Consider the following 72,089-nt stretch of genomic DNA (forward strand, 5'->3'; position numbering starts at 1 on the left):
TTCTCTCATCAGTTTTACTGTTGCTCCTTTCAAAGTATATATTATTTTTTCCCTTTTGGTAGTTTATTTTAATATAAACTAAATATTTTAAAATATAAAAAATATAAATTTTAATATATATTAAATATATTTAATATAATATATTGTGGGGGTTTTTTCCAGTCTTGGAATTTGTAAAATTCTTTGAGTCTGTGATGTGATGTCTTTTGAAACTTTTGGCGTGTCACCAGCCATTATGTCTTCAATGACTACTTCTGACCTATTCTTTTTTTCTTCCTGAGTCTCTGATTACCTACACATTAGAACTTTCCATTGAACTACATGTGGCTCTCACACTCTTGACTGCATTTGTCATCTTTTTCTCCTTGTATTTAAGTACGTCTTTTGTTTACCTACCGACCAGTTTACGAATCACCTTCTTTTCTCCATCAGTCTGTTATTAAACACATCTGTTCAGTTCTTCATTTGATTTATTGTATTTTTTTCAGTGCTAAGATTTATATTACATGATTTTAATTGATCTTAGTTGGCAGATATTATCCATACCTTATCTCTTTTGTTTAATAGTTTCATCCCAATTACTTTTAAGTTCATATCTGATAACTCCAAACATATGAATTACATGGGTATGTTCCAGTTGTCTGCTTTTCCTCTTGGACTTGGCCATTTGGTCCTGCTTCTTGAAAGGTGTGGTAATTTTTTATTGAGTATCAGACTTTTTTAAAAAAATATTTTATTTATTTACTTGAGATGGGGAGAAAGAGAGAGTGAGGGTAGAGAGGGAGAGGGAGAAGCAGACTCCCTGCTGAGCAGGGAGCCAGATGCAGGGCTCTATTCCAAGACTCCAGGATCATGACCTGAGCCAAAGGCAGATGCTTAAAGACTGAGCCACCCAGGTGCCCCGAGTATCAGATATTTTTAATGAAACACTACAGAGATGTTGCATAATGATATTTTTTCTATAGGAAATTTAATTTTTATTGTCAGGGATATAGTCTGAGCATCTCAACTGAATCTCCTTGATACTACTCCATTTCTGGCATTTCTTCTCTGTTCCAACTCTTTACACCTTGCATTGTTGGTCTAAGTCCTGCCAGCTTGGGAGGTTCTGAACTGCAAGTTTGCTTTCTTGGCCCTTTGAAAATGCTGTAATATTTAATGATCTTCGCAGCTATATTCTTCTTAGTTTTTAGAGGTTCTCTCTGAATTTGCACACTGTTGGATTTAGCAAATGTCTAGTGGAAAAGTTGCATGCAGAATATCTGGCCCTCTCATCCACAGTTTTTTTCTGCAGGATCCTGGCACCTGAAGGAAGTCTCAGATGTCTTTATAGTCATCACAGCCCAGTGAGACTGCTATAAACTTCAGTCTGGTACTGTTCAATATGGCACTCATTGGCCATATGTGGCCACTGGGCACTTTAAATATGGCTAATCTGAATTGGCATGTGCTGTAAGTGTAAAATACACACCAGATTTTGAAGTTGTAGTACAAAAAAAATGTAAAATGTTGCATTAATTTTTTTACATCAAATACATGTTGAAATGGTATTTTTTTAATCTATTGGATTAAGTAAAATATATTATTAAAATTAGTTTTGCCTGTTTCTTTTAACCTGTTTTAATGTAGTTACCAGATCACTTAAGATTATGTGGCTCACATTATATTCCTACTGGACAGCCCTGTTCTAAATTACTGCTTTCTGTTTGGCTTCCATGCCCATACTGTGAATTGTTAATTGTCCCAAAGGAGTAAAGTGGCTTCATATGTAGGGCTTACTTCAACATGCTTCCCTTTTCTCAAGAATTTTAGCCCTTCAAATTCTGACTGCCTTGGTTGCTCTCCAGTGCCATTGAACAGATGTTTTCTTCCTTCTCTCCTTCTTTTCTTCTCCTCCTTTCCCCTCCTCCTCCTCCTCTTCCTCCTTGTTCTTTTTAGTCTTCTCATCATTTACCATTTTTCTTGACAGTGGGACAGTCTCATATCACCCATGCATTAACCTGAGGCCAATATTCTCCACCTGATTATTTTAAAAAGGTTTTTAGCAGATGCTACCAATAACCCCACATACCCCTAGGACATTATCATTTAGTGTGGTACAAATGAATTCTAACCATTAGTATCTGTATTTTTGTGCCTACAGATTTTTTATGGAATCACAGATTACAACTCTTTTTACTCACTTAACCTGCTGGGAATATCCAGAAATTAACATCCTCTGTGAATAGCCTCAACCTGAAACTATTTTGAGTAGGTATGTAAGCACTCGCTTCTTTTCCCTCAGGAGAATAATGCTGTCGCCTGCATTTTACACTCTTCCCTAGGTCTTTCCAGAATGTTAAGCTCTAGTTGTCCAATGTGGAATCTGTTTCAAAACATACCCACTACTGGCTGACTTTCTTTCTCTGTTTCATTTCCTGGATCTCACAGTGTTCCCTGAACTTGCCACACAAACTACCTATAATTGAATCTTTGTCTCAAAATGTACTTTTGAGGGAACCCAAATCAAAACAAGTTGTAAGTATTCTTGCAAAATTCATCTTCCCTTTTAATCCCTTGAACATAATAATTATATTTAATGCTTTACTTTTTTCAAAAAAAGGAAGTTAATTTAAATACAATGCAATCAAATATTCTAAGACTACATTTTGAGGATTTTTGGCAAGTGCATGCACCTGCGTAATCTACACACCAACTAAGATAGAGAATATCTAGCATACCAGAACGTCCTCTTATAGCCAAAATTCAGCTATGACGATAGACGTTAGGAAAGCCCACACTTCTATGCCCAGTAGTACATATTCTTGTGTCTTCTCTCTTTCTCCTAATATGACATCTGGGAGATTCATGCAACCTTTCATGAGAAAAAATAATTGTTTTCCTCTTCATAGCTGAGCAGTACTCCACTGTACAAATGAATATTCTACACTTGTTTATCTACTGTATGAGTCTTTTAAAGCATTTCTTGTTCTGTTGGACAAATACCTAGAAATGAAATTGCTGGAGTGTAGGGTAGATACACATTTAAATTTTGAAAAGACATAGAGGCTTTCAAAAAAAAAAAAAAGGACATAGAGGCTTTTTAAAGTAGTTTCCAGTTACTCCACATCCTCACCAACATTTAGTATGGTCATTCTTTTTAATATTTGCTATTCCAAATGATGTGGAATTGTATTTCATTGTGGTTTTAATTTGCATTTCCCTGCTGACTAATGAGCATGTATAATAGCCATTTGTCTATCTTAGGTTGCAAAGTAATTGTTCAGATTTTTGTCCATATATATATATATATTTATATTTATTTATATAGACATATGTATATAAGGAAATATTTTCTTCAGTCTGTAACTTGTATTTTTATATTTTCATGGCATCTTTTAATGTGATGAGCAAAAGCTTTAGTTTTCATGAAGTCCAGATTATCAATTTTTTTAATTTTATTTTCAATGTTTTTGTATTCTGTGTAAGAAATCTGGTGAATATGCTTGTTAATTCAAAACCAGTTGTTACAAGTATAGAAACCTTACTTTTTCGTAGAAGGCTCTGATTTGGAATGTTTCTCCATTTCATGATGTATTATGTTGCTTTAATTGGGGTTTTTTTCTCTTCTTCCTGCTTCCAGCCTCAAGGAACCCAATCTCAGACACCCACCACTTGGCCGGTAGCCCAATCAAGTGCCCCTTCCTTGAAACTACTTATCATATCCTCATAATTAGCACACATTTCTCCCAGATTCTGGCAATTGGCTGTTTGCAACTTCCAGTTTTCTCTGCCATTATGAGTGTTTATGTTTTTCTGGGTCTGCAATAGGTCATTTAGAAGGAAGTTGGGAAAGGAGCTGTTTTTTTTAAATATATATTTTCCATCAAAATTGTTTATATAAAAATGAAAGAAGATGATTGGATTAAAAAGAAATGATGGATCGTAACCCAAATTACAGTGTATTTTAATTTAAAAATGCCAGGCTCTTCCAATGAATATTTTCAGGCAATAAGTGACTTGCCCCAAGTCATAAATTAAATAGACAATTATCTCTATTTGTTTAGGAAAAAAATGGTCACCCTTGGAGAGCAAATAACTTGCTGTTTTCTAGGTTGGGGCAAAGTAGACAATGCTGCCCTCTTTAAAATAATCTGCTGAGAGTTCAGCCTCTAAGGCATTGAGAAAGTCTGGTCTGCCCTTTAAAGGTGGAATGCAACCTTCAGGGTACCTTCTTCTCATTTTCCTCTTGGCACTATTGCCTTGGGAACTAAATAAAAATCTGTTGCCTTTAAAGTATAAACAAAGGCTCAGAATTCTGTAAACAAAAGATGAATTAACCAGTTAGGGGAAAAGGAGGGCATGTCAAGTAACAAACCAGGCCAGCTCTCCAGTGTCCAGCCCTCAGTGTGTTTGTCATTAAGCATTCTATGTGCCACTTTTGTGTCATCAACAAAAGGACTTTTCTAAGTCCCACCATAATGCATAGCTGAAAATTATAGGTATTTCTCAGTAAAGAAATAGTTCAGATTTATAGTGTTTCTCATTGGAGCATTTTCAACCAGTAAGAATTAATTTGGGGTGAATTCTAATGGTGGTGGATTTTTATTTTATATTTTATTTTATTTTGTCAGGATAAGAAACATTTTAGAGAAAGAAACAGAGATAATAATATGCCTAGGGTTACACAGCCATTAAGTATGACATAAAAAAACTAAATTGTGGCCACCGCATCCAAAACAGGTCTCTCACTAAGCACCTTCCATCAACTGTATCTAGAATTTAACCTTTTTGGAATCTTTTGCCCAGCATTAGTTAAAAACTCCCCGGTGACTGAAACCATAAATTGGCACAGCACTAAACATGGGTGGCTCCCTCTAAGATTTAATGGGCAGATATATGTCTTTGGAAGATTTGACGTGGCACCTGAAATTAACATATTGCTCAGTATTCTGATTAAGGCACAGAAGGTGCCTCTCAAAATGCAAATATTATCGGCCAGAGGATAATATGTCAAATAATGGAGAGCATTAATACTCTAATGAAATGATTTCTCAGAAATTACATAACAATTCATTTAGTAGAGCCCTGAGGAAATGGGAATATAACAGGTAGTTCAGATAAGAGAGGAGTGATTGAACAAGATCTGGAATATTGAGGCTGTAAGAGGTGATTTTAGCTGATGGAGAATTAATTTGTTTACTGACGTATCATTGGTCAATTTCTCCAACCTTTGCCATCTGTTCCTTTTTTTGGTTTGTTTTGTTTTTGCTTATGTACTTTTATCTATCCATGGGATAAACCTGAAGCTAACATACTGTGGAATAACAAAATCAGGAAAGGATGGCTCAACAGGAATTGAAAAGGTCCTGTCATTATCTCCCAGAGCTCCAGTGTTATAAATTATAATGAAGAGAGAGAGAGAGAGAGAGAGAGAGAGAGAAAAGGAAAGGGAAGGGAAGGGAAGGGAAAAGAAGGGAAAGGAAGGGAGACGGGAAAAAGACCGTCAGGAACTATTCTCCAGAAATGTCGAATGTGGGAGAAGACTGTTCAGAAGTGACACCTGTACCTAAAGGTACACATGTATTGTCTAAGATCTGTCTCTGCAGACCAGTCTAGTCTGTTGCAGAAAGAGGTGGCATGGCATATGCCCCTTGGCTTGCCCCCTCCCAACCAGAAGAGTGGTTCCAGACCAGGCATTCAAGGGGAGAAGTCAGGGGGTCAAAACAAAAGCATGAAAGCACTGGAAAAGGAAGGGGGCAGAGGGCTTGGGCAGAAAGAGGGAACCGAAGACGAACTTTGCATCTTTATGGTTTTGATATGGCTGGACAACAGGCCAAGGGCATACACCACTAATTGCCTACTGGACAGTCAAGAGCTGTAGGCAAAACTACTTGAGGTTCATGCAAAGCTACTTCAATCTTTAATCTGCTAGAAGCTTATTATTCAAAGATAATCATTTTAAAATATCCTAAATGAAAAACAACTTAATCTCCGTTAAAAAAAAATCTACTTTCTCTTAAAATAATAAAAATTGTAGCTATTCAACCAAACATACCAAAGAGCTCATAGATGAATATCCTCAAGGTTTCAACCTTGAGATTCTGCATTAACTCCTAAGATATTTTTCAGGCCTAAAATTATATGTTTATGGGATGTAAGCCTATAAATCATCAGAATCAAAATTTTACTGCTGTTTCAGAAATAGCCTTAAATATCAACTGAGGAGTCTACCCCAAATATGATGTTTTAATCTAATTTACACCCGGATAACTGTAGTGGTGGGCACCACACCTCATCCCATTCCTTATGGGGATAGGCTCCATTCTTAGGAAGATATAATTTATTTATACCTTTTATCCATTAATCTTAGGTCTATGCCCTGAGGATTAATTAGACAGTTTTTTTCAGCAAGCCTAAGAATTAAGATGCACAATTCCAGCTATAAAACTAAAATGTCTATACTAAAAATATATTCATTATAAATGGCCAATAATTATCTTCAAGAATGTGATGTCCTGAGCAAAAAATAGTATCATTACACATAGGCAGACATTTAATAGGTTTAAAGCAGAATAGCTTATTTATTAACTCAATAAAAATTCCTTCTGTCAGGCCCTTTGCTTTGTCTTGGGAAGAAGACATAGCTATACCCTCAAGGAGCTGTTCTTGGTGGAAAATGACAGAAGAATAGGCAATTATGGTACAATGTGTAAGATTATAAAAGGAGGTATTCATGGAAGCAAATCAACCGTCTTAACAGGTTACAGAGGTAAGGGGGACAGGTGTCAGGATGGGTGTGTAGGATTTAGCTGCTGAAGTGGGTCATGGTGCTTGTGTGTTTGGCAGAGTTGTATGGCATGGAGGAGATTCCCAAAAAGAGAAGCTACTGGGACAAAGTTTGGCGAATGAATGAAATGACACATTCAGAAAACTGCAAGTGCTTACGCATAAGCTGAAACAGAGAGGAGTGGGGAGGAGGAGAAAGAGGTCAGAGAAGCTGAAGATCAGGATAGAGACCTAAGGCCATCTTATGACCATTCTGGTAAACCATGTCACGGACTTGAGACTTAATTTTAGAAGCAGGAGGGAGCACTGAATCAGTTATCACTTTAGAAGGATTTCATGGTTGATGTGTCAAGAAAGGCTGAAAGGGATCAAGACTGGGTATAGGGACCTCATTTAGGAACGTGTAGAAACAATCCAGGCAAGGAATGAGGGTGGCCTGAGCCAGGGTAGAAGCCACAAGATGAAGAGGTATGGGAAAACTCGAGGTGTACTATGAAGGAGAGTCCAGGTAGGAGGAGGGTAAGGAAGGAGTGTCAATACTGTTACCCGGGTTTGAGCAACACAAAGGGGTCAAGACTGACTTGGGACACAGAAGGCACGTGGTAGATCAGGAGGAAGTGAGGCTTGTTGTGGTGGTAGATGTGTTGAGTCTGACGTGCACTAGGCGACATAGGAGTCAAAATACAGAGTGGCGGTGCAGATAAGGAAATCCAAAGACCCGGAGAGAGTTTTAGGATAGAGTTAGATCTTAGATGTATCACCTTTGGACTAGAAATTAAAGCCCCATGTGTGGATCTCATTGCCCAGGAAGAGTATGAAAAGTGAGATGATGAGAGACCCAATGAAGGGTCCCTAGGGAAAGACCAAAGTAAGAGGAATAGCCAAGAGTCTAGGAGAGACTAGTTCTAGAACTAAAGAAAAATGTGCCCCCAGATGAACAGAAAAAGGAGTTTCCAGCAAAGGAAGGCACAGCTAAGAGTTGCCTAATGCTCCGAAGAGGTTGGATGTGTGGAAGTAATGTAAGGACAGAAATATAAGGAGTCTGAGGTAACATACGCTTACCTTGGACTTACTGACTAGGGGCCTGCAGGTACCTGGATGTGGGTTGTTGTTTTTTTTTCCCCCTCGGTGCAGTGAGCGTCTTGCCACATAGATGGAAGTGGTTAGTGTGCCCAGTGCCCACCTGAGGCTCTTGGCAAGAAAGCAGGAAAGCTGGAAAGGGACAGGGGACTGAGAGAAGGGACTTGGGGATGGATGGGGCTTCACTGGGGAAGAACCAGAGAGGGTGGGACTGGGGATATGCGAGAGAGAAGGGTAAAAGTGATGGAGAAAGGAGGGAGATCTGGGCTTCAGAGGGCAGCGGAGGCCAGAACTTGAGAAGGAGAGAGATTCGCCTTATCGGAGGCGAGGAGAAAGCAGTGTTCATGGTCAAGTCTGTGGAAGGAGCAGCTGTGCCTCCTCTTCCACCGCGAGAGAGACGGGGAGGGGCTTATCAGCTTGTGTCGCATGAGAAGTAGACACCAAGATGGAATCAGACATGCCAGAGATTTATTTATGGGGAGGGGGGTGTGGAAATGGTAGTGATGGATAAAGACCGGAGAGAGTAAGGGGATAGAGAGAGCTTTGACTGCAGTCAGTCTGACACACATCGGAAGAGGGGCAAGTAGAAAGGACTGGACTGGAAGCGCCTCTAAGTGAGTCTGAGCGTCTTGGGCTGGTGGAGAGCCCTTCGGGGCTGCCCACCAGGAGTCCTGCATCAGGCATGAACGGCCCACCCTGGAGAGCCCCAGGGTCTGGGGAGAGTGGGGGCTCTGAAGGTCAGCAGCAGGGGACTCCTGGCAGCAGCTCCCCCCAGGACTGCCACATGGGGCATTGGCTGGGGGACAGGAGAACACAGCACCTCAGTCCCACAGCTGTGCGACTCCAGCCCCCGCACAGCCAGGCCTTGTGAGGGCGGCTCCCGGGGCTCCCAGCTGCTGGCCTGCCTTCTCTGAAGTGCTCTCCAGCACTGGGGTGCGAGCAGCCGCTGCCTGTTGTGAACCTCTGACTGCAGCGTCTTCCTCTGGCCGGCCTCTTGGCTCTTCCGCTGCTTGTGGAACCAGCTCCATGCGTGAGCCCCTCTGTGTGACAGACTGGAAGTGGCTTCTTCTTTCCTGGGCAGACCAGGACTGACAACGGGGTGTCACAGCCCCTCTCACTCCCTCCCCTAAACCCCCAAACCTGACTTGTCTACTTTGTTTTGTTCTGTGGTCTCCTGCCTATACTTACTAGGAGCAAGTAGTTCTAGAAACCTAACTGGAAGGGCTGGTTCCAGCAAAATGTGAAAATCCAGGTTTTCGGAAGAGGTTTTCTGAACTTCATCCTCGTAATGAAAACAGCCACCAGGTTTCCAGCATTGCAAGTTCGGTCTTCACCTACTGCACCGCTCAGTCTCCACTTGGCCCTCACGCCAGGGGAGACGCGTGTGGCTCTCCCTTCTGTGGCTCTTGGGTCTCGGGGATGCAGCATGTCTGTTAAAAAAAAAAAATACACAGAGAATTAATGACCTCATTTTCACAACGTTATCTTAAAAATTGTATGCATTTGGGGCACCTGGGTGGCTCAGTGGTTTAAGCGTCTGCCTTGAGCTCGGGTCATGGTCTCAGGGTCCTGGGATCGAGCCCCGCATCGGGCTCTCTGCTCGGCAGGGAGCCTGCTTCCCCCTCTCTCTCTGCCTGCCTCTCTGCCTACTTGTGACCTCTCTCTCTCTCTGTCAAATAAATAAATCTTTAAAAAAAAAAATTGTGTGCATTTGACTTTGTGGCATGCTGATTTCCACCAGGCCCAGAAAGAAGGGTGATTTTTTTTCTCCCATTATAACCAACATCCAGAAGGAAGAAAAGGCATTCTCCAAATAGTGGGTTCATCTGTAAGACCCAGGATGGCTCTGGGGCTCACAGTAAGGGCAGGGAAGGGTATGTTCTTTCCAGAACTTTTCATTCCTTGTTTTTCCCCATGCAACAGCTCTACGATGTAAAAAGCTGTAATTTCACCCAAATATACTCCCCCAAACTGTTCTGTAAGGACTCTGGGTTACATCACCCACGAGCTGGCATGTCCACATCCGGCCCTCTCTTTTGCACCCATCATAAGTACTCGGGGCTCATGGGCCAGCAGAGCTTTTACTCATACTTTTTCGGGAGGAAATAAAACAAGGAGGGGAGGATGTGCACTCAGTGACTTGCAGAAGAGAGCTTTTTGGCTGGGATAGATCATTCTGACAACAGCCCCCATGTGCTCATGCCCCCGCCCCCGGTCTGTGCCACCAGCTCTCAGTGGGACTTGGCCCACAAGAGAGGAGGTTGATTTTCCCACCCCTTGGCCAGGGCTTTGGTGGATGAGACAAGTGCACAAGTGATGCAAACAGATTCGGAAAGCACCTGTGCTCTGGGACTTGCTCTCCTGCTGGCGGGCCCCTCTGTCCCCATGAGCCCACCCAGGCTGGTGTCTGCAGGGTGAGGAACAGACAGCAGCTTGCCCCTGGAGAACTGGCCAGCCTTGCCCTTGGAGAACTGCAACAGGAGCCCTCCAGGATGTTTTTCTGCCCCTTTCCAGCTTCTCTTCCTTTCAGTGGATATTTGGGGAAACAAAAAATACTGTTTACTGTCACTGCTAGGTGAAATTACATTCCTAATTTCTTGGTGATGGTTTTCACTTTTCCTTCTTGTGGTTTCACAAGCAGCATTACCAGTGGGCTGTGTTTGCTTACACGCCTATCTGGCCTTTTAATCATGCATAAAGTAATGAAAACAATGTCTGTTGTCCTAATTCACAAAACTATGGGTGGTTCCTTAAGCCGCAAAAGCTAGATGTCTAAGTGAGCTATCCGGCCTGGAACGCCGAGCTCAGACCTGACGCATGCTGGGGTATTCCATACCTGCTTGTTGGATGATGGGAAGGATGTGGAACTAATTCTTGAAATAGAAGACGAAATATTTCTCCAACCTTGAGATCGTCTCCTACGACTCTGTAGTGTACCTTCATTTACTTCTGCATGTCTTTTTTCTAAACTGAGATAAGTTAAATTTTGAATTGGCGCAGATAGTTAGCTACATTCCAGAGGGGTAGTTAGAAAAGGGTGGAGTGAGGGGGTGGAAGAGAGAAGGAGACAGAGCAGCAGGCAAAGTGGGAACAGACGATTTTACAGTGCCGTCTTGGGTCCTCTGTGGGAAGCAGACACAAAGTAAACTTGGGCCTTAAAACTGTGCTTCCGTGATGGGCTGGGGTGAGGCAGCAAACAGGCATTTCAGACCTGAAGGAATCAGGTTCTTCTGCTGCCTGCTCGTGTGCACACAAAGTGGATCTGAGGCTGTATTTATCTTCCATATTTGGGAGAGAGGTTGAGAAATACCAACTCTGCTCTGGCAATCTGACTGAGTTAAATAAACACTTCCCAGACAGTTTGTATCTCTGGCTTCCAAATTACCTCTAGTGTGAGACCTTAAAGGCATGTCTCAACAGCTCCTAATTATAAAGTATTGAACATTTTAATGGAAGACCAAAAATAACAACAACAACAAAAGAAAATATCAATTAAATGCTTTATTTCAATATGTATTTCAAGAAAATGAATTTATAAGCATTTTATTAACACTTGAAAGAAGGAAGATCTTGAAATATTTTTATCACATAGAATAGAGGTTGACAAACTGTAGCCCACAGATCAAATCCAGCCTGCCCCTGCTTTTCTAAAAGTTTTATTAGAACAGTCTTGTCCATTCACTTACATATTGTCTTTGTCTTTTAGCTTTGAGGCTACAAGAGTAGATCAGAGTAGTTCTGACACAGAGTATATGGCCTGTAAATTTTTATGGGGATTGAAAAACATCTTTGGAAAACTCCAGGTTGAAGCAAGACAGAGTCAGGAAACCTGGGCCCCAGGAAGAAGGCATTGACTGCCTCGGAAGGGCATTCTTCACACGGCTCAATTTCAGTAATGACTGTGTCCTCCAATCACAACTCCACAGGACTCACTCCTTCATCCTTATGAAATCCAGGATGAAAATTCTTCTTTTGAGTTTTTTGACTACCATCTGTTTAAGAGATCAGTCAATGCAGTGTTGCTCTGGGAGCTTGAAGGGGGCAGGGCAAAGCCACAGGAATGAAAGGGAGAGGGACATCTCCCCTTTCAGTGCCATGTCACGTCATGAGGTTTTGACAACGAGGGGACTCTGGTCTGGTCAGGTGTTTGTGTTCAGGGAGGCAGCAGCTAAGATGGCGGAAGGCAGTGACAGTAGGAGGGCCTGTTTGGAGAAGCTTGTTTGAGCAAAAAGATTGAGCAGAAGTGCCAGTCCTTGGAGCTTGGTGGAGGCCACAGGAGAAGAAGTGTAGAGGACATTCTAGTGTCTGCTAGTAGCCCCGGGAACCTGGGGAAGCTGGCAGATCTGCATGATGGTTAGACACCATCACTTAGAAATCCGGTTTTGGCAAAACTTCGTACAAATTCCCAAAAGACAAAACCTGACCACACTGGAGTGGAACTCGTGAGTATATTTTCTTATCTGAATTAGTTTTCTGTTTGTTTTAAAAGTAGCTGACAGTATCAGAGTGCATGGGAATCAGAAGGTTGGCCTTGGACTTGCAGGGATGTGAGGAGAGGATGTGTCTCTGGTTGGCTCCTCCTCCTAACCTCACTTCACATATTTGCTCTTTGACTAAAAAGCGATGACATTTAGACCATGTGCCATCTCTGTGAGCTTACGGAGACCCTGTCCACATGGAACCCCTTTACCCTACCAGGGAGATTTTGAGGCCAAGGTCCAAAATTGTTATCAGAAAGAAAGGTCGGTGCTAAGTAAATATAGACCTCTTCCCAAATCAAAGAAAGTCTTCTTTTACTCCTAACTTTGATCATACCACTTAATCTTTCATAGTCAAATCTAAACCAGAGTGCTATTTATAGAGAGATCCTTCCAGGAAGGAGGCCACATGCCTTTTAATTTCATGTAGTATTTGTTCTGTAACAGACATAATGTGTTTTTTGGAGGAATGGTTTATACCTAAGAGTAACACTTCATCTATGGACCATACAAAATGACCTGAAATTCATCACAGAAGTAAAACAAAAAACCATGGATGTTGGATAGCAAGTTCCATACATACACACAAAAAGTCTGTGATAAAATATATTGGGAAATGTTGAGTTACAAGACTGAAATGGTTAATTATAGTTCAAAACTTCTCAGGTTCTTAAATAGGCTGATGTGTGAAATGTATTCCCAGGAGAAGAACATAATCTGGTATATTGCCCAAAAGTATTTGATCAGTGGGTCCCTTTTGTGTAACAGAATATTACACAAAGCACATTCAGTCTTTGTGTGTTTTAAAATCCCCATTTTTTACAGCAGGGGAATTTGTATAAGATGGTAGACATTTGGGAGGATGCACTATATTAGGCAGAACTCTTAAGGATGGAGATGATAAAAAGTTAATGCAAAATAGATTGAGTAAAAACAAAACCCACCGACTGCCTAGTTGAGAAGCAGAAGCATTAGAAGGCATCTTCAAGCAAGCCTGAGTAAGTGCTCAGTTGGAGGGCTTCCTCTCTAGTTCTTTCTTGACCTTGCTCTTTCCACGGTTCAGCCCTGCTTCCCTCCTCTCCCCTCTCCCTCCTCTTTCTATAAAGTGGCAGATCTGTGATATCAGAAGGAAAGAATTCCTATTTTCTGAGAACCCTAGCACAATCCAGAGCGAGCATTCATTGGCCAGCTTGGATGCTACATCTATCTGTAATCCAAACACTGTGGACAGGAGAATGCAGAATTATGGTGGGCCAGGTCTAGGTCATGGGTCCACCCCGTGAGGGAAGCGAAGGAGGACGCATCATTTCCACTTTAACAACACGGGAGAAGTTCTTGATAAGAGAATTCCTTTAACGCAAGACAGGAGAGGAGATGCCGGGCAGGCAAAAAAATCAACAGATGCCCACTGATTTTTCACACATGTGCAGCATCCGATGGTGTACCTCCTTGTTTCGGCTCTTTGCTTGTTTAGACCTTGTGCCACAGCCACCATCTTGAGTTCCTCTGTGAGTCATCATATTGACCAGGTATCTTCGCCTGGAAGGAAAGATTTCCCCGACACCTACATTCTCCTTTCCCTTGTACAGATGATTAACGCCATAACCCAAACAATAAAAAGATTCCTGTTTCTTCAAACTCTACTGGGGATCCTGAAATGTACTGCAGTCTGAAAACCACTGCTCCCTAGAGATTGTTAAAAACCATATAACCATTGGTCACGTCAGATCCTCGAGCGGGGAGCGATGAGGAGATTTTTCTTAATAGACCCGAGTGAATAGTTCTCCTCTGACCATTTTGATTCAGCAGGTCTGGGGTAGTGTTTATTTGTCTGTATTTTACCAGAATTCTACAAGGAATCCAAATGCATACTCAAGTTGGAGGACCGCTGTTTGAAAAGAAAAATATTTAAGGTGAGACTGGTATTTAGATTTCAACATTGTGAGACAACCGACATCATTCAAGAACAGCCCACGAACTTGAATGGGAAAATGAGTGACCCCCAGATTCACAAGCAGCTTCTCTAGAAAGAACTCAAGCCTGGCTGGCTAATAAAATATGATGAAGACTATGGAAGTCCTTTCAGATAATGCAGCATGATTGAGCAACACTGGGGAACCAAGGAAGGTAGAGGCAGGGTGTTGGGACGTATCACGAGGGGGATACGTCCCAACACCTCAGAGGACAAGAGGGTGTTTGAGCGAAGGCACTACGTAATCTTGCAAGGTCAGGAGACAGAGCTCTAAGCAGCAACAGGCTCTACAGTCAGGAAAAGGATCATATTCACATATATGTTGTCCAAGGTCTCAGTTTTTCAGCCCTCCTGCCCCACATGGAGAGCACCTCTTCTCAGTGTCATCTTGGAATATAGAAGGTAAAGACGTACACACTCTTCAACTATTTATCTTGGCAGTTTCAGTAATCTCAACGTGTGTTAAAAATGCCAGCAGCAGGGGTGTGCTCTCCTGAAGGTGACCAGCTGTTCTCCCACTCTCAGAAGTGGGCTTAAGTAGCTACCCCGGGGGTGCAGGTCAGTGTGAGGAGATCCTTTCTGACGGGAATGTCCTGAGTTGCAGACACCAGAATGGATTACAGCAGGAGGCCAAGCAGGCCCTTCTCCAGAGGAAGCTGCCTCCAAGATGGTGCCTGTTGCATTCAGAACTCTTCTCACATCCCTGAGATAGTCCAGGATATCTACTACAAACTCCATCCAAGGAAGCAGATGTATAATGGTTTCTAATGCACAGATTGCCACAGCATTGAGGGCTTGAGGGAATGAGGCCAACAGAGCTTCTAAGGTTTCAGTAATCCTGTGAAGTTTCCCCCGAGGCCTCCTGACAATCCAAATGAGCAAGAAATCAGTCTACTCTTGATTGTTTAATAAGGAATGTTCTGGTTGGTGGATTTTTCTACCTGCTTTTAATCATTCCATTGCCTCTTGGAACTTCCACTGACTGTTAACTATGGATGAAAACTGAAGGGAAAAACCCAAGCCAGTTCTGCTATACGTTAGCTCTGCTACAGGAGGCAGCATCCTAAAATTCAGAGGGACCAGAACTTACTTCATAAACTTCAATAAGGGGAATGCATTCCCAGCAGCAGTGTGACGTGGGAAAGACAGACTGACAGTTGGTCAGACTGATCATTCTTTTACACATGGAACGTCTGCTCATAACGGAGATGAAACTATTACAATATGGGGTCCTGGTGAGAAGGAAATGGGCTACTGAATCCTCAGCATGGAGTGCTATCTCCCTATGTTACTGAGGTTGCTAAAGCATGGAAGCTGGGCTCATGCCCCACACAAGTCTGTATTGTATTTTAATTCCAGTATAGTTAATACACAGTGTTCTATTAGTTGCAGGTGCACAAAATAGTGACTCAACAATTCTATACATTACTCAGTGCTCATCACAATAAGTATACTCTTAATTCCGTGTGTGTGTGTGTGTATACCACTTTTTCTTTATACATTCATTTATTGATGGACACTTGGGTTGCTTCCATAATTTGGCTATTGTAAATAATGCTGCAATAAACACAGGAGTGCATATATCTTCTTGAATTAGTGTTTTCATATTCTTTGAGTAAATGTGGAATTACTGGATCATAAGGTAATTCTATTTTTAGTGTTTCTAAGGAATCTCCATATTTTTTTCCAGAGTGGCTGTGTGAGTTTGCATTTCCACCAATAGTGCAAGAAGACTTTTTTTCTCTACATCCTCACCAACACTTGTTGTTTTGTTTTTTATTTGAGCTTACTATGGTTCTGATTTGCATATCTCTGACAATGAGTGATGTTGAGCATCTATGTCTGTTGGCCATCTGTATGTCTTCTTTGGAGAAATGTCTGTTCATGTCTTCTGTCCATTTTTATTTTTTTTTTAAAGATTTTGTTTATTTGACAGACAGAGATCACAAGTAGGCAGAGAGGCAGGCAGAGAGAGAGGAAGAAACAGGTTCCCTGCTGAGCAGAAAGCCTGATGCGGGGCTCTATCCCAGGACCCTGGGATCATGACCTGAGCCGAAGGCAGAGGCTTTAACCCACTGAGCCACCCAGGTGCCCCTTCTGCCCATTTTTAATTAGATTATTTGCTTTTTGGTGTTGAGTTGTAAAGTTCTTTATATATTTTGAATACTAACCCTTTATTAGATATGTCATTTGGAAGTATCTTCTCCCATTCAATAGGTTGTCTTTTAGTTTTGTTGACTGTTTCCTTTGCTGTGCAGAAGACTTTTATTTTGATATAGTCCCAGTAGTTTATTTGTGCTTTTGTTTCCCTTGCCTCAGGAGACACATCTAGAAAAATGTTGCTATAGTGTATGTCAGAGACATTATTACTTCCTGTGCTCTCTTCTAGGATTTCTAGGATTTCAGATCTCACATTTAGTCCCTTTATCCACTTTTGAATTTCATTTTTGTGTATGGTTAAGAAAGTGGTCCAGTTTCATTCTTTTGCATTCTTTTCCAGTTTTCCCCACATGATTTGTTGAAGAGACTTTTTCCCATTGCATATTCTTGCCTCCTTTATCAAAGATTAATTGACCATATAATTGTAGGTTTATTTCTGGTATCTCTATTCTGTTTTATTGATCTATGTGTCTATTTTTGTGGGAGTACCATACTGTTTTGTTTACTACAGCTTTGTAGTATATCTTGAAATGTGGAAATGTGATATATCCAGTTTTGTTTTTTTGAAGATTGATTTGGCTGTTTGAGGTCTTTTGTGATTCCATAGAAATTCTAGGATTATTTCTTCTATTTCTGTGAAAAATGCTGTTGGTATTTTGATAGGGATTGCATTAAATCTGGAGATTGCTTTGGGTAGTATGGACATTTTAACAATGTTTGTTTTCCCAATCCATGAGCATGGAATATCTTTCCATTTGTTTGTGTCATCTTCAATATTTTCATCAGTGTTTCATACTTTGTATAGTACAGGTCTTCCACCTCCTTGGTTACATTTATTCCTAGGTATTTTATTCTTTTTGATGCAATTGTAAATGGGATTGTTTTCTTAATTTCTCTTAGCATAGTGTATAGAAAGACAATGGATTTCTGTATATTGATTTTATATTCTGTGACCTTACTGAATTCCTTTATCAGTTCCAGTTATTTTTTTTTTTTTGATGGTGTCTTTAGGGTTTTCTAGTATCATGTCATCCAAATAAGCAAGTCTTAATCCAGGATCCTGCAGGACCCTGAAGAAAGGTCTTAAGAGAGGGAAATGAAATGGCAAAGGAGAAGAAAGGAGTAAGAGGCAGAAATAGAGGAACTGAGTCAGTAGCATACAGATTATGGGGGTCCTGCTGCATCTCTAAAGCTGCTCCCTGCTTTTACTATCACCAGCCCCCCAACACCTACCATTTATTGAGGACTTGCTGTGTGTCACGGCTCATCTAACTAATAAATTGCAGATCCCGGATCTGAACCTAAATATGTCCAAAGCCCATGCATTTGTTATACCCTGAAAAATGGTAAACACAGGTCAGTTTCTCATGAGGCATGCATGTATTTGCTAACAATTTTTTAAAACTGATTTTTGCTTTCTTTTCTATCTTCTATACAGTCTTCCAATAAACTCTCACTACCTGAGGTTCCCTAAGCTTCTGCCCAATCCTTGAGACCTGACAGAGCCTGAACATACAACTTGGCAGCCTCCAAACCTCTACTCTAGAACTTCTCCATCTGGCCCAGCAGTCCTTCAACCAGAAATGTTCCTAGACATCTCTGCCCTGGCATGGTCTTTTAATGTGATACATCTCCCTGTAAGCACTCTTTTGGCTGTATCCCATAAATTTTGATATGTATAACATATCAAACTCTTTTCTTAAGCTCCCTTGAGACTCTTTCTTTAATCAATTGATTATTTAGATGTATGTTAATTTTCAAGAGTTCGGAGGAAGAGTTTCTATCATTTTCTATGGCTTTCCAGTTACTGATTTTTAGTTTAATTCCATTATTATCAGGAAATATACTTGTAATGATTTTATATCTTTTAAATCATGAAGTTTGTGTTATGACCCAGAATATAGTCTATGTGTATGGACTTTTGCCATGTGCACTTAAAAATAATGCATATTTTGCTGTTGTTAGAAGAACATTCTGTAAATGTCGATTAGATACATTTGGCTGTGGGGTATTTTGCTTTGTCTCTTGTTCTGATTTTGTTTTGAGCTATTCATTGATTACTGAGAGAGACAATTTGAAGTCTCCACCTGTAGTTCTCCTTTTATTTCTGTCACTTTTTCCCCTATACTTCAAAGTTTTATTGCTATGGGGTGCCTGGGTGGCTCAGTCAGTTAAGCATCTGCCTTTAGCTTAGGTCATGATCCTGGAGTCCCAGCATCAAATCCTGGAATCATGTCTCTGGCTCAAGTCCAGCATCAGTATCCCTGCTCAGTGGGGAGTCTGCTTCTCTCTCTGCTCCAGCCCATTCATACTTGCTCTCTCTCACTCGGTTTCTTTCTCTAATAAATAAAATCTTAAAAAAAAAAAAGGTATTTTGTTAAATACATAAACACTTAGGTTGTTATGTTCACTGAGTTTTATCATTATGCAATGTCTTTATTTTAAGCAATTTTCCTTGTTCTGATTTATACTTTATGTGATATTTATATGACCGCATGAGTTTTCTTTCCATTACCTTTTCCATGGGAAATCTTGTCCATCCTTTTACCTGGATAGTTCCTATATCATTATTTCACAGTGGGCTGCTTTTAGATAGTATATGGTTGGATCTTCTTTTTATCCATCATGACAATCTGTCTTTTAATTAATGTGCTGAGGTCATTTATGCGTCATGTAATTATTTTTTGATATTTGGATTTGGTCTAGCATTTTGCTTTTTGTATTGTTACCTCTCCTTTTCATTCCTTCTTTTCTCCTTTAATGCTTTCTTTTGAATTATTTGAATTTTTGAGCAATTCACTTTAAATTTTCTATTTCCTTGGATAATTTTTTAATGGTTGCTGTAAAGATTACAATATACAAACCTAACTTTTCATGCTCTACTTGGGACTGATATTTTACCATCTCAAGTGGAATGTTGAAAACTTCCCATCACATAGGTGTCTTTATTTTCCCCATCATTGTAGCTGTCATGTATTACCTCTATATACTTAAAACTCATTGCTGTAGACAGTGCTGTAACATTATCCCTCATCTGCATATATGTTTCACACAACATAAGAGGAGAATAGCCCATTTTATTTATCTATATAGTTAGTTTCTTTCATGCTTTCTTTATTCCTGATGTTCCCATGTTCCCTGTGATGCAGAAGCCTGAAGAACTCACTTCAGGATTTCTTTTATATAGCAGCCTACTAAAACAACAGATTCTTACTTTCCTTTTATCTGAGAATGTTTTTGTTTCATCTTTCTTCCTAAAGAATATTTTTGCTAGATATGCAATTTTCAATTTATACTTTTTTTTCCCTTCAGCTCTTTTATGATGTTATTGCCCAACCTTTCCACTTAAAACACAGTCATTTCAACTGCTGTTTCCTAATGCGCAGTGCATTTTTTCTCTGAATGCTTTCAAATTCTTTCTGTTGCATTCATTTATAGCTTGTTAGGTTATTATGCATCAGGGCGTGGATTTTTCTAAGTTTGCACTTTTTTAGATTTGCTGTACTTTTTTAATCTGTAAGTTTGTCTTTTGCTCAATTTTAGGGAGTTTTCAGACTTTTTTTTTTCTCTCTCTCAAGCAAGTTTTCTGGGCTATGCTTTCTCTTCTCCCTCTGAAAGTCTAATGACATAAATGTTATACCTTGGACCTTTTTGCAGAAGTCTTTTCATTTTCTTTTCATCTTTTTCTCTCTGCTGTTCAGATGGTATAATGTCTTTCTTCATAATCATTGACTCTTTGTTCTGCCATTTTCGTTCTTTTATTTGCCCCATCTACTGGATTATTTATGTTGATTTTTATATTTTTTTAGTTCTTTAATTTTTATTTGGTCCTTTAAAAAATATTTTTCTTATATCTATGCTTAGATTTCCTGTTTTACTATTAGTTTCAAAAATGTTTCAGCCTTGGGGCGCCTGGGTGGCTCAGTGGATTAAGCCGCTGCCTTCAGCTCAGGTGGTGATCTCAGGGTCCTGGGATATATCCCTGCATCAGGCTCTCTGCTCATCAGGGAGCCTGCTTTCCCCTCTCTCTCTGCCTGACTCTCTGCCTACTTGTGATCTCTGTCAAATACATAAATAAAATCTTTAAAAAAAATGTTTCAGCCTTACTTCTCTGATCATGGTTGTAATAGCTGCTTATGATTGTCTTTCCCATTATAAATTGAGATTTACCTGGCTTTTCATTTGCTGAGCAATTTTGGATCATATCCTGGACATGTTGGATATTGTATCATGAGACTGTGGGTCTTGTTTAAATCTTTAAAATGTTTGACTTTTTATTTGTTTGTTCCAGCAGGCAACTTCCCTGGTTATTTTTATTTTTATTTTTTTAAGTAGGCTCCATGAGCCCAATGTGGAGCTGGAACTCATGACTTTGAGACCAACACCTTAGCTGAGATCAGAAGTCAGATGAATTTTAGTCCATGCTTCTTATCTATGATTTTTTTAGCTGTGGGTTCAATATTCATTCATTTTCCTAGGCCTTTTCAGTACCACTTAGGTCTGTTCCACATGCACAGCACTGGTGGCCAGTGTGAGACGGAGCTGATGGTCTGTCCTTTATTGAAGTCCTCAAAGATTAGGGTATGCTATTTAAGACTAGATTCACTCATAAAGCCCTCAGATGAAACTGGGAGATCATAAGCAACATTATGGAATTGATCTCTTCATCTTCCTCCCCTCCACAATATCACTAACGTTTCCGTGCTCTGCCACCCCTCTCTACCTTTCCCAATACTTCAGCCAGAAAGCCCAAACTCTACTTTCTCTGATCTGCATCACAATTCTCATGGCTACATCTATTCAGGGACCAAGAAGCACAAGAACTGAGGAAAAACTAGCAGTAGGAATTGCCCCACAATTCCTGAACAGTCTTGTGACTAAAACTTCTCTTGTCAGAGAGAATTTTCTTCCCTCAGAGTGTTTCCCTTGGAGCCACTGCTGCCACCACCTGTGCCCCTAACATGCCATCATGGTAGGGTCTGGGGACCACAGTGAGAAAGAAGAAAACAAAGATGGGATTTCCTCTTACTCTTTATGACACTTGGAGTCTTGTTTCCTGCTTTTGGACCTATAAGAGAGGACTCCCATTGGAGTCATTCCCACCTCCTCCCACTGGATACCTCTGGGTTTTTTACCATTTTTGAGTCTGGGTAGAACAGTTCTGGAGGGGAAGACATGAGAAACTCCTGCCAGTGTCATATTACATCAAACTGTGGGCTCTTTTCTTAATCCACTGCTATCATCTACTTTTCAGAGTCATAGCTACTGTGTGCATTCTGTCCGGAGTTTATATTTTGCTCAGTGTGACTGTCACAGGGTAGAGTGTGTTCATTCCACCCAGACTGGAGTCAGAAAGTTATGGATAAGGTACTGTTTAATAGTCAACTTTTTTTCTGTTGCATAAGGAAACATCTCAAATTGTATAACATGATGTATTGCTTTAGTCTTTTCTGAGAACATTTTATTTCACCACCAGTATAAAGCTATTATGTTGTATGTTTGACCTGATCTGATTAAATTCAATCTAAAGTCTTTGGTGAATTTCACTAACTGAAATTATAACTTTTTTTTTTTTTCCTCATCACAACTGACAGATTCAATATCAAGTGTTTAGAATTTAAAACTGCCTCAGGACATAAAGAACTTACAGAAAATGTAGTTTAAATAGATGACTATATTGTATAACCTTGTTCAAAAAGAGGTATCAAATTTTAAATAACGTGACAATTCCACTATTTACAGGACCAGTTTGAATGAAAAGTAGAAGACGAGAGAAGGGTTAGTATTCCACAGAAGACATTAATAATATGTGGTCAATATGAGGTCCCATATGGGACTTGTAGTCAGTCTTACAAAGGACTGATGTAGACTGATCAGAAGAGCCAACAGTAATTTGCAGTTTGTCTTCCAATACCATGAAATACAAAAGTAGATCCTCCATTGAATTAATAGTCCCATGGGGTCCCTATATTATTATGTAAAATTATAACAAATCCATAAGCATTAGAATCCCTTCTGTTAAACATAATGAATGTTCCATTTTACATCTAAGATTTTGAGCTCTTTCCCAGATTACAACCAAGTGTCAGGATAATTTTTGCATTTATTTGTCTCAAGAATAAGACTGACTATATTCAGAAGCAAGACCTCAGATTTTTCTTATAACAAGATATTTGAATGCTTGGATTTTCTTGATACTGTTTACATTACAGTAAACAGTTGATCAATCCTCCATGTTCATATTTTGCTCCACTCCAGAAATCACTGCATATGGATACAAAATTAAAGCAGAAGTCTTTTTCTCATGGCAACCCTGTTTGCAAACGTAAACACACAAACACAGAAATGGCAGCATAAGATATGCAAAATTGAGAGTAAGTGTGGTAGACAGAATAACAGTCCCCCAGAGATGTTCATGTCCTAATCTTTGGTTACTTGTGAACATGTTACCTTACATGACAAAAGAGACTTTGCAGGAGTATTTAAGTTAAGGATTTTGAGATGGGGAGATTATTCTGGTGTATCCAGGTGGACTCAAAGTAATTACAAGTTTTTTTAATAAGGAGAGAAGAAGATGGAAGACTCAGAGAAGGAAATGTGCTAATAGAAGCAGAGGTTGAGTGACCTAGCCGTAAGCTAAGGGACATGGGCCACCCACAGAAAGGCCTTTAGAAGGAATGTAAGCCTTGATTTTAGCATCTTCACATGGTTTTTGGACTTCTGAACACCAGAACTATAATATAGTTCATGAATTTGTGTTTTTTTAGCCACTAAATATATGGTAATTTGTTACAACATAAATAGAGAACTAAAATACTAAGTTTCTGGTTACATGAGGGACTCGTGGTGGCTTATGAAATTGACTACATGCATCACAATAATTTGCTTGCACAAAGCTCATCAGAAAACTGTGGGAGAGATGATAGATGGAAAAGTTGGGGAGGGGAGGGAAAGAAGAGGAAAGGCAGAGAAAGAAGATCATTTTGTGGAAGTCCCAAGGCCAGCTGGAACTTCAGGTCAGCTTTTCAGGTTCCAGCTGGAATGTCAGGGAATATAGTTAGCAGGAAGTAATGTCAGTCAGATTCCGTTCCTGAGAAGGAGCAGCTGCCTAGGAAGTAATCAGAGACGATGCTAACAAAACCCTCTAAGGTCTCCCAATTTAGGTAAATAAGACCTAAAGGGAAGTAAAGACCCCAGGGCTTTTGGGGCCTTCTGCCCTCAGCAAGTTGGCGATGCACTGGAGCCCAAAGTGTTTGGGTGGTTAGGACATGAAGGGAGACCCAGAAAAGGGCACTGTCTCCTGCCACTGCATACACGTGGAGTTCGGGCTTTGCTCAAGGGAAAGTCAATCACCAGCAGACCTTGCATCCACTCTTGTGTTTCCTTGAACACAGTGAGGAAATAGCAGTATCCAAGTACTCTGGGATTACCAAGTGGCTGTGTAGGTCTGCTGGGTCTCTGTAAACCAATGCAAAAGTACAGTAAATGTCATTTTTTCTTTCATTGGCATTCAGAAATCTCAGGAAGGTGTTTATTCCATTCTTGGGATGGCTATAACTCATATTTAACTATAAATCAATATGTAAAGATGAGCAAAAAGAGAAAAATGGTCAAGTCTCTTAAAAAATATTGCATGTCAATGAAAAAAAGAAGTTCTCTAGAACAGTACAGTAAGTTGCTGCCTGAACAGGAGGAAAATTTAGAGAATCTCTCATGTTCAATTCTAAATGATTGAATAGGACATTTTATCTTTGAAACAAATTTGAGCAGTCACGAATAAGGCTCAGGGGATTCTGCATTAAGAATAAAAATATATGCTGGCTGGTTGAAGGGTTATAAACAAAACAAGTAGAATGTGATAAATCAGCTTTTGTAAAAATCACTTTGGAAAAATAGTAGACATATATGAGAAATTTAGAAGTTACATGGAAAAGATGAAAAGAGGAAAATAATAAATAAAATTTACCTTTCCCTAGCAATTGCCAATACTACAGTTGGCTGATAAATCTGAAGAGTGCCTTAGCCGTTACTGAACAAACTCTGTCCTGTTGAGTAATTCAGCAGCTCATTTTGCAAGAAATGGAACAGAAGGGATGAATATACTCCAAGCACAGACAACACTCTGGGCTCTCTCCTGAGCAGCCAAACCCTGGCGGCAGGGAAAGTCTGCATGTTACGGATTAATGTCGTTGATCAAGGGTGAGAAAGAGTTCACCTGTAGATCATGCACCTAATCTGTTGACAGTACATTTTTTGGGAAAAGTAAACTTGGGTTACAACTCTACTTTTCAATTCATGGTTGGAGAGCGATCGTGGTTGTTTCAAATAGAGGAGTTTGGCAAAAATCAGTGAAACCATTCTGTGAGAAGCAATGGACTACACAGGCTTTCAATAAAGAGTAATGTAAATTGTATTTTTTAATTGTGTCTTACCATCCCTTATATCAGTAAAATTTATAAGCCTGTGTATGTATATACACACACATTATATATGGCTATACATACATTTTCCAGAGCCAATTATTAAACATTTACTAGTACATTACTACTTGTAGATAACACTTATTTCCTAAAAATCAATTAGAATCCATTGAAAAGGATAATTATATAAAAAATAAATACAAAAATACTACAGAAATATTTTATTTCATAAAACTGATAGCAGTATTTGATTTGCTTATTGAAAACAACTTAATAAAGTGGAGAATCATTAAAATTATACAAATATATGCCTAAAAATAAATGATTTCAACTAAATGTTTATGACAACTTGCCAACAACTTGCTTTGAGGGGTTATAAAACAGGCTATTTCTCTCAGTGTGTACACTCGTTAAAATTCCCTTTTGTTTTTCTTGCATAAATCGTATCTCTTAATACCAAAAATCCGGGGACCTCTGTGACCCGATAGATAAAACTTTCCCAGGTCAGACCAGCAGGTACACTGCAGAACTGAGATCTGAGTCCAGGCAGTCTGGGCACAGAACCTGCCTTTGTGAGCACTCAGTCCCTAACTCTCCCATGTGGATGCTGGAGCACAGAGAGGCCACTAGTGTTCACTGTGTACGAGACATCAGCCAGTATGTTTGATAGAGGTGGAGCGGCAAGAGGTCTTAGGAAAATCTGTTATGAGAGTTACTGTATCTTTGTTTTATAACCACAATAACTGGTTGAAAGGAGTCCTAAAAAATCTTAATTTAAAACCATAGTGAGACACCATTTCTTACCCATTAGGATTGCTAGAATAAAAGAAGCAGATAATAAGAAGTGTTGACAAGGATGGAGAAATTAGAACCCCCATACACTATGGGTAAAAATGCAAAATGGCACAGCTCTTGTGGAAGACCGTCCGGCAGTTACTCAAAGGCTGAAGTATAGAGTTACCCTGTGAACAAGAAATTCCAGTCTTAGGTATCTGCATGAAAGAAATGAAGACCTATGTCTACACAAACACTTCCACACAAATGTTCATAGATGCATTAAATGTAACAGCCAAAAAGTGAAAACAACCCATATGGCCAATGACTGTTAAAAAAAATCCCAAGAAAAATATTAAAATACACATGGATAAATATGACATGAAATACGCTCAATCTATGCAAAGAAAGTGTTACAGCTTTGATGAGAGATATAAAAGATTTTAGTTTATTGAAAAAAGAGATCTATATTCGTGTAAACATAATTTTGTGCTGTGTGGGCATAGAATGTGTTGGAGAACTCAGTATTATCAACAGATTTCTTCTCGAGTTATTTAAAAATTTTAATTATTTACTTTCGGTGGAAATCTTACCTTTCCCCCTCTTTATACTTGTTAATAGGACTCTAAAGTTTACTTGAAATTTAAGATTACTGAGAATTGCCTTGAGATTTAAAAAAAATAAGAATAAAGAGAAGAGATTTACTCTACTGCCTATAAGGTATTATCAAGCTTTGGTACCTGTGAAGTATGAAGTAGCCGATATTCTAACTGAAGAAATCAGGAACAAAATTTAAAATATCACAAAATTTGTATACAAAATAACTGGGGGAGAAAAACCACTATTGAAAAATTATAACAAGACAATTGGTAAAAGACAAAATATAATTTCTGTCTCACAAATTACACTGAAGCAAATTATAGTTTGGTTAAAAAATTCAACCTACCTGAAATATAAAGCCACAGAAGGACTAAAATGAAATGATTATTTAGTAGGTGATATCAGTTAACAAAGACCATTGTAGGAATGAAAGCTAGAAAACAAACCACAAATTAAAGTGTTGAAATATATAAAAATGTAAATCTTCTGTATATCAAAAACATTATAACATTTAAGATGAAATCGCAAAGGGGAAAAATTTGTACAGCAGATAAATGCTTCCTATCTGTAATATATAAAGTGTTCTTGTAAGTCACTAAGAAAAAGATAACCAAAAACATAAATAACACATATAATTAATTTATTAAAATATCCATTTGTGAAAACATGCTGTTATGCACAAATAAAAAATTAAGTTCAAATTCACACATAATGAGATACTACTTTTTACATAGTTGGAAACAATGGAAAAGAGCAATAATTGATGTTATCGAGAATGAAGTAAAGGGACAGTCCCAAAAATTTTTGTTTTGCTATAAATTTCTATAAGCATTTCAAAGACAAGTTATCCCAAGAATTTCATAGTTGAATTATTTATTTTTATCAAAAATGACTAAACAAAGCAGACTTAATGGTCCCAAATAGGATATGTGTCCAACAAATTATGGTAAATCTACATGCTTGAAAATTATGTAACCACTAACAATCATGGTATCATATGATTTTAAATCAAATAATTTAATCATATGCAAAAACACTCATGATATGTTGCCAAAAACTTTATGCATACAAGTTCAGCAATTCTCACATGTATCCATGTATGCACACACATACACCAAACCACTTTTAGAAACTCACACATTAATGAAAAAAGTTTTTGATGATTACCTCTAGTTAACAGTATCATCAATAATTTTTATATTCTCCTTTAGGTTTAAAAATTTTTCCAAATTTCTATAATGAACCAATTCATTTTTATAAATAGGAATTAAGTATTAATACAAAAACAGAAAATTTTAAATTGAAGGCATTGCATAGAATATTTACTGAGCATATACTATGTGTCTTGCACTGCTCTTGGTGTTTGGACTGCAGCAGGGTATAAATGCCTTTCTGCCCTCTAGAACCTTACATCCTAGTAACAGATTACACAAAAACATCTTCTCCAGACTCTGCTGCCCAAAAGTGTATGATTTAGGGGCTCAAAAAGCAACTAGCACTGAGTGTAGAATCTCTAACTCAACTAATTCAAAAGGAGTTCTCTACCTATGTGAACACTGGTTAACTCTGGACTGCTCACAAGTAAGCCACACATTTATGTCCAAGTGATGCCACAATAGAAAACATGGGTGATTTAAGTCTAGACTCACTCTCTTTCCTAAAACTTAGAGGTTGCAATCCTGTTGTTTCCAAAGCTTGGCATTTCAGATGTTTGTGTATTTATAGAAGATTCATCGTGTGTCTGCTGCATGGTTTGTACAAATTCATTAGTAGTCTCAGATCCACAAAGACAAGCCTATTTACAACCAGTGGGAGGAAAAAATACTTATCTAGCAATTCCGTGTCACTTAAATAAATTCACTTATATCCACATTCTCTCCTCCACATAAGGTTCTAAATTTCTGGAGGATGGGAACCCTAGAGGCTACTTTGAAATTTGTACAGATACTAACTTCAACACATTAATTCTTAATAAAGACTCTAATGCTCTAGGATGATTAACACAGGGAACTCGGTACATAGTAGAGAACTGTGCACATTACCTGATTGATGACTTACCTGGGGTGGTGTGTAAATCTGCACTTACAAACTTGTCCATACATGCTTTGCTAGCCATGCTGAAAACCATGTTTCCAGACTGTTTACACAAAATAGAGCAGATACTGCCAAAAAATTAAAAAGTAAAAAATAAAATAATTAAAAATTAAAAAAAAAAACAGAAGAGGGCTTTATTCTCAGTCAACAGAATATATAGTCTTACATTGGAGCCTATGTATTGCAGGGGCACAAGGTAATTACATGTTCCTCTCTTTTGTGCCACCGTATTTATGGAAGTCAGGGCTAGATTTTTTTTACATCAACATATATGTTGAATCTGTGAAGAAAAGGCTTATAGTAGCCTCTACCTTTTTTTCCCTTCCTTCCTGGGAAAAATGGATTTTTGGTGATTGTGGCCCATGCACCATTTTGCTTTATTAGGACACATGCTCAGTTATTAGGAGATCTAAGAAGGGTCCCCAAATCTACATAAGCTCAGAAGAAAATCCTTTGATATTCTCAAACCAGTATTTTAACCTTCTGTGAGCAAAATTCTCGACTACAGTTTTAGCAGATTTGGCAGGAACCAAGGATTGCTGTTTAAAACAAACAAAAACTATTTACACAGGTGATTCTCACATGTCCTAAAGGTAGAGAACAATTTGAGATGTATTAAGGACTCCTCAATGATTTTAAAATCATATTAGGTAATTAACAGTTCATATGTGGAGTTTTTTCATATAATTTAGGTCTATTAGCTTAATTCAAATCAACCAATATTTGTCAAAAATCTATTATATACAAGCCACCTTCCTCAGACTGGGGGAGACAAAGGTATGCTAAACACAAAACAAAAACCCTATTGCACAGTGACCCTAATAACAAAACTCCAAGGGAGAATCTGGTAAGATCTACAAGAGATGACAAGGGTGCCATGAGAAGTGGAAGGAGAGAAGCCTTATCACTTCCACAAAATCATGAAAAGCATTATTAAAGAAGTAGTTGAGACAGACGAAGAATTGGTGGGAATCTGACAGGCTGAAGTTACAGGGGCAAGCCAGGGCAGGGCCCCACAGGAGGAAGGACGGGATGGATGGGGGTGGGGGTGCAATCTGGCTGAAGCTTAAGTAGAAAAAATAAAGTGAGAAATTCCTTCTGGGAAATTAATTCCATAGGCAAGAACTCAGTCCAAGGAAATGAAAGAAATTCCCTTACCACCATAGAACTTAATAAAAACTCATTTTCGAAGAAAGAGCTCAGAGAAAAGAATAGTAAAAAACAACAGAATGAATTGAAAAAAAAAAGATTTTGCAGTTAAAGAAACAAAATAAGGAACAAAACAGCAATATTGGAAACACATACATTAGGCACTAAAATAAAACACCATGTCTGAAATTTCATTATTGAAATAAAGGCTTTAGATAAGGGTTGGTGCAGAAGGGAAATGGAAAAAAAAATTAAAACAGATAGATAACACCGTATTTCATTAAATCAAAGCCACCATCAACTGTAAGTCACATCGTTATTTTATGTACCCCTCGAAAAGGGAAAAAGCACTGCCAATAACACCATGACCCAATGCTGTCTTATTTCTTGGCATTTTCGTATTTACTGATGGAGCTCGTTTAATCATAGACACAGATTGTTTTATATCAGGCATGGTTCTGCCACATACAAAAGGGATACATTGTCAAGATTTATAACAAGATGAATTAGTTAAGACATTCCTAGTTTCTTACATTTTGCCCAATTGTCCTCAGTCACTTTCCAGCTCAGAGTTGTTGAAGTCTGTGGTTTTCCATCTGATGTCTCCATAATACAGCATAACACAGTATCATCTAATCATGACGGCTACCGCTTGGTAAGAAAATATGGCATCGAGTCATTCTGCTATCAATAAGTATTTGTTTCAAGGATAATCCAACACATAAATGGCAGATGTACCCGATTAAAAAAAAATTCAAAGAACGATTCTTGAAAATGTATTCAAATTGTAAGGACAAAAATTCACTTAATAAGGTATACCTGTTCCAGAAAAATATATACATAGAATTTGGACACAGAAGAAATGCTGATTAAGGTACCACATTTCAAGAATAGGCTGGATAGTATGTTATTTAAGCATGTGGAGCTGGCAGTAAGACTTCAAGAGCTCAGATCACAACCCTTTTAGTTTCCATCTGTGTTCTCCCCGGCGATCTGGGCTACCACTCTGGGGGACCAAAGTGTCTGTATCTCAGGGGGTTTCCTGAGGACCAGGAACTGTCAGGAAGGGTGTTCAGTGACTGTTAGGTTGAAAACAATCATTCAGAGCTCCATGCTGGCTGACATGAAGGAACCCAGGGCTGGACTTAACTCTCTTCCTAAACTAAACCATTGGACCAGCTGTAGAGAACAGAGGATTTCAAGACATTAGACCCACCCTCCCCTTTCCAGGCAACAAACAACAGTGATCTCTGAAAGACTAGAAACAAATAAGATGTGCACTACAACTGCCCAGTTTTTCTTCCTGGGGAGAGTTTCTATGCCACAGGGTAGGCAAAGGGCCCCCAGGCAGAGCCAGTGGTTTTCCCAAGTTGAGGAGATGGAAATGGGCTTCCCCTGAGGCCAGGTGCCTGGAGTAGGCAAGGCAGAGGGCCAGAGAAGAGAGAGCTGTCCAGAGGGACTCAGATGCCTCAATCATAGGAAAAGAATTAGCTCTAGACCAAATGCTGCTCTGGGCAGTCTAACAGAGCTTGGACACAACACCCAAAATGTTCTCAACGAGTTAAATGTTTCTAAATGATTCCTTTGGTGACATGTCTGACCCAATCTTTTGCCCGTTTTTTTTCCTTTTCCCCTTTTCAGTTAGATTTTTTTTGTTGTTTTCTATTATTGAATTTTAAGTTATTTATATATTTTTCCAGTTTTATTGAGATATAACATAATTATTTGATGTACGTATATATATTGCAAAATGATGAGTTAACATCTATCAATTCACATAGCTACAATTTCTTTTTTCTTGTGATGAGAACTTTGAAGATCTAAATACACAATACATATATTCTGGCTACAGGACATTTTCAGACATGTGGTTTATAAATTATTTCTCCCAAAGTGTGGTTTGTGTTTTCATTCACTAAACAGTGTCACTTAAAGAGCAAAGTTCTTATTTTGATAAATTCCCATGTATCAAGTCACATACACACACACACACACACACGCACACACGTTCATAGCCGTTTTATTTACAATACCAAAAACCTGGATATAATGCAAATGTCATCAACAGGTGAATGGATAAATAAATTCTGGTGTATTCATACATTGATATGTTACTACTCAGTAATGAACTATATAAATATTTGAATGAACTATTCACATATTCAACAACTTGGATTAATCTTAAAGTAATTATGCTCAGTAAAAGAAGTCAGGCCCAAAAAGGGGGGTACATAGCGTATGATTCCATTTATATATAATTCCAGAATACGCTAGCTAATGGGCCATGGCGCAAGCCAGTCAACATTTGCTTGGAGAGAGGAGGTGGGGACAGGATGAAATGATTACAAAGGGGCACAAGGATACATTCGGAGATGGTGAATACTATTATTATCTTGATTGGTAATATACATATTTTGAAACTTATCAAATTGCACACTATAATCATGTATATTGTATTTCATGTAAATTATACTTCAATAAAACTCTAAAAATTAGTGGCTCAACCATCCAAGCATAAAAAGCAAGTACTAAGAAAGGTGGGAAAAAAAAATCAAGCTAACTTCAGATTTCTCCATGGCCACGTGACTTTATCTACTTCGTGCTTTTATGAAGATAGTTGATGGACTTACTCATGTATATAAGGGCCCAGAGGTATCTAAGATAATTTCTTTAAAAGAAAAAGTAAACAACTGTAAATGTTCACAAGCATAACAACTGTTACAGGCTAGTCCAAGGTGCTCCTGGGAAGTATCTCAGAGACCTGATCCAGTCTGAGAACCTGGGGAAAGCCCAGTCTTCTAAAAAGAACTTCCAGGGTGCGAGGAAGTCAAAACAACAACTTGGGAAGAAAGAACATGCGCAAACAAGCTTTTCCCTTAGTATGAGCTAAAATCTGCTTCCAAGGAAATGGCTCCAGATCTAGGAAACGCCGTTCAGATGTTTAAGGACGTGGCCAGAGTCACACTAGGAAGTGACAAGTGACAAGGGCTAGTCAAAACCTGAACAGCTCTATTTGACCTGTTCGATGCAAGAAAAAAAAAAGTATATAACTATCTGAGCTAAAAAGGGGAAGAGTAACATCACCATTGGGAAAATACAAAAGACACATGCGGAAGTTTCCAAATGTCTTTTAAAAGAAAATCAGCCAGCCTTGTGAGCAGAGCAGAATGCACAGCGTTGTCAAATCACTATATTGTGCAGGAGAAACTGATGTAACATTGTGTGTGCCGACCATATATACATAAACTTCCAGGCTTACTGAGTTCTTACTGGATAAAATCAAACATATTTCCACACAAAAGGCTGCATTATTTGCTCACCGCCTAGTGTCCTGCATGCACTCATCTCTCTCTCGTCCTCACATTCCTGCCAGGACACCCAGCAAGTTCCAACTTCCGAATGCCCTGCTGGCCTCCACGTTCTCTAGGGCGGCTCCCTCTGTGGAAAGCTTGCCCTGCGCCCCCAACCCTGGAATCCCCAAGACTCCTCCGCCCAGGGGGTGCTCGCTGGGCAGAGGGAGGCTCGCTGCGATCTAACCCTGAGCCAGCTCCGCCAAATCGGCCCCACATCCGTGTCATTTTTCAAACCTCTAAAGGGAAGGATGAGTGAGAGCTCTAAAAGTTAAGGACCTTGAAACAGCCGCATTTCACGGGTGATGTGGAACACCCACGTCCCCGGGAGAGGAGGAGCACTTTGGAAGGGTTGGAATCACACTGTGAAGCAGGGGCTTTCAGATATTTTAAATACTAGAGGACTTCTTCTCCTAGAAAAGTTACCTGGGATTCCCACATACAGAGCAGATTAAAGTAGGACTCTCATTTGTAAGGGCCGTCTGTAGGAACAATGGGGCCGTTTAGCTACCTGATGCACTTGAGTGTCTGTTTTTTAATTACGATTTCATTAAAAGTTTTTAATGTGTCTTTTAAAAAGGCACTCAGACATTTGCAGACCCTGAAGCAGTCCTGAGCTGGGCTTGAAAATGACCGCCTTAAGTCGGGAGGAGTAGGGCTTAGGCAGGAATCAACGGGCATTCAGGGAATTCAGTGGTGTTGCTTGATTTAAGCCTGGGTCTTTCTTTCCATTGCATCACTGCTCTCCAGGCTTTGTGAATTCGCCCTGAGGAGTTAGAGACAGGCATCTGCACGGTCGGAGTTTCTAATTAAGGGACCAGAAAATGCAGCAGCGGGAGGTGGGGAGGGAGGAGGAGTCCGGCCACTCTGCACTTGGCAGAGGAAGGCTCACTCTCCCACAAGGCGTGCAGGGGGGCCAGAGGGGGCAGTCCTGCGACCCCCCAGGAAAAACACATTCGGGGAGGCTGCAATTCACTGGGCTTGGGCAGCTTAACAGCGATAAAAAGGGAAGGTATTTGACTTCTACCCAGTACTTTCGTGATCAGCCCGTATCGCGTGAATTTGTTGGCTTCCTTCACCCCAGTCGAGGCAGGGGGTTCTGCACGCGGTGGTTGTGAGCAAGCTGGGCAGCAGGCTGAGCCACCGCCAAACCCCCGGAGGATAACAGGCATCTGGACCCCGCAGGCAGAGCTATGTAAAGCTAACACACAGACGCTGGGGGCTTCAGCCGGTCTAAAAAGGCAGGGAGCTTGCATGGTATATTAAATTCACTGAATTTTACAGCAAACATCTGGCCTCAAGGACAGCTGTGGTCAGGTTTAGTGAAAAACTTCAGTGAAAAATGGTAAAGCCCAAATATCTGAGCCTCTCCGTTTGCACTAAAGCAACTTGCGAATCAGCCGGGCTGCATGGGGCCTTAATGTTTACCAGCTTCACTTTATTTAAGGCAAAGGTAAACTTCTCAAACAGAAGGAAACATCATCCCTCGGATTAGGGGAGTCCTATACACAGAGCACTGTCTTTTCTGTGGGCAAGACGTGTATTTTTATTATTAGAAAATTACAAACGTGTCTCTTCGCATCCCCGGATTTTGCTTACCTTGATACCATTTAGCGTTTAATGATGAACACATAGAGTGGGAGATGATTGCCCACTAAGCAGCCTCCTTGCGCGTCTGAGACTTTGCATAAAAGGGCATGTAGCCTAGTTAACAACTCTTCGTCGGAGCCACGAAAGCAAAACGGAGAGGTTTCACACTCGACGCGGATAAGTTGCATCTCAAAACTGTTGGCCTACCTGGAGCGGCCTGTTTTGATCTGTCGGAAAGCACAACATGGATTTAATGTGACCCTGAAGGATAGAAGGAAAATAGAGCCTCCACGTGAAGCTCGTTGAATGAGGCCAAGCACATTTGAAATGAATCAAGATGGCTAACATCTGCCCCTCATTATTAGAAAGATTCTCTTTTTTATTATAAATAAACACTTTGTCCGGGTATGATTGTGAATTCCATGAGTCCGTGGACTTGGGTTTCCAGAGCAAATCGAGCACTGGACACCAGAAGCGCAAAGCGTGTTCTGAATTTCTCTAGAACCCATCAGTGAACACACATAAAGAAGCGCATAATGAGCTAGTGCATTGCAGGCTTTTGCCTCTTCTTGGGGAGCCCTGATCCAGCTGCTCTGTAGAACACGGTCTCGATTTTCCTGACCTGCAGAGGTGCTTGGAGCTCCCGACAAACACGCCTCAGTCGGCATTTCGCTAGTTATCAGAACGCAGGAGACAGTCACTCTGCCTTCCAGCCACCTCAGGGTGGGTGTTCACTATTATCAGGCGAATAAAGGAGACCCAGATGAGACAGCCCTTTAAGGGGCTGCGGATATGAGAAAATAGGATGTTAAAGAGGGTTTGGGTCCCCACCCCACACATCCTCCATCTTTCTCTTTCCTTCTGCTCTCAGGAATGTACAGCATGTAGCTTTAGGACTGCCCTTTAGAGCAACCCCGTTGCTGCTGCTTACACCCCACTTAATGGGGGTAAGGCATGACGAGATGGTCCTGTGAATTCAGGAGGGTTGTTTTTCCCTGAAAGTGGGAAAAATTAAGAGCCTGTTTTTGTGGGGCGCCTGGGTGGCTCAGTGGGTTAAAGCCTCTGCCTTCGGCTCAGGTCATGATCTCAGGGTCTTGGGATCGAGCCCCGCATGGGGCTTTCTGCTCAGCGGGGAGCCTGCTTCCCTTCCTCTCTCTCTGCCTGCCTCTCTGCCTATTTGTGATCTCTCTGTCAAATAAATAAATTAAATTAAATTAAATTAATAAAATAAAATAGCCTGTTGAGTGTGAACCCTGCTCACTGAAAGAACTACACTCTCCCACTCTCAACTTACTTTCCCGTCAGAAGAGACGGATCTGGATTTGAACAGTACGTTAGTTATTACAGTAAGACTTTGGACATGATACTCCACTTGTTTAGGACTATTTCTCTAGGTCAAAAACAACACAACATCGGCATCTGAATATTAGTCTCCACAGTGTGACTTCACTTACGTTGTTCATTAGTGCCTCTTGGTTACCCAGTGGTGGAGATGTGACCAACCCATTTAACTCAGGAAGAAAAGTAAGGTCTGCTGTTTGTACTTGCTATGTTGTAAAATGGGCCTAACAGCCAGTCTTCCCATTTCTCAGTCCTGTGCTCATTTCAAAGCACTAAAATTCAAGGTGCCTTAAAAAGAGAGAAAGATAGAGAACCCAGAAAACTGTCACTATCCTACATTTTACAAGGCCTGATGGAAAGAAAGATAGTCTGTTTCTGATATATGTCAGACTCAGTAGTAGATTAATGTGTTGAACAGAAACAAAAAAGCTAGATGAAATATTTTTTTTTTAAATCTTGTTAAAACAGCCACTCAGTGGTCATACTATAAATGCCTTGAGGGGAGGGAACTGTTGTCTCTTTCTTACACTGCTGTGTCCCCAGCACATACATAGGGAAGGAGTTGGTCTATCACAGGCACTCTATAACTATGTGTTGAATGATTGCTTCGGTGAGCTAGCAAGGAAATAATGAACTTGGGCCAAAATCTAAGTGAACATGAAAACCTAGAGAGGCAAGTGTAGCATTTCACCCAGTATTTGTACCTTGAGAAGATTTGGAGAAGCTAACCATTTTATGATCCTGTGTGGTACAGAGGCTAGAAAGGAGAGCATGGGTCCCTTCCAAGTAAGACTCGAATGGGAAACCTACCCCACAAAGTGGGAACACCAGGAGGCTCTATCTTCAGTATGAGAATAAACTAGAAATGAACCCTCTGTCAGCTTCCTACCATAAAATGGTAAAAAGGAAAATTTAAAAAAAAGAGAAAAAAAAAAGAAAGAAAATTGCCTGTCTCAAATCTTGGCACTGAGCAGAAGGAAAGACAGGACTGAGAAATTATATTTACAAGCTAGCTCTCATGTGGATTTGCTGCCCTAATTTCATAGCATCTGGATGGCCCCAAAAACTTCAGATGGAATTGTTTAAATAATCCTAGATTGGATGCCACCTGGCAGAGGAAAGCAATAATCCTTTTCAAAACTATATACGTTTGTCTCTGTTCTTACAAGATTTACACACACATGCAAATCACATAAGAAAATTAGTAGCTCATGTTGTTAAAATGACTTAACAGATGAAGAAACAAGATATCTTCGAGTGAGAAACAGCAGGGTTGAACACTCTATATGAAACTGTAGACATGGAAACAAAGCAACTATGTTTGCAAAGTTTAAGTAAATAGAATCTATGTTACAAGTTTGCATAGACAGAATAAAATATTGTAAGAAAAACAAAGCAGGTTTGAAAGAAGAATCAATAATTTTAGAAAGGAAACATATAACAATGAAAATTTAAAAACTCGGTGTGTGTGTTTGAAAAAAGATCAAACAAAGCTGGAAATCAAAAGGTAAATTGGAAGATTGAGCTGAACGATTTATCCAGAATGTAGTACAAAAAGACAAAGAAACAGTAATTATAAAAGAGAGTTAAGAGACATGAAGGACAGACTGAAAAGATCTAATTTATTCTTAGTTGTTGTTCCAGAAGTAGAAGAGAGAAAGAATGTGGCAAAGGCAATGTTTGAAGAGAAAATTATGAGAATTATTAGAGCAAGAGATTCAAGACCTGAAATATGATCATACATCATTTTAATACTGGGAAACATGAATGCCAAAGCAGAGGTACTAAAGGAAGCAAGAGATGAGAGGCAATTTGCCTTCAAAAGTGTGTCAGACTGACAGAAGACTTCTCAAAAGTCACATGGAAACTAGAAGATAGGGCACTTGAATTTTCATTGTATTAAGAGGGAACACAAGCAAACAAACCAGCTAAAACTAGAACCTATTCAACCTCAGAGCCTATGCCCAAGAAATATATATATATATATTTTTTTTTTTTTTCAGAAATGAGACTGGATATTTTTAGAGAAACAAAGAATTGATAGGTTTTGTTGTTCATAGAACTCACTAAAGAAGATACTAGAGTATGTCCTTCAGCTCAAGGAAAGGTAATTTCCAGGTAAAGATTTGGAATGTCAGGAAAAACAAATAGCAAACAAAATAATAATATTATGTAATATTTAATGACCAATGACTGAATAAATCCATAATAAATCTTCTAACATACAGAGAAATAATATATACCATAAAAATAGTATACGACTTGGGAAGGAGGTGAACAGAGTCAGGGTGTTCTCAGATCCTTATATTTCTGGGACAAGGATGAAGATACTAATGAAATTTAATGTTGATAAATGTGCATGTCAGAATTTCTTAGGTAAACAGCAAGAGAATAGAAACTAAATATATAATATCCAAAGTAGAGGAGGAAAAAGATGGATAAAAAAACCAAATCCCCAAAAGTCCAAAAATGAAAAAATAAGCACACATGAGACAACTGAAAAAAAAAATAGATACAAACCAAAATACAGTATATTAGACATAACAGCAAATGTAAGGAAATTAAATAATTCAATTAAAATGCTAATGTTGTCAGGCCAAGTTTTTAAAATGCCAACTCAAGGCATTTCCCAGTAATAAGGACACGAAAGACTAAAAGTAAAGGAATGGAAAATATGTATCTGGATACATCCAAAAGTCTCAGAAGCCAGGATACTGCTTACATTTGGTGGGGGAAGAGCGGGGAGGCACAGAGTGGATATCTTAAGAAAATGGCACATTCTATTTCTTTATATGGATATGTTGAGTTCTTGGGTATTTTCTGCATTATTATTTTTAGCAAACTGTTTAGCTATAAAATATATACACAAAAGTACAGAAACAAGAACACAGATCAATGAAAGAAGCTAAAATTCCCAACATGCCATCACCAAACTCCACTACATCTGAATCACTAGCTGTCCTAATGGGGGAAAAAAAGTAAACAAAAAGTATACAAAATAAGCAATGGCATTATATACAAATGCCATTATATATACAAATTATATATACAAATACAAATATATACAAATACAAATATATACAAATGGCATTATATACAAAATAAGGAATACCTTCTCTCAAAGGTAACTCTATTCTGACTTCTGACACTATCAATCAGTATTGCCTGTTTTGAACTTTATATAATTGGAATTACATAGTATATGTTCTTTTTTTTTTCCCCTTTTTCAGTAGGGTTGCATTTCCCCAATATTTTATTTGTGAAATTGGCCCATGTTGTTGGATGCATAAATAGTTTTTTCATTCCCTGCTTTATTATTTTTAAATCAGACATATATGTATTTTATATACTTTTCCGTGCATCTGTTTTATTTCACAATAAAACAAATGAAAATAAAACTTGGAAAGATCAGATTCAGTAGTTGGGTAGTTGCTGTTACCTCTTTGCAGGTCCCTTAGAGTTGTAAATCCTAACTATCCAAATATTTTAGACATTAAATATTTCCAGAGAGGCTAGAGTGAAAGTCATTTCTCAAACACCTCTCTCTTTCTACGTTCGCTGCCAAGTCCAGACCAGACACAGGCATAACAGATATGGACTCTGTCAAGTAAGTTCCCCTGAAGTCTGTTTGTAAGGCCAAAATTCAAAAAGCAAAACCAAAGACGTGCCTGGTCAGCCGGATTTTCCCTCCTCTAGATCTGCTCCCAGCAAAGTTTCGCAGCCGGTAAATCGTCACTGGCTCGGCTCTTCCCAGCTGTCACCCGCCCCCCGGGCCCCACATTCACCTGTTTGCCCTTTCCATCTGTAGCCCCAACCCCTGCCCCATGCTTCATCCAGATTTCTCCCTGCGTGATGAAAAGGCATCTGATAAAAAGATTCACAGTGAAATGTGAAAAAGAAGGGATTATGCTCTATTTCCGGAGGCCGTCTACATTTTTACAAGGCTAACGGTAAGGGCAAAGTTCAGCCACAGGGACGACACCCTGGGGGAGATCTGGGGAGGCTGTTTTAACCGCCATCAGGTGGACATTACCCTCGTTTGCCTGCAGTGAGCAACCCCCGCCCCCGTGCACTGGGAGGCTTTGTTTCTTCTAAAGCGAGGGGACCTCTGACAGCAGGAAGGAGACTTTCTAGCTTTATCCCTGTGGCCTCCAAACCAGAAAACACAATTCAAAGATGAAAGCGAATCTTCACAGCAGAAAACTCTTTCTGAGCTGCTGCCGCTGAAAAGGCCGAGTAGTCAACCCCCGCAGAGGCCGTGATGGGGACACCCAGTCCCTGCCCGGCCCCCTCAGCGGGCGCAGCACCGCCCGGCCCCACCAGCATCGGTAGCCGCTTCTGAGGGAGGAGACTCACCCGCCTAGTGGGAAACAGGCTTGAGGACAGCTGCCAGAAGCCAGACCCGGGCATGCTCCCAGATATGCATGAGACCCCTTCCCTGAGGATGCCGTGTTCATCCATCCACCCTGGGACACCATACTTTCTGATTTGCCTCAAGACTCCTGGTTTATGCCCGTTATCTTCGAATCCCGCTTGTCCTGGAATTTTTATTTTCTAAGAAAGTAGTGATAGTAGTAGTGGCATTGAATTGGGCAAGGTTGGATGTACTTCTTTTTATCTGCAGCTTCTGCCATAATCTCATCAGCGGGGGGTCGGTACCTGATCAGGGAACTGAATTCTCGCTTTATTGCCTGGTTATAGCAGAAAGACAATCAGCGATCCCCTACTCTCCTGTCGCGAGGCTTCCCGTTTGAGAGGTCTTCACACCTCTTTACCCTTGACCTATCCCTCTTCTTCTAAGACCGGGATCCTGAAAGAGTAGAATACATTTTTCCTGTACATTTTTTCACATCCTGGTCTCATCTCAAAGCCTCATAATGTAGTTTCTATCTTCACTACTCCCCTGAGACTGCTCCAGACAAAAATCACCCTATTGACATTTCAAGAAAAATTATATTTTGTTATTACTTCCTCGATCTTCTGCATAATTTGATGCATTTACTATCAGACTTCTTGGAATTCTGCACGTGCCTGGATTCTGGTAACCACTGTCTCCTGGTTTTCCTTATCCCTTCAAGTCCACTCCTTTTCCTCCGTCTTCACCCCTACCCGAAACATCTTTCCCAGATCCTAGCATTTCTTTTCAATCTCCTTCAGGAGAACATTGGTGTTCCCAGGATTCCCAGCATGCCTTGGGAGGGTCCTCACTTGACCGCTGGCCCAGGACAAGCCCACCTGTGCTGCTGGTCATTGTTCCCTATGCGACAGTGACCCCAAACTGTCACCTTCACTTTTCATGGACACATCAAATTCATATATCAACTTGTCCCTTGAAATGTGTACACTTAGTTGTCCCATGCCTATCTCACAGCTCAAGGGGCCCCGCCTGAGCCACTATCATCCTCCAAAACCTGTTCCCTGAAATCCCTAACTTTGTCTCCCATGCTTCCCCTGTGCAGTAGTCACTTAGGCCAGAACCTGGAATTCATCTGAGATCCCGCACCCCCTCGCTGTCCAGGGTCCCGTGACAAACCTGTCAGGCCATCTGCCTCAGGCCATCAGCGGCCTCTCCGTGAGGCCCTCCGGGAGAAGCACACAGAAGCGCCTTCTCTTCCCTGCTGACACGAAATCTTAACACGCATAAACCAGCAGCAAGGTGATGTAATCCTATCCAATTTTCACAGATAATATCCAGGGTGGAAATGTTTCCAAACCACAGCTGAAAGACACATGTGGTTTTATTCGGCATGAAATTCAGCAAGTAATTAATACTCAACTCTGTCATGCTCCTGGAAGCAGGGCCACTCTTGGAGCTCTGGAGAGGGAGAGGGAAACCCTCACCCTGCTCTCTCCTGAGTCCGCCCCATGAGGGAAGGCTAAAGCCTTTTGCCCCTTCTTTTGGGGAATCTCAGACAGACACGCACACACACACACACACACACACACACACGCACATGCGTGTTGGCGGCTTCTTGTGGTGCAAGGAGGATTGAAGATTCCGGAAGCCTACACAGAGAGCATCCTGAGTCAAGACTGTTTCAGGAGCTATTGCTGGGGCTGATTTCTCTCTAGCACTGTGTAGCAACGACACACAACTAAAGCAATTCTAGAAAGAAACCAAACATGTAATCATAGTAAAGGTTTGTACTGTACTAGCAGTGTCAGATGCCGGGAAATCTCACCTTTAAGATCAGCTAAAGGAAACCACAGAGCCGAAGCGCAGAAGTGGTCAGGCTTTGGCGAAACTTCCTCTGGAAAAGTCGCCTCAAGGGTGTTCTTAGAAACACTTACCGTAACCAACGTGGAGTTTTCCTTTTCATCCCGTCCTTTCTTTTGCCCCTTCTCCTCTGGACATATTCATTTCTTATTTGCTCGTGCCTTTCACTGGTTGAGAATATATTTTAGTGCTTTGAATCCATGTTGGGTTTTCAATCCTATTTTGGTTTTTAGTATTTTGGGACTCCCTTTGAGAAACAAAATAAAACTATGGAGTTCCTCTCCAGGAAGAAAACTGTACGCACAGTTCCAAGTTTTGCTTCTAATTCATGGAGTTCATGGGCCAGCCCCCTCCCAGCAAAACACATCCATGACCCTCATAGGGCCGCCTTTGTCTTTTAGGTGATAAGCTTCAATATTTGAAGGGAGCTCCCACATATCACTTCTCCACTCCTCTCTACCTCCCACTTGACTGATCCAGTCTTTCCTCGCTTGTCTTGTTTCTCTCCCAAATAACATCTGTCCATTTTCTGGGATGAACTGGGTTTGGTTCAATGGGTTTGGTATGACACATGTCCCTAAGGATAGGCCGCTGCATGCCCTTCTCAGGACAGTGGTGGAGGAAATGTATCTGCAAGCACTGGCTTTCCCTGCCACTCCATGGCAGAATCACCCCGAATGTGTTGGCATCTCAAATTCTCAGACTGCTTCTCGACATAGCAAGCTCCGTGTCAGGAGGTCTACAAGTACCACATGGAAAGGTCTAGTCAACTGTAACCAAAGGGAGCAGAATGGGGAGGCCAGAGCCCGATGTCCGAGCTCCCCAGGGGATGAGGGCAGCTGTTGTGTTGGAACCAGTTGCCCATTGGGGTGGTAGCTGCCATTGCTCAGGCCCCTTGTTACCCTGGGTCTAGACAGGTAGCGGGTGCAGACACCATGATGTAATCTTGACCAACCAGTGAAACAAAGCAACAGAGAGCCCATTCATTCCTTCTTTCTTTCATTTAATGAACCAGTTTTCACTGGGCTTCTACTAAGTTCTGGGTTCTAGGCTAGGTGCCTGGAAAAAAAAAACAGAACAAAACAAAACAGATATGGCCTTACCTTCACGGACCTTCTGTCTAGTGGGTGATACAGACATGATGGTGGAACCCTTGAACTCTGAAGGGAAGAGAAAGGTTTCAGAGAGGACTTAGGAAAACATCTAACACACTTTGGCATGGGGTGATATCAGGGAGGGCTTCCTAAGGGTGGTGACATCAATGCTGATATGTAAGGGATGAGGAGGTGCTGGCCAGATGGTGTGTGTGTGGGCATGGTGTGTTAGAGGCAGACAGGAGACAGTGTGGTGAGGGCCAGAGGAAGAGGGGAGAGCTGGAGGCAACTGGGGGTGCAGAGCAGTGGGAGAGGCCCAGGGGGCGCTGCATCTGTGGGAGCTTCAGAAGACGGAGGAGGGCCCAGAAGTGCCTTTGACATGGCCCTAAGAACTCGACACTTTAATCTGAAGGGTTTTTCATATGGACGTGTTCCAAGCTGAGGTGAGTCTCGGAGCAGAGCTGGTCATGGGCCGCCTGCCCCACGGAGCCGGCTGGGGAACAGGCTTTTTTCCTGCACTTGGGGGGAGGGGGCACAGAGCCACCATGGCCCCTTCCTGTCCTGATGGCCAGTGGGCAATAGAGCCCAGAGTTCTTGGTTCTGTGAAGACCCTCTCTCATCTCTCATCTACCCATTTGGCCCAGATGCCAATGTCAGCCTGTGGAGCCTTCTTAATTTTCCTACCGTTCCTTAGGGGAGGGGCAGTGGTGATACAGAGAACTCACTAAAGACCACAGGGAATGACCTAGAAATAAATGTTTTTTTTGCTCTTTGCCAAATCTCACCCATGCTTATGGCCATGTCCGACCCTCCTTTGGGTCTCAGAAACCTGGGCAGGGAGCCTGAAACCGGAACTCTTCCTGGAATATCCCTGTTCCAGGGCCCAGAGCAAAGAGGCCACATGGAGCCTCTGGGGTCCTGCCTGCGGATGTCCCCCTCCTACCTGCCCGCTGAGTGGCTGAATCTCTGCCTTCCCGATGATCTTCCCAGGGAAGTGACTGGATTGTTGAGTAAAGGAACAGCCCCATGGGAGCAGAAGGAACAGGTGGGACTTGTCTCTTAGGAAAGCTTCTCCTTAAAACAGCAAGCTTCCGGGGCTCTGTTTGAAGACCACTAGACTTGATCCACAGAAAGAAAGAGCCGGTTACACATCCTGAATCTGACGGAGATTCAAGGAGGTGGCACATGTGGTCTGCTGGTTCAGGACTCTGGCCTGGCCCCACCAGGTTGCGGCTAGCAAGGAGTCCCAGAAATAACCTGCTTACCTTGGTCCCCGTGCCCAGCGGTGCCCCCAGGCTGGGTACCCCCCTCCCCTGTCCCAGTGGTTTGCGGGCTTGACCTTCAGCTGACCCCGCCCCTTTGGGGCAAAATCACATCGAGGCAGCTGCCTGTTCTTTTGCAGGAGTAATAGGACCCCTTGTAAATGCTTATCAGAGTGAGGGGCGCTGAACGTGAGCTCTGGAAATTACTTTCACTGAGAGATCCCTGGTGCCTGCCCCTGCATTTTGTTTCCAGGAGCTCTGCAACCACTGGGTGTTTTCCTGAGCTCTCTCTATTTTTGCAGCCAGCTGGTAAGTCCTGGATGACGCGTGTTAAATGGGTTTCCAAGGACGTGTGTACTGCCCTGTGATGAGCCAAGCTTGAAAACTCAGCCTTTCTCGGGGACGATTCCCGCCTGCGATGTGTGGGTGGGTGTTGGAGGGCAACCGGGATTAGCTTGGCCTGAAAGCCGGATGAGCATTTGTTCTGGTGTTGAAAGCACAAATGTAATGCAGTCCGAGAATGGGACTAAAACCCCAGGGCTGCTTGTGCTCCTCAAGGCCAAGGTTAAAAAGAACTGAAGCCAAACTTTGCCTCGAGTTCAGTAACCCCCGAGTATTTCATACCACCAAGCCCCGCACTCAGCCCACCTCCCTCTGCTTGGAAAATTTATTTTTCTTTGTCTCATATATCAAAGCAATTTGCAAATTCTAGTAAGGTCACTCACTGGTAAATATTCATGGAACATTTACGGTGAGAGGTAGAATCATGAAACAGATACCTCCCATGTCTTTAAGAAGCCTGACTTTAAGAGAGAAAAGGAAAAAAAAAAGAAAAGGAAAAAAAAAAAACAGACTCTCCGGATTGGAAAGGGGAGAGGGTCATCTCGGTCGGCCATCCCTGTGAGCCCAGGTGTCCCGGGCTGTCTCCTTATAGAGCAGATTTAGAGCCTAAAACGAACATCCCTGTGACTCACTATGCCCTAAAGGCTTTGCTTCCTTCTCCAGGGAGCACTTCTTCTAATATCCCAAGTCTAAAGTCCTCTGTCTTGCCATGTGCTGTCTCTCGAGCCTTCAAGTATTCCTCTGAGGTCCTGTCCATCAAAGAATGTTTTAAGTCTCCAAAACTCTTTGTACACCTAAGCCTGATCTCTCCTCCTGTATGTGGAAGGCTGATTCTTTAGGTCTGATGCCACCATCTTATTTTTAATTTATAATAACTTCATCTTTTTATATTGACTCCAATATTTCGTTCTAGATCAGGGGTTGGACAGGCAGCAGCCTCTGGGTCAAATCTGACCCACCACCTGCTTTGGGACTGTCTACCATCTAAGAATTGTTTCAATATTCATAAATCATTGGAAAATATCAAAATGAAAATGTGTTAATGACACATGAAAATAATATATATAGCATATTTACATACTGTCCTTAATTTGACCTCTTGGCCTGCAAAACCTAAAGTATTTACTGTGCAGCTGCTTACAGGAAAGGTTGCCAAACCCTGGGCTAAATTTTAATTCTGTTGTTGATCATAGAGCAATCCATCCTTCTTCACGAAGGCTCCAATCTGATAGGGATGACGTTTTCTATCTTTTACAAAATCTCGAAAAATGTATACAGACCGGACAGGGTTAAGGATAACATATACCCCTAGGACCATCCTCCAGATAATCTCAATCTAATAATCCATGTAGGGCAACTCCTCTAGTTCAGTTGTTCATAACATGACCTGTGTTTAAGGATATCAGGAAAGCCATGTCAATTATCTCGCTTGCATGTGGGTATACCAGATGCATTCATACGTCTCACTGTGGTTCTCATTCACCAGTTACTTCAACAAATGCTGATGTGAGTCTGACCTAACTTATTCTTGGGTGCTTGTCTCCCTTTCTAACGTACAAGATTTGGCACCAAAGTTTTCCAGGAGTCAGCAGCTGCTCTCAGGCCTGAGTTTGAGGAGGACCTCTGTACTGGGTACAGATACTGGGTACTGGGTACCGTTCATTTCTACAACAGGTGAATTCCATGGTCTTAGTGGGATTAACGCAGTGAGAGTCTCAGAGTCGATCATGATTCTTACAACTTCCAGATCGGGGTTTTAGGACTTAATGACTCATGGCTCTGTCACGCGGAAGTCTTTGGAAGGAAAAGAGAAGGTGGAGAAGGTCCACCTGCCTCTTAGGCAGACACAGGCTCTATCAAATGGGAAGTTGTCCCAGCCTCTCCCCATCTCAACTCTAGGCTATGCAAGGACATTAGCTTTGGGGGGTCGCTGGCCATCTCTCCGTGGTTATTTCCTTTTTTCCTTTTTTGAATCTTTGCTAGTATCTAGATCTCTTTATGCTCTTGTTTTTCCTCTTTAAGCACAGACAATAGGCATCTGTGCTGAGGCCAGGACATAAAAACTATTTTTAAGAATACAAGATGTTCTGGGGCACCTCGATGGCTCAGTGGGTTAAAGCCTCTGCTTTCAGCTCAGGTCATGATCCCAGGGTCCTGGGATCGAGACCCGCATCGGGCTCTTTGCTCAGTGGGGAGTCTGCTGCCCCCTGCTTCTCTGCCTACTTGTGATCTCTCTCTCTCTGTCAAATAAATAAATAAAATCTTTAAAAAAATTAAAAAGCAAAAAACAAACAAAAAAAACCCAAGATGTTCTATTAGAATTTCTTCACCCACTAAGTGATTATATTTTGGCATTTTTTTTTAAATTTCGCTATTGTACCCATTTGGGTCTTTTTTTAAAAGATTTTATTTATTTATTTGACAGAAAGACACAGCAAGAGAGGGAACACAAGCAGAGGGTGTGGGAGAGGGAGAAGCAGGCTTCCTGTGGAGCAGGGAGCCCAATGCGGGGCTCCATCCCAGGACCCTGGGATCATGACCTGAGCCCAAGGCACACGCTTAATGACTGTACCACCCAGGTGACCCTCCCCATTTGGGTCTTAAGATCATTTCCTTTAATTGAGATCAATGTAGCAAAGACATTTGGTTGCCAGTGACAGAAACCCAATTTAAATGAGCCAACCAAGGGGCACCTGGGTGGCTTAGTCTGTTGAGTGTCTGCCTTTGTCTCAGGTCATGATCCCACCTGGGATGGGCTCATCCCTGGGATCCCACATCACATTGGGTTCCTGCTCAGTGGGGAGTCTGCTTCCCCCTCTCCTTCTGCCTCTGCCCCTCCTCTTGCTCTCTCTCCTTCTCTCTCTCTCTCAAAAAAATAATCTTAAAAAAAAAAAAGTGAGCTAACCAAAAGGAAGACAGGGTATACACAGAAGCAAAAGACCTAAGGAACCATAGGCTTGGGGATTGGAACTGGCCTCTCTCCCTCCATCTCTTCCATGTTCTTGTATCTATCTGACTTCATTCTCTCTCACTGGCAACAGACATCAACAACCCCAAGTCCAAGCTCAATTCTAATTTTAAATGAAGAGATCTTGGGCAGGAATTCTGCTTGGTTGGACTTGAGACACCTGCCAGAGTCTGAGACCAATCGTCGTATCTCCGCAGATGGGAGTCAGGTAAGGAGCCAAACCCAAACCCACCCCTCCCCTACCGCTCCCCACTCTGCCGTGTCTCTGGCTGGCCTCAGCCAGGTGATGGGAATATCCCATTCTCTCTGGAAGTAATCTAGGATTCGGGGATTCCATGGTTCTCTGTTAGCCATAAATATCCTGCTGCAGGCATACACATCTCCTTGTTTTTCTTTTTGCCTTTAATTTTATGTTTTTGTCTTTTTATAAAACAGACCTGAAAAAAATATGTTTGCTCATAGTGAAGTAAAATATAATACATGCTATGGCTGAGAGCAGAGAGCTCTAAAAGTTTGGAGGAAAGAGAGATCCTACATGACATTCGGATTAGGAGGTGAAGGATGGGCAGGTTTGCCACAGCAGTTGGTGGGGGGGGAGGGTGGGGAACAGGCATCAGCAAACTAAGTTCTAAGAGGATCCCCCGTGGGTGATCACAATAGAAAGAGCATCAGGGCCAGGGGCAGAGGGGAAAGGTTCCACCAGGCTTCCTGGGTAACCAGGAGTAGCCTAGCTTTGGCTGAGGCCTGTGAAGGCCAGAGTACCAGGATACATAAATTCTGGTATGTCTGTGTGAGAAACAGTCTCATTTCCTTATCGTCTCTCATTGTAGATTCCGTTTCCCTCATTAAATTCCAAGCTCCCCGAATCCCCGGGGAAAGGAGCTCCTTTATAGAAAGTCAGCTATGTGCTGATGTTTTTTTAAGTCTTCATAAATCTTGTGAACCCTTTCATAAATCACACAGAGCTGCTGTGGTGTCACAGCTGTACTCCGCAGATCCTTGAGGGGAATGCTTCTATCTGTCCCGGGCAAAACTACCAGGGCAGTCCCGGACCCCCTAGCTCCTAGCAGGTACCTCTCCCCAACCCCCGCCGGTGCCCAAGGCCTCTCACTGCCTTCCCTCCGGCCTCCCACCCACCGCACCTAGGAAAACAGGAAAGACGCTGTTATCAGTCACTTATGCTTGATGATGGATTGATTAATTGCACTTTAACTGAAATCCAGTCACACAAGTATCACCTGTGCTTTCAACCCTTCATTTGCATTTAATCCTTTTATCTTCCAATGTGGAATAAAAGGCTATTTTCTATGCTAAAAGAAATTCCAGGCTTTCACTAGCTTACAGCAATTTTAGAAGCGGTGGTGGTGGGGATGAGGAGAGAGAAAAGGAGGAAGAAATCAGAAAGCAGGAGAGGAAAAGGGACGGGCTGTGAAGTGGGAGGGAATACAGAAGAGGTAATAGAAGCAGGTGGAAACTGACATCGAGCGTGTCTGATAAATAAGATGCTTGTTAAATATTTATTGAGTGAGTGCTCATGGAATGCAGAGATGGATGGATGCTAGGTTCAGAAAAATAGATTTAAAAAATTTGCTGCTTCAAACTAGACACCAAGTTTCTTGGGGGCCAGAAATGGGACTTCTTTTTTTATTCCCCTGGCACCTAGAATATATTGTCCTACTCAGTAAATAAGCAGAGATGTAATAAACACACAGTGGTTGAGGTTTATACACGGATTTAGCAAGCATTGCCTGAATTCAGGTTTGGGGTCTGTCGATAAAATACTTCCTTAGGAGCCCCAAACCTCAGTCTTTACTTCTAGACACCTGGCTTTTCAATTAGCTGGGCCCCTTAGGTCAGTGGTTTATCTCTCTGTACCTGAGGTGCCTCATCAAGTAGGTAAGTTGGAGCCTGGGCTCCGTGGAGCCCCATCGATTTCTTTCTTTCTTTTTTTTTTTTTAAAGATTTTATTTATTTATTTGACAGAGATCACAAGTAGGCAGAGAAGCAGATGGAGAGAGAGGGAGAAGCAGTCTCCTTGCTGAGCAGAGAGCCCAATGCGGATCCCAGGACCCTGGGATCATGACCTGAGCTGAAGGCAGAGGCTTTAATCCACAGAGCCACCCAGGCGCCCCACCCCAGAATGAAAGTGCCCCAAAGCGGTCATGAGTAGAGGAGAAAGGCCCGTCATGGCAGAAAGCCCTCCCCACAAGTCTGCCTCCAGCTACCCCCCTCCCCAGCCGGCCCCCCACTGCCCACAGCAGCTCTGTGTCTAGAAAGCAGACCTGCTCTTATCTTTCACTATTTTAAAGTCTGGAATAAAGTTTTATTTGGAGGACTGAACAGTTTTCAGGACCACTGCACTTGATCTCTCAAGAGTTTCTTTAACTCCCTTATTTATTATTTTAGGATATTTTTCCTAGGACAGTATCTCATTATAACAGCCTCTCAATTTCTCATGATTAATGTCTTTTAATTAGGGATTCAAAACAATATAATTTCAAAGCATTTGCCAGATGTCTGCACATACTAGATGCTAGACTACAAATAGAATTAGTCATAATCTTACCATTACTCTCCAAAATAGCTGCAAAATCCTCAAGCTATATTCAAAATATTCATTGAGTGGTAACCATTAAAATTAATTTTTGAAAACATCACTGCGTTCCTAATCAGAAAGCTGAGTCATAGTTTCTGGATTCCTGGAGGGGAGGCAGTTTCCAATTAGTGATGTCTCTGCTGTGTTGTAATAGGAAAATATCAAGTCTCATATAAATGAAGAAAACACAAATCCTCAACTGGGTGATAACTGGTGAATTCTCTGGCTTAAGGAAATATGGGGAAATTTAAGGTAAACATATGTTCAACTTCTACCTTGATGGTAACTGTACTCAAAACAGTCAGTATGCTTCACCTAAACTGATAGGAGCTGACAAACGATGAGAGCAGAGAGAGGATAACTTACGTGAGCTGCAAGTCGATCTGGAAGTCATAGACCCTCCTTGCCAAGAAGGGATAATTGGAGGCCAAGCTCCATGATAATTAATGTGTTGTTGTGTTTACTGCGGCCCATCCAACATTTCTGGCATGCAGAACTTCCGGCCGCCTTGCGGTTGGACGCGTGTCACGTGACTAGTTCTGGTCTTAGCTGAGTGGGGGTCTATTCTGAGCCAAGCCCTGAATGCTAACACGAGACCTCCCAGCATGCTCTTTCCACCTGGGGTGACCCTTGGCCGCTGGGTCACCGAGTCCCCACAGATACGGAGTCGCATAGTGTCCCTGAGAAAGAGAACGCGGTGGCTTGTGCCACTGAGATGGGAAGTTTCATCATTGTGGCCTAATCTGATAAAATATGTAAAAGAGAAACTTGTTTCAACCAGGTGGTAAGTAATCTTTCTTTTCTAAGCAAATTGGGAAATTTGCTCAAGACCAGACCACCCGGCAAGGGTTTGGGAGAAAAGGCAGCCTCCCCCTTCCAAAGAAAGCCTAAAGCTGCATTTATTCCTCAGGCTCCCACGGAATACTTAAATACTCTTGGGGAGACTCAAAGAATCTACTTTAATTAAAAGCCTGTGACTTTTGCTTCTCCCATCTTGAAGTTTTTAAATGGCATGTGTCATATTTCTGGAAAACAAGACCAGTTGGGGTAAAAAAATAAATAAATAAATAGTTCCCCGTAATGTTTTTCATTTGAACGGAGCTCTGAAATTTTTCCACAAAACTTTATTTTTCCAGGTTTTTTTTTTTTAACTTTACAAGAAAGGTTATAAAAAGAAAAAAAAATCAGAACATCTCTCTCACAATCCTGGTCAGTGTCTTCAAGTGCATTGATGATGATGCATCGCTCACACCTTTTTTTTAGGCAACCTTGGGTCTTAATAAGCTTCATTTCCCGAGCTGAACTAACGGTGGCTGGAAGTGGCAGAGTCCCCATCGGAGAGCAGCAGAGGGGAGCTTGTTCCCAGAATGAGTCACACTGTCCACATGGCTGCTGAACTCAGTGGTTCCTATTAGCCAGAGTGCCAGAGTTATTCCCCCCACTCTTGTTTTGACAGCAATATTAATTCCATTCCTATGAACTGAGGTTTGGACAAGTTCCTCCTTGATTTTTAAAAACATATTAGTAGTGAATCGGGATGGGTCCCAAAACAAGAAAAAAAAACATGCAAAACTTCCGCATGGTTCCACTCATGTTAGACCATAAGTTCATCGATTCTTTTCAACCATGAAGTGCCATTCATTCTTTACACTTCATACTCATTTTCCATCATTTAGTTTACTGAAAAAATAGGATGAGCAGAGTATTCTATCTATCCTGCAATTAACCACTTAGTCATGACAAGTTTCACTGGTAAAACAAAATGGGATGTAAATATATGGAGGGGGCACCCCTTGGGGATAAGTTCTCTTTCCCTTCCCTGCCAAGGACCACCTGTATTTTAGAGTCTCACTCAAGAATCGTGGAAGTGAAGCATTTAGTACCCATGGCTCCTTAACTAACTTCAGTAATTATTCAACTTATCTCCTTAGAATATAATACTTAAAACTGCAGTACCCAATAAATATAGCTTTATTTTCAAGCTGGGCTGTATTTTTCACATCCAGCTGTGGAGATTTATAAATTTACCTTTTGAGGATTGAACTTCATGAGGCTCTGAAAATGCAGCATGATAACACCTAACACGGTCCTTTTATAGTTATCACTGGAAAGACATCACCCGTCAGGCAACTGAAAAGCAGCCACCTTCGCTTGGAGGGTGCTGATAACACCCCCGTATCCCTTAGGCTCCCATAAAAGAACCTGCTTGAACCAATGACCCTTGTATGCTGGTAGCCTGGTCAGCAGGTCAAGGGTGGTTTTACCACCATCATTCCAACCAAATTCTGACACCAGAAAAGCTCCTCTGATCAATTTGAATTAATTAATGAACTTATTTATTTACTTAATTTTTGATGCACTGATCTGTTTTAAAGTATGGTTAGCAAGACACAGTGTAGCCTTTAACTTTTTGGTCATTTCCTTGGACAGTATTTATGAATACTGTCTGTAACTTAAATTTCCCTTTGGTGAGTTTCCCCCTTGAAACCATATGACTTGCTAAGGGTTTGCTTCTGAAGACAGTGTTCACTGGAGATAGGCTTGTGTGAAGGAGAAACATGAACATTTTCAACAACACAGAATGTACAGAAAAGCTCCTTAAATATGATGAACCCTCTGCCTTCTGGATTATCTACGACATCTTCAGAGAGCACTGTGCTATACCAAGTGTGTGAGGACATGACCATGGCCTTCGGTCTGTTCAAAAAGCGAGTTAAAAAATCATGCCGCAAAGAGTTACGGCACACAGAGAGCTGTGTAAGAATAAGAAATAATGTGTACATTTTAGGTATAAGCAAGAGGCTAAGTAAGGAACATGGGATGATAAGGGACTCAGCAGGGAAGGGCTCATTTGGTGGAGTTTCCGTGTCAACATCCCAGATGGACTTGTGAGGATGCCCAAGGCTACATCAGGCATATATCTACACAAGCACCCACTATGAAAAAAATCTGTCTGAATTTGAACTGCTAATGATTTATTGACCTCATCAAGCAACTCTTAATATTAACGATGATGATTTTAACCTTTTATTAAGCACTTTATAAGAATCAGGCCCTAAGTTATAAGCTTATATTTTGGGTTGGGTTAATTATTATCCTCATTTGGTAAAGAAGGAAACAGAGGTGCAGGCAGATTGATTAAATGTTGGCAAATTGTGAAGCTGAGATTGGAACCTGCATCTCTCTGAATTCACGGGGTTGCTTTGCAAATTGCTGCTTTGATAAGTTAACTGTTTGCTCGGTTTGTTTTCCTTAATGCAATCAGAGAGCTGAGTAAGCAAATCGGGGAAAAAGAGAACCCAAGAAATTAGGTAAAAACCCTCTACAGAAGAGGGTATCTTGTTGAAAAAAAGAAAGGATGGTGTGACCCCAGCTGCGACAGTTGAGTTTTCTTTCCCTTTCCCCCATCCCGGCTCCCAGAAGGAGCCTGGATGCTGGCTGGAGCCATGAGTTAAAAAATAAAACACAGAGTAGAGCCTGAGGCTAAGGCCATTCATTCCCAAAGGTGGCCCCAGAGCAGCTCCCACACCAGCTCAGGGTGGGCTGGACGTGCAGGAAGAGACGCGGAGGGCCACCAGCTTCTTCAGGTCAAGGGCACACATTAGACTGAATTCCCCAGCACTCCAACTGCCTGAACGAAGGCTGCATATGCCTTGAGCTTTCTTAAAAGGGAATGGGTTTTCCATATCAAAGTTTTCCTGGAATTCTGTGTCTGTGGAATATGTACAAATATTAAAAATATGTACGTGTGTGTACACACACACACACACACATATATGTATATGTTCCGCATATGCATCATTTGACATGTATATATGAATTTTCTAATTAAGCTTTTTAATATAATCTCATGTTGGGTTCCAGCTGTGTCATTTCAATATTCTGTGAGTGGCTGAAGATGGAAATATGCCACATGGCAATATTCCATGACCCTACCTGGGGGAATTCATGACTTGGAAGCATGGAAGAGATTCAGTCTCATTCCTAGTCATCTGTTTAAATCAACTTTCCCTAAGACTTCCAGCCTTCCAAACAATCTGTTTTAGATGTAGCAGCCAGGATCAGAGAGAGAACAGTCTGAGGCATTTTTAGACTAAAATATACACTTTGTTCTCAGCAACAAACGGGACTTCGAGATTATCATCCAGTATCCTCTTCCCTGCCTTTGCATCCCTAAGGCATAATAATTCTGTGCAGCTCAGTGCAAAATTGAACATTCTGGACTAACACAATAAAAGCATCCCTCAGGGGAGGGGGGCGTGGGAGCCAGTCCACCGTGGATCTGGCCACCCCTGTCTTCTTGGAAGTGGGGTGGGGTCTCTTCCCTCATCAGGCCCTCCTGTCCTGTGAAGAGAGGAGAGTGAGCTGGGAGGGAATGACTCTCCTCAGGGAAAACCTTCCTTCTTTCGTTGCTGGAGCCCAAGGGATATGTTTTTCTTTCTTTAAGATTTCCAGCCTCCCTACTTGGTCTCATTACTGCCAAGTTGCACACAAACATGCCCTTTAATCCGGACGTTTTCCGGGCCCTCCGGCCACATCTTGATTTCTCCTCCTGGTTAGGGTTCCATGCTGGGCCTGGTGCTCACACAGAATTGCACATGGGGAAATTGCCTAATAAATCATAGCGATCATGGGCTCCTTATATAAATGGGGTTTTTCTTCATATATCTTCTACCTGGTGCAAAATGCATTGAGGACTGATTTTCTATGAGTAATTGTGCAATTTTATGCATTTGCAAGAACTCAGGTCTTTAATAAATCAGACCTTTGGAGTCCTTGGAGTATTTTTCTTTATACCACAGACCTGAACATTTTGTATGGTTTGTGGTCATTTGTTTTTTTAATATTCTGGTTGGTTTTCAGTTTGCTTGGTGGTGTTGGCTGCAGACTTGTAATTTCTGCTAGAGTTGAATTTTCCACTCAGGGCAATTTTATAGCTCTCCAGTGTTCATGGAGACCAGAACGGACATTTTTGCCAATTTTGACCAACTTCATTGACAGACTCAGAATCTTAAGTGTGGGCCAGATAATGGACGTGATTCATATCTTACAAGCACCCCTGTTGATTTGCCCAGAATCTGATGCTGGCCTCTTGTGAATAACATTCTCCAGCCTTCCCATCGGGGTGTCTTGGAGTACGCAAGGCCCCATCCCACGCAGAACACAAATGTTATCCCTTGTTTCTAGCACACACTCTTCAGGGTCAGTAAAATCCTTTGGGAGAGATCTAGTGTCTACACAACCCGGAATATCTTTCCTTTTGATTATGTATGAGGTGAGAGAACATTTAATGTTCAGAGCTGAAGCAGAATTATCACTCATCAAACCATCAGACTGATTTTACAAAGAAAAACAGTATTATAGTAGTCTACCGCATGGGAAGGCAACATGATTTTAGAGAGATTTTCTCATTCTTTTTTAGAGGAATGATCTCAGGAGAATGACAGATAACTCCAATGTCGTTTAAGGATAGCTGACATAAGACAATACTTGCCTAATGTCATATATCAAGGCAATGAAGACTCAACACATGAATCCATTGTACGTAATCTAGCTGTCGCTAAAATTAATGCTAATTATTATGTATGAGCAGGAGCTCTAAGTGAGTTTCAATTCCACATGGGGAACAGCACCTTCGGAGAAGTTGAGGGAGGGGAATTTGCAACATTTAGGAATCTGTTCTATGGCCCATGCCTTGCCTTTATTAAACCTAATTAAATCTGGAAGGAATCATGGATTGCATTTTACGGAGTAACCACTGAAAACAGGAAAATTAAGGAACATACCCAAGATTGCATAGATGATGACTGGCAGATTGAACTAGAACCCAGGTTCCTCCAATGACACGGTTATCTCCCTCAACTTGTATAAAGCCTTGAGTTTCAATTTTGAGACTTAAGCAAAGGTTGGCAAACCCTACTGAGATTGTTGTCCCTTCCAATTCTCCTGCCCTTACTTTAGAGGGTGTTCCCACAAAAATACACTCCCTTGTGAGTGTTCCCTCAGCGTCTACCATCCAACATTTTGCTAAGGACCGATAAATATACACATGAAATATGGGGTAATTGTGATCTAGGTAGAAAGTCGCGAGGGACTCCCATACAATAGTTTAATAATGATGCAAAGTAGTATTGACCACTGTCCCCATTCATTCATTCCTTCTGTCATTCACAGTCAATAAAAGCTCCACTTCCTAAAGCATAATTTACCAAAACACACTTCCAAACCATTTGAGGTAGCTTACAGTGTTAAAACCCCCAAGACACAAAACATTTAAAGCAAGACCAGAAGACCAGAGACAGTTCAGACAGATGAGAATATTCAAACAGGAGACTTAGCATGCAACAGGAACCTCTAAATATTGAAGCGAAGTGTAAGACCCAAATGGACTTTGCTGTGCTCTTCAGTTCTGCCTGAGGAATGTACTCTTTCTAGATACGAAATGGAGTTTATTCAAATAGATGCCATACACATCAGAGCCTCAGAGGGTCACCTAAGAATTGGTTCTAAGTACAGAGGTTATTTGAGGAAGAACTACAGAGATCTGTAGGGCAAGTGTGTGAGTGGCAATATGGGGGATTTTAAGAATGACAAGTTTCCAAAATTAAATCCAGCCAATCACAGAGTGAGAAAGGCACTTCCTTTTCAGTGGTCTTTTGATCAGACCGTCTCCGATGGTTGCTAAGTCATTGGCTCCGATGCTCTCCAAATCTGCTAGCTTTTCCTTTTAATAAAGGGAACAGTGACCTGCGGCCAAATGCGTTCTCTAGGTGAGAGTTTTAAGTGACAGTTTAAAATTTGGTTTTGGGGGCACCTGGGTGGCTCAGTTGGTTAAGCAACTGCCTTCAGCTCAGGTCATGATTCTGGAGTCCTGGGATTGAGTCCCACATCTGGCTCCCCGCTCAGCAGGGAGTCTGCTTCCCCCACTGGCCTCTCCCCTCTCACGTTCTCTCTCTCTCTCTCATTCTTTCTCTCCCTCTCAAATAAATAAATAAAATCTTTTTTAAAAATGTGGTTTTGTTATTTATTTATTTATTTATTTATTTATTTTCATGGTTTCTTTCTATTTATAACAAGTGAGACTAGTTTTCAGCTATTTCTCCATAGAATAAATTTATTTTTTTCAGGCAGACTTTTACCGATCCTAGTGGTCTAAACTCAGAAATCTAACAATGGCAAGAACTGAAGAGGGTGTGGGTCTGTGAGATGCCTGCATGTGACTGGAGGCAGACAGAATAAGTCAGTGTGACCACTTTGGAAAATAACTGAACATTGCCTGCCTGCACAAGCCTCTGTCTCACTGGTATGTCCATGCCCAGGACACATTTTTGCACTTGAATAGCAGGTCATATGCAGCAAAAGTTCATAGGAGCCCTCTGGGCAATAACAAAATCATAAAAATCACCTCCATACCCAATGTTGGTAGGAAAGGAAATGAAAAAACTCTGATGAATTCACAGAACGGAATATTGCATGATTGTCAAAATGAATAAACTACAGCCATACTGAACAAGCATGAATTTAAGTAATATAAAATATAATATAAAGTGAAGAAAGCAAAACTCAAAATATAAACACAGATTCTCTTCTTAAGGTTCAAAACACCTGAAGTGAAAATGCACATTTTTAGATATACATATTGATGAAATGAGACTATTTAGAAAAGGAAGCAACAGGATGATAAACATAAGCTTCAAGATGATTTTGAGGTGACAGGTTGTAGGCAGATGGTTTGCAGAAGGGGTCACGTGGCTGGATTTAGGTGATTGTCAAGTGTTGGCTTTCGCTGAGGGTGTTGGCAGTACAGACACTTGTTACATTATTCAAAGTACTTAATTAAGTAAATAACAATAAGAGGGAAAGTAAACTTTGAGTGGGGTAATGATGAGAGTCTACCAGCAGCCCACTATCATGAGGAACTCAGATCCATGCTTTGGACGTCCAACAGGAAAAATGAGGGCATCGAAAGGAAGATTCTGAGCAAAATCATGGTGCAGGTGTGCAGAAGAATGCAGCGGACCAAAATCTGAAAAGTCCTGCATTAGAGAAAGGTCCTTCCCCAGATTCAGATGGTTCAAATAAACTGAAGCTTGGAAGTCAGGTTGAGATGGAATTCGGAAAACACCTGAACTGAAAATGAAGTTAACCACAGAGGTCAAAACAAGCAAGGAGTCCGGGGAGGTGTGGGCACCATGTGGAAACCGTGGGCAAAACAGGACACATGCATAGCTGAGTATTAGGCAAGAAAACTCAGGGCATCAAGAATGGTGCCGAGTCAGGGAGGTGTCAGCTCTGATCAGTGCTATGGGAGTATTTTTGACATTTGGCGGCTTCCTTTTCTGTCTCTTGATGTTCTCAACCTGCAGTCAGTCTGGGGCACTTACCTGTAACCCACTATTTTTCAGAAGGAATTTAAGAAGGCTTATAATTATATTTAAAGCACTGCAAGGTAGGGGCCTTTGAGTGGCTCAGTCAGTTGAGCATCCAACTCTTGATTTCAGCTCAGGTCATGATCTCAGGGTTGGGAGATGGAGCCCCGTGTCAGGCTCCGCTGGGTGTGGAGCTGTTAGGGATTCTCTCTCTCCCTCTCCCTTTGCCCCTTCTCTTTCTCTCTCACTCTCTCTCTTTCTCAAATGAATAAATAAATAAATCTTTTAAAGAATATGACAGCAAGGTAATTAGGTGAAAAGTGGGTGAAGAATAAATGAGTAAAAATAAGAGGAAGAAGCCAAACTAGAGTCAGCAGCACTCCTCATGCACAAAGGGTTTGTGCGCCAGGAAGTTGTCCAACACAGTTGCTCTGTAACACCTGGGGAGGAACAACGAGCACTATCTTCAGCTGGAGTTTTGCAGGATTCCCAGACACCTTCTTCAGATACTGATCTCACAGAGTTCTTCAGTTGAATGCAACCGTAACAATGTGTCTCTGAGAAAGCCTTCTTGAGAGGGCTACCCAGGTCCACTGGTTTTTGGTAACTTAACTCACCAGTGGGTAGAGAACGTGCTAAAACAGGAAGAGGGTGTAAGTGCTAAGTGATTCCTACTAAATAATCGCAGTTTCTGCAATATTTTTAGCAGGAGCACTCTGAGGTCCATTTCCTGAATTGTTCCCAAAGTGGGTATTCATCTCTAAACAGAGAGTTTCATGTGCTCCAGATTCTTGATGGACAAGTGGAACAGTTGACCTTTGGACACTAACATAAAAAAAAAAAAGTGACCAGACTGGGCTCATTCATTTTTCATGTCAGTGGAAGGGCAGGAGGTGCAGAATAGAAGTAGAGACTTGGGGATGGGACACCAGTGAATTAAAACATTCTCTGTAGGAGACAGAGTAGGATAGATCCTATGGAGTCTAAAATAAGAATAGGGACAACCCGAGCTGGTGAAATTGGAAAACAACAACAACAACTAGACAAGCAGGGAGAAGAAGAAGCATCCACAAGAGTGTTTATTTCTAAAAGGCATGTTAGTGCTTTTTGCCACTTAGAGAGGGGAGTCAGTTCAGGGCTGTAGGCTGTGGAATAAGAAGTATGGGTCCCTGGAGAAGATTAGCTGCGGAGAGAGGTATGGGCTGCCTGGATCTGGATATCTGAGGGTGCATCCGGCCAAGAGGCAGAGTGGTTGTTCAAGTTCCAGGCCCCTGAGCACTGCCTTGCAGGTGACAGCCTGTCTTTTCATGCCTTTCTTCTGAGTGAGTACCTGGTTCTATGTGAGCCCCTGTTTTGCTGTGTATAATTTTATTCCGCAAAGTCCCTAACTCCTTTTAATTGCTAGGGAAAATAATTCTTGGTTAAGATCAACCCTTCCACCCAGCACTGGTCCAGAAACTAGAGTACACAGGACATGGCAGGAACCAAAAAGAAACCAGTCCCTGGGGCAAATAATACATTATATGTTAATAAAAATAATTAACAAAAAGAGAAACCAGTGATAGGGGAGAACTCTCAAAATTCCTTTTTTGTTTTTTCTTTTAAACCAGTCGGAACAGATTTGAGCAATGTAAGAGCTGAGATTTCTGGTTGAAATAGTCCAAGGATGTCACACTATTCCTCTCAAAATGCCAATAAAATTGAGATACTAATAAATCAGTCTGAAGCATTCCTTCACATCTTGTAGCTGAGGAACAACTCCAAGAGGAATCCCCGAAAAACAGAGCTTGTATCCTTTCCAGTGCCCAATACTGTGGGTCCCACTTGGCTTAGACACTTTATATCCTCTGGTAGTTGTATCAGGCATTCATCACCACACCCTATACGATAGCCCCTACTCTCCCTTTCCGTAGATCACAGCAAACTTCAAAACAAATCCTTCTGGCAGAGGGAAAGGAAGCCAAAGGGGCCAAAGAGAACATGAGCTGGCTGGAGGGAGGCGGCCATGCATGAATCTCAGCTCCCCAGGACATGCGCATTCTGGTGAAGACATGACGAGAGGGAGAAGCAGACAGCTAGCAAAAGAGAAAGTTGAGCCCAATGCTATTACAACTTCTGGTCAGTTCCTGGGTTTTTTTGTTTTGTTTTGTTTTGTTTTTTGTTTTGTGGGGGTGGGGGGGGTGCCTAAAGTGGTATGACTTCTGAAAAAAAGAAAAGTATGAGTATTTCCATTGGTTGAATTTTCATGCAAAAGATGTCTTATAATGTTCCATGCACCTGTAAGCCAGGTGCTGTCTGAGATCCCCAGGCTTAGATCTTTCAGGCCATCAGCTCAAGCTAAAGGAGCTGGGAGCTGGTTTCCCAGAAGGAAAGAAGGATGGAAAGGAAGAAAAAGAAATATATCACTTTCCTTCTCACAAAGAGATTTCTTTGACATTAAATTTGAGGGTAAAAAATTTCTTAGATCTTAACGGATTGTGTTCAATTTAAAACCTGAGTCTATAGTATTCAGTAAAAAAAAAAATTAAGCCCACTTAAAGTGAGGCTTTTTATTATCTTTACTAGAATATATTAGCTTGAACCATGGCAAATATTCAACGATTTTTGACCTAAAAATCCAATTTCATATGAATCAATCTGATAAATGTCCCATTATAAACTATATAGTCATTGAAACAAAACAAAACAAAAAACCAAGTTGGGTCCAGAATCATTGATATGAAGCTCAAATTCATGCATTATTTTTCTCATAGGAAATTTTTGAAGAACCAAAATATATTTTTTTAAAATATCATCTAGCTCAGCCCCTTAATTTCTGTGTTTGAGAAATGAGGTCTCAAGAGGTTAACACTTGTGTAAGACCATACATTTCAGTAAATGTAATAGGTGTGAAATTAAACAAGGGTTGCCTTCCGTATATTTATGAATCAATCTATAATCTGCCCATGTCACTGATAAAAAAAGCCTTCTCAACAATACAGTTCTTAACAGGAAAAGTGTGCTCATGGGACCTCCTGAAACATTTAAGAGAGCAAATAACTCTCTTCTCATCTCATGATGTCGTGTGCTTGATGGTGGAGATAAGGGAGGGAAGGGTTGCTGACAACCCAGTGTGGTTATGCCACCTTTCTCCATACTAGAGCTGCTGGATTTGGATATCCACATTGACCAGCAAGTGCTGGGTTTCCTGGACAGGGATTTGGGGTCAAACCTTCTTCCTTCCTCTTGTCTGAAGCCTAGAGTTGAGACTGAAAAGAACTGAGGGCAGACATCACCAAGGATCAGTCTGTCCCAGGTAGTTCTAAGGGGGGAGAAATTCCCATTACTCTACTCTTTGTACTAAGTCTTCTATAGAAAAAGAAGGTAAGACTTTTAGGAAGAGGCTTACAGGGAACAGAATGGTCGGGGCCTAACTACTCGGCAATTTGGGGAAGTAACTTTCACATGTAGACAGAGGCCTCAAAAATAACAATGTGAAGCTGTCTTTGGGGTCGTTAAATAAGTAGAGTGATATCTATTTTCTTTTTTTTTTAACATTTTATTTATTTATTTGACAGACAGAGAGCACACATAGGCAGAGAGGCAGGCAGAGAGAAAGGAGGAAGCAGGCTCCCTGATGAGCAAAGAGCCCGATGCAGGGCCCGATCCCAGGACCCTGAGATCGTGACCTAGCCGAAGGCAGAGGCTTTAACCCACTGAGCCACCCAGGCACCCCTGATTTCTATTTTCTAAGAAAGAAATGGGAGGGTGGGAGTTGTAGAGAAAGGAAGATAAGCCAGATTCCCCAGTAGCTGCAGGTAAGAGGCTCCCCCAAAGTCTCCCTCTGACAAGGCAGAAGTTAAAAGCCGCTGGCTAGACCTTTACCCAAGAGACACTGAAACCAGCAATGGGAGCTTCAAAGAGATGTTGAGTAAAGAAGCAGAGCATGGGAACAGCCACATGTTCAGAACAGCAGCTGTGGAATAGAAGTAATGCAAGAATGCCCCATACGGGACGGCCATTCTGCGTGAATGTGAAACTCAACACAGTCAATACTGAACAGCTGAATCATAAATCTGGGACTCTTTCAACGTCAGTTGCAGAGGTTTCATGATGCTGCTGTAGCCTAGAAACTGAGACAAGATCAAGTATGTCATCTACTCCACCATGAAATATACCTTTGATTAATCCTAAATGCCAACTACTCTTCACCTAGCTGGTACTTCCTAAATCGAATGACTTACATTAACAAATATTACTACAGTCTTTACAATGAAAGACAGTGGTACAGGGGTATGCAAAAGAATCCTGTATTTTTAAGGTAATATAAAACACTTTTTATTTGTGTGGCACTTGATAATTTATATAGATAAGTATACGTGCATTATCTGTGCCTGTGGGCCTTATAGTAATCCTCTGAAGTGAATATTACAGGCATTCTCATTTTACTGATAATTAGCTTCATGTTCTTTATTTTTGTATTGTCTGCATTTTCATCTACAGATTTACTAGTAGGCAGTACTCCAGTGGTTCTCCAAGTGTGGTCTCTGGACCAGCAGCATCAGCATCACTTGGGCACTTGTTGGAAGGCAAATTCTTGTCTCCCACCCCACCCACTGAATCAGAAACTCATAGTGTTTTAGTTGACTTTGATGCATGCTCAAGTTTGACAATCACTGCATAATGCTCATTATTATGAAAGAAAATCCTGATTGCTGCAGGGTACATCCCATGTGCTGGGATTTAGAATACTCACCTCACCAGCTCCAGAATCTAAAGACCCCAGAACTAACTTGTTATTCCAGAGCTGAACCACTGGTTATTTTTCCTCCACTTTGAGTTTCCAGACTTAACTTAGATTTGGGTCCTGTGAAAGACAAAATGCACCACCCAACTAAGGAAATGCTTTTATGGCAAAATGTTCGTTCATGAGGACCACCTCAAACAAAAGGAAGATGCCAATTGGCAAACCAGTAGGCTTATTAATCATGACCACCCCAGGGCTGCTGTGATGATTCATTATGAGGCAATCTCTTTGCCAAGAGCATACTATCTTGATTTCTTGTAGCTTTGCAGTAAAACCTTAAAATCATATAATTTCTCGAGCTTTATCTTCTTTTTCAAAATTGTTTTAGCTGTCTAAGTTCCTTTGGTTTTACATAAATTCTAGAATTTGTTTGTCTAAATCTGCAGAAGAAAATCCTGCTGGGATTTTAATTGGGCATGTATTAAATCAATTTTGAGAAAATTGACATCTCTTCTATGTGGAGTCTTCCAATCCATAGATATGACCTGTTCTTTCTAATTATTTTTGTTCTTATTTGATTTCTTTCACTATCAGTTCATAGTTTCCAGATTACAGCATCCATGTATGTTTCATTAAATTTCTCTAAATATTTTATTTCTGAACCTGTTTTATATACATATAATTTTTAAATTTTTTATTTGCAGGTACCTTGCTAATGTGTAGAAAGATATTTCTATATAATACAGTATAATTTTGTGTGTGTGTTGTGCTTATATCCTACAACCTTGCTAAACTCACTTTTGTTCTAGAAGGGTTTTTTTTCTATTCCTTAGGATTGTCTATAAAGATAATCCCAGATTTTTTTTTTTCCATCTGTATGCCTTTTCTTTCTTTCTTCTCTTCTTTTTTGCCTTATTACTCTAACACTTCTAGGACAATGCTGAATAAATGAGTTGAGACCGGACAATTAACAATAAAACAACAGTAAGCCCTTATCTATGAAATAGTTACTTTTTTTTAAAGATTTTCTTTATTTATTTGAGAGAGAGAACAAGATGGGGAAGGGCAGAGGCAGAAGTAGACTCCCCACCAAGCAGATACCCCAATGAGGACTTGATCCTGGGACTCCCAAGATTGTGACCTGAGCCAAAGGCAGTTGTTTAGCCAACTGAGCCACCCAGGTGCCCTGAGTAATTACTTTAAATGTAAATAGGTTAAATTATCCAATCAAGAACAGAGTGGCTAAATAGATTAAAAATAGAAAGGGAGTGTGAATTCAACACAGAATATAGAAAGGGAGAGAGAATTCAACAATATACTGCCTATAAGAAACTCCTTTTTTTAACTTTAAGGACACAAGACTGAAGGTAAAGAGATAGAAAAAGATACTGCATGTTAATGGTAATCCAAAAAGAACACAGATGGCTATATTTACATCAGAAAAAAACTATTAGTCAAAACTGGTCACAAGAGACAAAGGTCAGTGTATAATGATAAAGTGGTCAATTCACTAAAAGGATAAAACAAATGTAATGTAATATATATATGTGCCCAACATTGGAGCACTTAAATATACAAAGCAAATATTAACTAAAGGGAAACCTAGATAACAATACAATAATAGTAGGGGATTTTAATACTCCACTTTCATCATTGGATAGATCATCCAGACAAAACAAATCAATAAGGAAATGGCTGACTTGAATAACACTGCAGACCAAATGGACCTAACAGACATTTATAGATCATATCATCCAACAGCAACAGAATACACATTCTTCTTAAGTGCACATGGAACATTTTCTAAAACAGATAATATGTTGGGCCATAAAATTAATAAATACGTAGAAATTATACAACACACTTCTGAACAATCAAAAGATACAAAAAGTATTTTGAGACAAATGAAATGAAAATACAACATACCAAATCTTATGGAATGCAGCAAAAAGGGTCTTAAGAAGGAGGACTTACATTAATAAATACTTACATTAAGAAAAAGGATTCTGAAATAAACAACCTAACTTTACATCTTGAAGAACTAAAAAAACAAATAAACAAACAAAAAACACTAAGCCTAAAATTAGCGTAAAAAAGGAAATAACAAAATAATAAATATCAAAGCAGAAATAATGAAATAAAGACTTGACATACAGACAATAGAAAAGATCAATGAAAGAGAGTTTCTTTGAAAACATACACAAAACTGACATTTGCTAAACTAACCAAGAAAAAAAGAGACAGGCCTCAAATAAATGAAATTACTAATGAGAAATGAAACATTACAACTGATATCAATAAGCACAAAAGATTATGAGACTACCATCATAATTATATTCTAAAAAATTAGATAACCTAGCAGAAATGATTAAATACCTAGAAACCTAAAACCCAACAAGAATGAACCAAAAAGACATAGAAAATCTGAACAGACCAATAATAAATAAGGATATCAAAACAATAATAAAAAAATTTCCCAACAAAGAAAATTCCAGAAGCAGATGGCTTTACAGGTGAATTCTGCCAAACATTTAAAGAAGAATTAATGCCAGTCTTTCTCAAACTCTTCAAAAAAAATGAAGAGGAGGGAATATTCTCAATCTCATTTACAAGGCATGAATTACCCTCATAACAAAGTTAGATAAACACTACAAGAAAATAAAATTATAGGTCAATATCCCTGATGAACATTCATGCAAAAAATACTCCAAAAAATATTAGCAAACCAAATTCAGCAGTGTATTAAAAGGATCATTGACCATGATCAGTTAAGTTTTATGCCTGGGATACAAGGTTGATTCAAATCAATAAACGTGATTCACCACATTAACAAAATGAAAGCTAAAAACCATGTGATATAACCATATGAAAGAGCATTTGACAAAATTCAACACCCTTTCATGATAAATTCTCAACAAATAAGGTATAGAAGAGATGTACCACAACATAACAGTGGCCATATATGATAAGACCATGGCTAATATCCTACACAAAGGTGAAAAAGTTGAAAGCTTTTCCTCTAAGATCAGGTACAAGACAAGATTTTCCACTGTCACCATCTTTATTCAACATAGTATTGGAAGTCCAAGCCAGAGCAATCAGAGAAGAAAAAGAAATAAAATGTATCCAAATCAGAAAAGAAGAGTTGAAAGTGTCTGTTTGCAAATGACATGATCTTATATATAGAAAACCCTAAAGACTCCACCAGAAAACTTCAGAACTAATAGAAACAAAACAAAACAAAAACCCATCAGTAATGTTTCAGGATACAAAATCAATATGAAAATCAGTGGGATATCTATACACTAACAACAAACTATTGGAAAAAGAATTTAAGAAACAATCTCATATACAACAGCATCAAAAAATTTTGTTTATTTTTTTAAAGATTTTATTTATTTATTTGAGAGAGAGTGAGAGAGAGCATGAGCGGGGAGTGAGAGAAGGAGAGGAAGAAGTACACTGAGCAGGAAGCTGAGCAGGGAGCCAGATGTGGGGCTGGATCCCAGGACCCTGATATCATGATCTGAGCCAAAGGCAGACACTTAACTGACTGAGACACCCAGGCTCAGTGATGATGAGATCATCAAAAAATTTTTAATATTTAGGAATAAATTTAACCAAGGAGGTATAAGATCTGTACCTTGAAAACTATAAAACATTGATTAAATAAAGTGGGCAAGACATGAATGGAAAAATATCCCGTGTTCCTGGTTGGTTGAAATAAATATTGTTGAAACATCCATACTACCCAAAACTATCTATAGAGTCAATGAAATCCTTACCAAAATTCCAGTGGCATTTTTCACAAAAATAGAATAATCCTCGAATTTGTATGGAACCGTAAAAGACTATGAAGAACCAAAGCAATCCTGAGAAAGAAGAACACAGCTAGAGGCATCGCATTTACTGATTTAAACTATATTATGAAGCTATAGAAATCAAAACAGTATGACACCAGCAAAAAATAGACACTCAGACCAATGGAGAAGAATAAAGAACCCAGACATAAATCCACACACCCAATCTTTGATAAGGGTGCCAAGAATACACAACAAAGATAGGATAGTCTCTTCAATAAATGATGTTGGGAAAGCTACATATCCACACACAAAAGAATGAACTTAGACCCTTATCTTACACCATACACAAAACTTAACTTGAAATGAATTACAGGCTTAAACATAAAAACTGAAACCATAAAAGTTCTGGAAGAAAACATAGGGAAAAAGTTCTTTGACATTGATCTTGGCAATGATTTTTAGATATGACACCAAAAGCACAGGCAATAAAAACAAAAATAAACCAGTGGGATTGCATCAAAGGAAGAAGCTTCTTCACAGCGAAAGAAATAATCAATAAAATAAGAAGAAAACCTATGGAATAGGAGAAAATATTTGCAAACCATATATCAGAGAAGTTAATATCCAAAATATATAAGGAACTCATTTGACTCAATAATAGAACAATAAGTAACTGGATTTAAAAATGGGCAAAGGATCTGAACAAATCTTTTTCCAAAGAAGACATACCAATGGCCAACAGGTATATGAAAAGATGTTCAGCATCACTAAACATCAAGGAAATGTAAATCAAAATGACAATGAGATATCACATTGCACGGTTAAGATAGTATCAAAAAGACAAGAGATAACAAGTGTAAGCCAGGATATGGAGAAAGGGGAGCCCTTGTACACTGTTGGTAGGAATATAAGTTGGTACAGACATTATGGAAAGCAATATGGAGCTTCCTCAAAAAAATTTAAAATAGAACTACCGTAAGATTCAAAAATCCTACTTCTTGATATATAGTCATAGGAAATAAAATCAGGATCTCAGAGCTATTTGTACTCTTATGTTGACTGTAGCATTACTCATAATAGTTAAGACATGGAAACAAACTATGTGCCCATTGACAGATGAATAGATAAAGAAAATGAGGTATATACATACAATGGAATATTATTCAGCCACAAAGAGAAGGACATCCTGCCATTGGGACAACATGGGTGAACCTGGAAGACATTATGCTAAATGAAATAAATCAAGACAGAAAGACAAACACTGTCTAATCTCACTTTTATGTGGAATCTAGAAAAAATGAACTCACAGATAACTGAGTGGAAGGGTGATTGCCCAGGGACAGGGGAGAGGAGAAATGGGGATGTTTGCCAAAGAGTACAAACTTGCAGTTGTAATATGAATAAATTCTGGCGATTTGATGTACAGGATGGTAATTATAGTTAATAACACTGCAATGTATACATGAAATTTACTAAAGCGTTCTTACCACACTCAAAAAATTGTAATCATACAAAGTGATAGATGTGTTAATTAACTTGATTGTGGTGTTAATCTCCCAATGTGTATGTATATTAAATCATCACATTGTATGCCTTCAAAAAAGTCTCATTGTACAACCCAGATACATTTTTATTTATCAATCATATTTCAATATAACTGAAAAACATTTAATTTTAAAAAATTGTAGGTTTGGGGTTTTCACCAAACTTGGAGTTTTCAGCCATTATTTCTTAATGCATTCTTTCAGCATCATATTCTTTCTCCTCTTACCCTGAAATTTTGAGAAATATGTTATACCTTTTGTTATTGTCTCCTGATGTTCTCTTCAGTCGTCTTCAGCATTTTTGCACTTTGTTACTCAGATTGGATCATTTCTCTTGTCCTCTCTTCTTGTCATACCCTTGTGGTTTTTGAACCCATCAATGAGTTTCTTACTTATGTTTTTCAGTTCTGAAATGTTCATATGGTTCTCCTTTATATCTTCTATTTCTTTGTTGAGAGTTGCAATTTAAACATTTTTCCAGCAGTGTTTGTAAATGTTAATTTGAACAGTTTTATAGTTACTGTTAAAAGTATTTTCCAACTTCTGTATAATCTCAGTGTTTGCTTCTGCAGATTGTCATTTTCCATGTGAGTTATGTGCTGAGTAATTTTATATCCTGGACATTTTGATATTAAGTTACAAGACTTTTGATCTTCCTTCAATTTCATGGGAAATGTTATTTTAGTTATAGAAAGCAATTGAAAGGGCTAAGTTCAGTCTATAAGTTCCAACCCACATTTTGTTGCTGTGGTTCCAATGTCAGTTCAGTTTTTAAAGCCTTTGTACAGTTTTGTAGATCTGTCACAGTGAATGCCGCCCAATGGCCAATCTGGGGCATGAACAGTGGTCTGTCAGCTTAGCTCTCAAACTATTTGGTATTGTAATTAGAATTGCATTCACACACGTGCAGCACAGGGGTTCATAAACAACTTTATGGGCAGCTTTCCTGAGCTCTTCCTTCATCATGGTCTCTTTGGTACATTCAGTTTCCAAGAGCCTCTTGTTTTCACTCCTCTGGCCAGAAACTTGATATTCTAGTTATCACTCTATTCTGTACACTTCCACGGTTCTACCAAAAAATGGCCAAGCTATGGGAGGACAGAAAGGGTGAAAGCAATGGGAATTTGCCTCTCACTATGGGAATTCTTGCTCCACTGAATGGAGAGATAGGTTTTTATCTGTTATTAGTCAGGGTCCTCCAGAGAAACAGAGGGAAGGATAAAGGGACACACACACACACACACACACACACACACACACGTACACACATGTACATAGAAACAGAGAAAGAGAGAGCTTTATATTCAGGAAGTGGCTCACATGACTGTTGGGGTTGATAAGTCTAAAATCTGCAGGGCAGGCCGGCAGCTTAGAAAGCCTGGAAGTTAAGGTTACAGCTCAAATCTGAAGGCAGCATTCCCTCAAAAAAGGTGAAATCCTTCTTCCTGAGGGACCTCAGTCTATTTTCTTTTAAGTCCTTCAACTGATTGGGTGAGGCTCATTCACAGTATGGAGGATAATCTGCTTTACTCAAGTTGAATGATTTAAATGTTAATCTTATCTAAGAATTACCATTATGGTGACATCTAGAGTGGTATTTGACCAGGTGCCTGGGTAATGTGGCCTTGTTAATAAAATTAACCACCACAAGTCCACCTTTTGTCAACTTAACCCCCATATACATCTTTTTAAACCACGCTTAATAAATAATAACCAAATAAAATAACAAAATCATACTCTTACCTAACAGTACAACTCTCCTGGTAAAACTGAGGATATACTAACCTTTTCTCCACAACAGGATACAAAATACTTGGGTGATGGTCATTCTTCTTGACATCCTATAACTTAAATCTTATAATGTAAAGTTAACAATACTTAAATATTCTGATGTAAAGTTAATATATCTTGTGTTATATAATAAAAGCATAGGAGAGAGAAGAAAAAAAGATATTCTCTTGATACACACACACACACACACACACATTCATAACAAGATAAGAAATAACCATGATAATCGCAAATTATACCTCCTCAAAGTTTTAGCTCCTTCAGCTTCCTATTAGCAGCTACTTCCCAGCTGCAAGAGGACTTCTTGGGGGCTGGGTCAGGAGAGAATAGAGAAAAGAAAAACAAATAAAATGAAGGATTTTCCCCACTCTGTGCATTAGGAGTTCATGTCCCAGCTGCTTGAGCCAGAGCCATAGGGCTTCTCTTATGGTTGTGACTTTAACTCAGTTTCCAGGGATGTGATGAACATGGGTGAGGAGATACTGGAGGATAAACAGTAAGCTCACTGCCAGAAGAATGGCACTCCAAATCTGGGCTCTTTGCCAATCTTTCCACAGCTATTTTCTTCTCAGGGTCCTTAGACAGCTGGCCCATGTGTTCTGTCCAGGTTTTATAGTTGTAATCACTTGGGCAGAAAGGGTGGGATGTGCTTATTTCATCTCACTCAGAACAGGGACCTTCCACCTACCTATTCTTTTCACCTTATTTAGCGTTACTTGCTAAAGAATTTTAAATTATGCATGTGGCTCATTTTTGTGGCTTGCATTGTATATACATCAGATATTGGTTGGTCTAGAAGTTTGATGGAAAAGAAAAAATCCATATAATTAATATTAAGTACCTTCTCTGTGGCAGACATTTTGCTAAGTGCTGGGAAACCATACTGAGTAAGGAAGACTTAGTTCTTCTATCATGAAACAGTCAGGGATAAACAGACTTTAAATAAATAAGTGATCATACACACACAAAACCATACCATTATGTTTGAAGTAAGCACTATAAATGAAATTCTCTGTCACAGAGTCCCTAGCCTGGGACTGTGGCCAGAATAGAGCACTGTGGAAAGTGTCCCTAAGGAAGTGGCCTTCAAGGCAAGGCTTGAAGGTAAGTAGGACTTTCCCAGGTGAAAAGGAGTGAGAAGGAGCATTCCTGGCAGATTTATTCCCATGGGCTGAAGATTTTAAAACCAGAAGGAGTTTTTCCCAAGGAGAAGAAAGAAGGCGGGTGTTGATGGGGCATAAGGAAAAAGGAGGCTCCTGTCTGTTGAGCAAGGTATGCAGACCAGCCTGAGGAAGAGCGCACTAAAAAATGGTCCCTAATGTACGCCCAGTGGCATGGTTCTCCACCAGAGCATCTAGGCTCCTTTGGTATCCCCTTCTGAGAGGAAGCAGGCCCAGAAAAACATGCCCCAATATTTCTGGAGACTAAATAGAAGAGTTTCAGAAGCCTGAGAAGATCCATTTTTTCCTAGACTACCTCCCCTGCATTACAGCCAGTAGAAGTGTCTCTGGTGGGAAAAAAAAAAGAAAAGCAGAGAAAAGAGGACTATCTGTGGTCATCCTTTTTCCACATGTCTGCCTGAGGACCACTGAGACTAAACC

This window comes from Lontra canadensis, unplaced genomic scaffold (assembly GCF_010015895.1).
Source record: "Lontra canadensis isolate GAN:19392208 unplaced genomic scaffold, GSC_riverotter_1.0 scaffold54, whole genome shotgun sequence".
In the NCBI taxonomy this organism is placed as follows: Eukaryota; Metazoa; Chordata; class Mammalia; order Carnivora; family Mustelidae; genus Lontra; species Lontra canadensis.